The sequence below is a fragment of the Moschus berezovskii genome, chromosome X (assembly GCF_049115385.1).
Source record: "Moschus berezovskii isolate FMDL1 chromosome X, NW_MosBer_1.0, whole genome shotgun sequence".
Lineage (NCBI taxonomy): Eukaryota > Metazoa > Chordata > Mammalia > Artiodactyla > Moschidae > Moschus > Moschus berezovskii.
In genome coordinates, this window is record NC_142488.1 from 146,942,227 (window position 1) to 147,014,315 (window position 72,089).

Here is a 72,089-nt window from a genome sequence, read left to right on the forward strand (position 1 = left end):
CGGGCCCATTCTTAACAAGTGGACCTATGGCCTTGACTTTTGCACAGGGCAGCTTGCCTGAACAAAGCTTGCACATGTTTCAAGGAAAAAGAGGTGAAATTCTTGGTGGCAAGCACATCATGATTCCAGCAAAGAAAATGAGTGGTTCAAGTAAAGATGGTTGGGCTCTCGGTTGGGTGAGGCAGTATCACACCACCTGCCTGGAAGTTGCATTTGGGTAGAGTAATTGACAAGACCTGGCGGAAAGAAGACATAGGCCTTGCCTGAGCACCTCCAGGGAGACCAGGTTGGTAGGTGGAGTCATGCTCCTTTCCAAAATGCGGCTCTCTCCTATTGGGGCACATCGTGACCCGGAAGGGGCCAACCCACGCACTTCCTGGAGCCCATTTTTCACTTGCCCTTCCAGAATGGGGCAGCTGACTCCAAGGCCAAGCTCTGTTTGTGTTTCACAGGGTCAGGGAACCAGCAGTCTGTCCTCGTCGCCAGCCTTTTCTGAGAAATGGACACTACAGAGGAGGCCAGCCACTCACCACCAAGAAGACTGACTTCCCCCCTCCCGCTCCTATGCAGCCCACAGAGGCTGGACAATTCTCAGAAGCCCCTTCTGTCACCCCATTTCTGATTCCTAGGGGTAGAAGCTAAGGGGAAAGCTGGTCTTCCACTTCCACCTGGAATTTAGACCCAGGGGAGAGCCTCAGCTGTGGTGGATGGAGGCACCTGGCTGAATGACAGGCTCCTTCTGCCAAGGGACAGCTCAAACTTCCAGGAAGTCCAACTCTCTGTCTCCAGGGATTCCCCCCTTCTCCTCGAGGCATACAGCAGGCAGTTGCAGGGCATGGGGGGAGGCATGGCAGGGGCTGGAAGTGCAGAATGTGGAGAAAAAAGGGAAATTTGACGAAATAAGTCAAGGACAACCAATGCCATTTAACATTTATTTATTGAAATCTACTCGATGCAAGGCACTGTGCTAGATCTGGAAGGGGAATCAGACAAGAAGGGCCACCCCTGTCTTCTAAGAGCTCACAAGCTAACAGGTTGGGGAGGGCAGGGAGAGCAAAGCGCTAGTGCAAGGCTGATTATAGTAACTGCTGTAAAACAGACAAGTTAAGGAGACTGGGGAGGAATGAGAAAAGAGAGCGAACAACCAAAACATGAACTGGGGCAGGGCATAACTGTTCTCAGATCTGCAAGTAACACTGAAGGCCATGTTTGTTTAAAGAGACCATTTCTACTTTTGAAAATAAACACCCGAACAGATGCAATGAGAACTACACATTGTAAGTATACTAGTTATCCAGAAGTTATCAGTTTCCCAATCTGACAGCTGGGAAGTAGCTGGAAGTAGCTAGACACTTCCAAAATCAAGAATAGGGTGAGCAGTTACTTAACTCATTTCCTGGGGCAAACATGGGGTCAGGAAAGGAACAATGCCCAGACAGAAAAATCACTGGTCAAACTCACTGAGACTGGGAGGCATAGATTTGTATCCATGATAGCAAACAGAATACCACATTGAAAAGAGGTGTTTAGAACAGTCAGGTGGGGCTTGGTCTGGGGACAAGGGCTGGGTAGGACATGAGGAAAGCCAACCATGTGATTCTTCTCAGGAAGTGGACAAATGGGGAAATGCAATTGCTCTTGACAGACTGTAAAAAGCAGAGGCCTTCTCAAGCTGGCTCAGGTCAAGGGGGTCTACAGCGGGGACACAAGTGGACCAGGGCAGTCACCAGAGATCCCAGAAGGGAACTGCCAGGCTCCCTTGCAGTGCTGGGGTCAAGGCCTTTCTGAGGGTGCCCAGCAGGAGTCCATAGATCTTCAAGTTGGTGCTGCCCATCAGGGCAACTCCCCTAAATCCCAAGTGGCTCCCTCTTCGTGCCAGCACAAACTAGAAACTTCTCTGTTTTCTTATTTACACTTCACAGAGAACCCTAAAGATCTGGTCCATGTCTCCAGCTCGGTTGACCAGTTACTGCCCGTGAGTCAAGTGTTCAGTTCTGGTTGAATGAACATGACCTTGATGGGGTGGGGGTCACATATCAGACAACAGGGCATAGCTCCGGGCATGCGGAATGCAACCCCACACGAGAGAGATGCTCACCAGGACAGGGTGGGGCTCATTTTGGAAACTGGAGAGTGGGTATGACACAACTAATCCACACAGTTCATCTTATTAAGCAGCAGAAGTGGTAAACAGTTACTTTCTTCTGAAAATTTCAGCAAGTATTCAAAACTTTAATAAAAGTGATGGAAGGTGTTTTTCAGAATTTAAGAAAAGGACCCATTTTGAAGGACAGCTGGCATTCTACATAACCAACCTGCTCTCCATTTGCCTTGCAAAAAGAATACGTGTGATTAGAAAGAAAAATGAAATGAGGTAGATACATAAATGCATAGACAAGCACACATGACAGCAAGTATGATCACATTTTGCATCTGATGTAGCAGTAGACCTAGAGAGTCCAAGGAAATCCACCCCCTCCCCCAGGGACCCAAGGCAAACACTGAACTCGGTGCGACTACAGGACACACGTTAAAGCCACAGAGAGAGCATGGACTTGACCTGCAAACACAGTGACAGAAAAGATGTGTTCACTCCGGCGGATGGTCTGTTCGAGAGAAAATCATAGAACTGAGAATGGAACAAAGGAAAGGAGGGCATGGCAAGGTGCCAAGGTGCTGGGTCCTGGCTGGGGACAAGTGGAGTGGTGTCTACGATGCTAAGTTCTGAGTTAATACTGCATCTGGATCCTTCCTAAAACCCAGGCAAGATATGGCAGGCTACTTCCAGGTTGAGTTGCCACGTGCCCCCATGGACGCCAACATTCATTACCAAATGACAGTTGCAGCAAATACATCATTAACAGCTTGAAAAGAGAAAACTGATGAGAAAGGAAGTAGTGATTTCAGACATAGATTTACAACTACTGTAAGAACTGAGGCCCCCTAGCAGAAAGAATTGCTATGTAACAAGAGCTGTCAGCTTCTCTCCAGCCTGGGGGTCAGGATGGAGATGTCGCAGAGAGCCACTGGTGTGACCTGGGGGGGGCCATTCCAGAGTACCTCTGGCTAAGGTCACAAGGGTCACTGTGGGACCCTGCTTCCCAGCCCCGGTGGGCCTGTCAGAAGTGTGCCCTTCCTTGGCAGGCTCTCAAGCTCCCCCTCTACCCCAGGCACAGTTGCTGAGAAGTCATGCTACAGGGGCTAGGTTCGTGGCTAGCCCTTGCTGCTTTTCCTCCTGGGGGAGGCTGCTGAAAGTGAGAGCCCAGTCCCAAGATGACCAATTTCTATTTCTATGCCACACGGGCTGTCGTCAGAAGGCATCATTGCCCTTCAAACCCTTGTTTTAACTGCCCCTCTTGGGCGAGGCTGTGGCAAGTCACAGCCTAGGCCTGGTGTGGCCATCAGAGGGGCAGGGTTGTCTCCAAGCCTTTGTTCTGTCACCCCCTCACAGATGTGGAAGCAGGAGGTGACATCAGAACACACAGGTGAATTTCCTCCTAGTCGCCAAAAGTGGAAGCCACCAAACTGCTGACCTCTTTCTAGTTCCAGAATCACTCTCTAGGAAGAGGATACCATCCACATGATAGCCATCAGTTGGTTGAGTCTTCGTGTTTGAGCTGTCTGTTGGGTGGATCTGCTGCTCAGGCACTGAATCCACACTGAGCCATGGCCAAGGCTCCCAGGAGCTGGAAGGTTAGCCAGCTGCTGCCAAGACCAAATTTGGACTGTCCCATTGATCCTGACCCATAAGTGAGGTCCCGCCCCACTGCTGAGGGCCAGGGCTATGCTGAGGAACAGTCAAGAGTGTTCTGGCCAATCCAAGATGGAAATTCCTCTTGATTGCCTGGGTGGCCAGGCTGGATAGTCAAGTACTGCCCACAGACGTGCAGAGTCTTCATCTTGGATGAGAAGTGAGCCTGCATCTCTGGCCCATTTCCATCCAGCCTGCCCACCTGGAGCATCCACCTTCTGGTGGGGCAGGACTTTTAACTTTTCATTTGTAATTCAATATCTAGTAGAAAACGTCATCATCTCTAACTACTGAAGCAATGGAAATTACGATTTAACCAACAACAATGAACGCTTGGATATGTAAAAAAGCTTGCGCAACAAAAATGTAATAAAACTGCTACAAAGAGCAAAGCAATAAACTGGCAAAGAGATCATCACAATTGATATAGAAAGAACTGCTGTATAAAGTCAATATATTCAAAGGTAAGTTGATAACTGGTCAAAGGAGATGCACATATGATCTGCATGCAAGGAAACGGAAACAGTATTTTAAGCCATCATGTGAGAGAAAGATGATGAGACTAGGAGTCAGGAGCCCTGGGTCCATCCCCAGTTCAGATACCAGTGAGTCACAGAACAACAGCAATAACCATGGACGTGATGGCAGATGACTTCACTGAGTGTATACCTCTGTGCTAGGTGAGACATCACGGTCCTTGTGATAACCTTAGGAGGTAGTCCTGTGATCATCCTCGTTTTACAGAGGTGGAAATGGAGGATTGGAGAAGTAACATCTAGGCCCCATATCAGGAGAGGCTACTATTCTCCAAAAGGAGGCATCACCTTATGCTTAAGTCCTTGGGATGTCATTGTTATCATGTTGATCTTCTCTCAAATACTTGATTTTGAATAGTCCTGCTTGAGGATGAGACCCATTAGCCTGAAATAAACTCCAGTCGATGCTAGTTTTGGATATGCATGGGAGTCACCAGGTTGAACTGGTTTAAGAAAAAAGGACACAAAAGAAATGTAACTCAGATTCAGTATTTCTTCTTAAGAGTATGAGCTCACAATGACAAGTTTTTAATGCTTTAAAAAAGCCTTTTAAAGGTCATTTAAAAAAGGAACACCTTAAGTCGGTGCATTGTAGAACTATAGGACAAATTAAAAAAGGACAACCATCATTCTAATGTTACATGAACAGGTACTTATGGCTTGTGGGAGGTGATTTCTAGTGAGAGCCTTGTGCAGGGATTGTCACAGTGCTACGTGGCACACAGCTCATATAGATGGAAGCCACTGGATGGGCTTTGAAAATGATGACTCCAAAGGGGCTCTGAGGTTGGTGAAGACAGTGTGGTTAGAAATACATAGAAGGAATTAGAATAAAATGATCTCATGGAGCAGAGTCAGGCAAGAAAGGAATACTTTCTAAATTAATATATTATTATATATAACGTGATTTATAATAGGTATGCATAACTAAATTAATAAATTAAATATTATAAGACATTTGATTACTCTATCTACAACCCTAAAAATTTATAAATTCAAGTAGGCCAAAAACTTTGGGGTGATCGCTCTGTTAGGGAAAGTCAGGATTCACAATCTACGGACGCTGTCGTTTAATAGCTCTGGGTCTCCGTTTCCCTGAAGGAGGAGCTTGGAGGAAAACAAGCATCTCCATCCAGCTCCACCTCCCACATTTAGATTTCTCTTCTTTCATTCTCCGATTCAAGGCCTGTGGGTTTAAATACCTTGAAGGTACTCAAGGCCAGTTGAACCAGCCAAAATCAATCAAAATGGTAAAAGCTACTCTCGATAGGCAAAAGGGGAAACACAGACACTTATAAATTGCTGGTGGTAGTATAAATTGATTTCAACCCTTCTGAAGAGAAAATACATAAGCACTACAAAACTGTTCATCTCCTTTGACTCTGCCCTCTCCCTCTAGGGACCTGGCCCTGGCGGGAATCCGCTGCCAGCCATGGGGCTGTGAGCCTCGCCTACTCGTGGTGGATTGGCTGATGCTTCTGCAGTGCCGACCGCCTCTTGAACACGCGGCCACACTCAGTGCACTCGCAGCGTCTTGCTCCGCTGTGGGTCCTCCGATGGCGACTCAGGCCGGAGCTCCGGCGGAAGGCCTTTCCGCATTTGTCGCACTCATAGGGCTTCAGTCCGCTGTGGATGCGCCGGTGTTTGATTAGGTCGGAAGGCCCCCGGAAGGCCTTGCCGCAGTCGCCGCAGGCATAGGGCCGCTCCCCGGTGTGGATGCGCTGGTGCTCCAGGAGGCTGGAGCTCTGCCGGAAGGCCTTGCCGCACTGGCCACACTCGTATGGCTTCTCGCCAGTGTGGATCCGCCGATGCTTGGTGAGCTCCGAGCTCCTCCGGAAGAGCTTGCCACAGTGGGGGCAGCCATAGGGTTTGGCTCCGCTGTGGATGCGCTGGTGCTCAGCCAGGCCATTGACTCCTCGGAAGGACTTGCCGCAGTCGTCGCAGTCGAAGGGCAGGTGGCCAGTGTGTATCCGCTGGTGCTTAAGAAGTTCCTGGCGATCCAGGAAATCCCTGCTACATGTCTTACAGGCGAAGGGCTTCTCTGAAGTGTGCAGCTTCTGATGGCGGAAGAGGTGGGTATTGACCTTGAAGGAGCGGCCGCATTCCTCACAGTCAAAGGGCTTCTCTCGGCTGTGGACTCGCAGATGCTGACTGAGGCCCGCGTTCTTCTTGAACCTTTTCCCGCATTCTTCACACTCAAAGGATTTTGCCTCCTTCTCCATTTGCTCCCTCTTCTCCACGGCCCCGTCGAGGACCCAGCTGGGACCCGGCTGGGGCTCTGCCGCCACATGGCTCTTCCTGTGCTCATTTAACTCAGCCACCCCACGAAAGACCTGCCGGCAATCGCCACACTCCCAGCCCTTCTTCTCACTGTGAATTCGCTGGTGCTGCACCAGGAGGACCTTAAGCCGAAAGGTATCCCCACACTCTTTACATGCAAAGTGATGCTCTACAGGCAAATTCTGGGGGCTTCCTCCCTTCCCCCCCGAGTCCCCATTCTGTTTGACCTCAGGGCTGGGCTCACTGGCCCTCGGGGAGCTTGTGGAAGCCATCTCCTGTGATTGTGCATCTTCATCCATCATTGGCTGTTGGGTTGCCCAGATGCTTTCTGAAATGAAAACCACAAGACACTGCAGTCTCAAGAGGAGGAAGGAACAATCAACAGCAAAACAAGTGAGTGTCAACAATCACTTTGCTCCTAAGACAGCTGCTGACCACCTGGCAGGAGGTCATCAACCAGAAATAAGGGCAGTAGACAGAAAGGGCATAAGGCCCTGGTTGCTGGAAGCTCCCTCTTAAGGTGACCGAGGATCAAGCCACACCCCAAACATGTGGCTTCCTCCCCAAAGGTTCAGCTGGGCCTCCCCCATGATGCCCTGACAGTTCTTCAAATTTCTTTTTTACTCACCTGAATGTTTAGCTCAATCCACGTTAGGGGATAGCTCTGACTTGCTCCAGGTGAGAGCCCAAGGTGAGGGTCAAAACAGGAACTCCTTCTTGTGGAAAAAGAAACAGGCAGTAGCAGCGGCCAAAGATGGCATCAGGTTGGGGCCTTTGAAGGGGAAGCTTTTAATCCTCAAAGGCTGGAATGGCTGTTCCCTTAGGCAAGTCATTCATTCATATCAAATGCCTTTCCCAATGATCAGCTCCTTCCAGGGGCTGGATGAAGCAAGCTCTGGGTCTATTCACATAGAGCACCAGGCAGTCTTCCTGAGGGGTGGATCCTCCCTTTCCTCTGTCCACTCTCCTCAAGGTCTGAACACTGAACTTGGGGTCCTTCCATAACTATCAAAGCTGACCCCTGGCAGTCTCTCCTCCTAAGAAGCCTCCCCACCTCACACATGCAGCCCCTTGTGGTGCAAAGGAGCTTGCCATGTCAGCCTCTCTCAACTACAATAAAGTTTCCATACAATTTACATAATTTGTGGGTTAATAAAGTATTTCATTATGGTGGCCAGTTTGTTCTAACTTCTTTCTAAGCTGTTATGACTTGGGAGGGACACCCACTACTTTGACAAGTCGTGTGTAGCAGACCCTCTCTATTTCCTTACAGCCCATTCCCAGGGAGCATAAGCTGGAAGTTGGGCTTGTGTGGGGCTATGTCAGGTGCCCCCTTATCCCACTCCCAGCTCCATAGGACCACGAAGCTGGTGGCAAGTCTTGTGGAAGGGCTGGGGTCATCCTTACCCACAGATATCACGTTTCTTCATATGCTGAGGTCCTCTGCTCAGGGTCCAGCCTCAATCACTCCCTTTGATGAGGTATTGTGCCACATTACCAAACGTCACCGAATCCTGAAAGAATTCCCAGGAACAATCTGTCTTTCCATCCATTCTAGAATGAGGCAAGGGCAGTGCCAGTAACCCCAGGGATGAGAGGTGAGAGTCTAGAGTAAGTATACATGTGAACATGGAAATCTAAGTATAAGCCTCAAGAAGTCCTAGAAAGAGAACCTGACCATGTGCCAGGAGACCTGGGCTGTGGCCCTGGCTCCCATTGTCTTCCCAAGGGACGTGAGCTCAATCACTTTCCTGTACTGAAACTCAGCTCCCCAATCGGGATGATGGAAATTACAAACCCAGCAGGTATCCATTCCTTGGCAGACGCCGGGGGAGAGAAGCAGAAAGAGGGAGGAAAGATAGCAGCTGGGGTTCAGGCCTGGTTGTGTGTTATGCCAGGGGAAGAGGCAGAGACCAACACTAGAATCAGGAAGCAGTGACATATTCCCAAGGTAGGCTGAGGGAGACACAGCTCATCTGAGCCTCAAGCACTCCAATGGGGCACTACCAGGACTTGGTTTCCCAGGAATGGTAACGACTTGGATAGGACTTGACTTCTTGGGTAAGGGCCAGACCCTGGGGATCAGGGGGAGCTAATGAAAGTGGAAAGAGCCACGAGAGACAGCAGCCCTGCCTCTGGGTCCTGTGGGATGAGACTGGTGATTTCCTTTTCACTTGTTTTAAATCTTCTTGAGTCTTCTCTTGCACAGAGGCTGACTGACAAGCTAGAACATACCTAAGCTTGGACATACCTAAGAAAACGTATCCCAAACAGTGGGGAAACTGGGCTGGCAGAGAACTGATACAGGCAGCCCAGAGAGAATCCAGACAAGACAAATGAATGTCACCCAGGCACAGAGAGAAGATAAACTCAGACTGAAAGCTGGTGGCAGGAATACTGGCTCTTAGAGATAGGTCGGCCATAGGCCTCCTAGCAGTAGGCCTTGGAGAGTTTCATGCTCACACTGCAGAGGAAGGCAGTGTTCCCCAAAAGAACATCAGAAGAAATAACTGGGAAGTGAGAGATCTTTTTCAACTTTGCAGGGGCAACAAAAAAACAGACTGGGCTACTAAAGGGAAGGGAACAGGAGCCAGGGCTTCCTGACTAACAGTAAGGCCCTCAAAAGTCCATACTCCACCCCACTGAAACAATTCATCAGGTGACAGCTTGCAGAGAAGAAAATTTCTGTGATATATTTGACAAAATGAAAAGTTGAACAATAGCTGGAAAAAGACACCTCAAAAAAAAAAAAGACCTTTAAAGACTAAGTTGCTAAATAAAAGATCTGAATAAAAGGTACATGTGCAAGTTGCCTTTTTCTTTCAGATCCCAGCACAGGTGTGTCTGCATCATAGACCGCCCACTTCAGTGAGTTCACAGAAACAGGAACCCAGTTTCTGTTCTGCAATCAATTTGGTTCATAGTTAAATGAAAAGAAAGCATTTTTACACTAGCTCAAGGACTACAGAACCCAGGTACTCCAGAAATACTTTTTCATAAAATTAGATGTTATATTAAAAGGGATGGACAGAGACTTCCACTTTGGGCCATGATGGAATAACAAGGAACAGATTTAATGTCTTGTCATAAATAAATACAAAACTGGACAAAATAGATGTGAATCAACAGTTTTAAGTATTGGACAGCAGGCAGCACAGGATGATGATCCTTGAGAGAAGAGAAACAAATAATGTAAGCTTTATCAGTGTCCCAGATATCTTCCAGAGGCAATTTCCAGATTTAGATTACAGGGAAAGGGGGATCAAACAGAGCTCAGTGGCTTTATTATCAACACAGACCAGCATTCAGGGAAGCTGAGGCAAAGCAGAGTTCCAGAAACGAGGGAGCTATGCAGAAAAAAGAGCTCAAAAAAATCTGCACAAGATTCCCCTTGAGTCTTTCTTGACCACTAAGCCAGGCATGCATAAAATAAAACTCACAAACACTAGGAAAACAATGACCAGGAAGTTGTAAACTGAATAATTCCTAAGACACACAAAGGTAGGGAGATATTCAGGGTCCAACCAACCAGAGTACAGAGTTCTCAGTGATCATCTGGGGTATTCAGCAGAGAATCAGAGAGGCCATGCTTTAGTAGTAGGACTGATTTATCCTTGGAGCCAGAGTGACCCTGGATCTGCTCTAGAAAAATATAAAAATAGGCCTTGAAGGGATGAAACTATTCCGCAAGCAACAACCTCCAAAAACAAAGTCTAACTCTTTTCACAGTGAAACAACGAAATTCAGACATTCAACAACATAATTTCTACAATGTTCAACATCCAATAAATAATTAAGTAAATGCCAAGAAGCAGGGAAAAATGTGACTCATGGAAAGGAAAATAATAATAGAAACACCCAGAAATAATCGCTGACAGACAAGGATAACAGCTAGTTTAACAATGTATAACTATTTAAAGAAAAACAGGAACATAATGAAAGCAATGGATGATAAAAACAAAAACTGAATGGGACTTACTGAGGTGAAAATTGTAACATTTAAAATGAAAATTTCGCTGGATGTGCTTAACAGCAGATTAGATACAGCCTTCTCCCCTCCCCCCAAAAATTAGAAAATCTGAAGACCTAGCAATAAAAATTATCCCAAATGAAGATCAGAAAGAAAAAATATTTAACAGTTTCAGTGACTTGGTTGGAATCTGAGAAGATGAGGAAAAGCAGGGGGGGATAAAAGTATAATTGAAGAAATAATGGTTAAAACTTATTATTTTCTAAATTGGATAAAACCTAGATCCAAGAAGCCCAATCACCCCCTAGCAAGCCGAAAGAAACACAGAAAAAACAAAGCAAGAAAAAACCCCACACATGTACACTAAGACACATCATAATCACATCGCTGAAAACTAGTGATAAAGAAAAATTCTTAAAGCAGCCAGAGAATAAAAGATGTAGTATACAAAGGAGCAAAGATAATAATAACTGCTGACTTCTTATCAGAAAATATGCAAGCCAGAAAACAACTGCATGACATTTTTAAAGTGCTAAAGGGGGAAAAAAACATGTCAACCAAGAATTTGATATTTAAGCAAAGTATCCTTCAAAAATGAAGGCAAAAAACTAAAGCAATCTTGAGGAAGAAGAATGGAACTGGGGGAATTAACCTGCCAGACTTCAGGCTCTACTACAAAGCCAGTCATCAAGACAGTATGGTACTGGAATAAAGACAGAAATATAGACCAATAAACAAAATAGAAAGCCCAGAGATAAATCCACACACCTATGGACACCTTATCTTTGACAAAGGAGGCAAGAATATAAAATGGAGTAAAGACAGTCTCTTTAACAAGTGGTGCTGGGAAAACTGGTCAGCCACTTCTAAAAGAATGAAACTAGAACACTTCCTAATACCATACACCAAAATAAACTCAAAATGGATTAGAGAGCTAAATGTAAGACCAGAAACTATAAAACTCCTAGAAGAGAACGTAGGCAAAACACTCTCTGACATAAATCACAGCAGGATCCTCCAAGACCCACTTCCCAGAATATTGGAAATAAAAGCAAAAATAAACAAATGGGACCTAATTAAAATCAAAAGCTTCTGCACAGCAAAGGAAACTTAAGCAAGGTGAAAAGACAGCCTTCAGAATGGGAGAAAATAATAGCAAACGAATCAACTGACAAAGAATTAATCTCCAAAATATACAAGCAGCTCCTGCAGCTCAATTCCAGAAAAATAAATGACCCAATCAAAAAATGGGCCAAAGAACTAAACAGACATTTCTCCAAAGAAGACATAAAGATGGCTAACAAATACATGAGAAAATGCTCAACATCCCTCATAATCAGAGAAATGCAAATCAAAACCACAATGAGATACCATTTCACACCAGTCAGAATGGCTGCTATCCAAAAGTCTACATGCAACAAATGCTGGAGAGGGTGTGGAGAGAAGGGAACCCTCTTACACTGTTGGTGGGAATGTAAACTAGTACAGCCACTATGGAGAACAGTGTGGAGATTCCTCAAAAGACTGGAAATAGAACTGCCATATGATCCAGCAATCGCACTCCTGGGCATACACACCGTGGAAAGCAGAACTGAAAGAGATACATGTACTCCAATGTTCATTGCAGCACAGTTTATAATAGCCAGGACATGGAAGCAACCTAGATGTCCATCTGCAGATGAATGGATAAGAAAGCCCTGGTACATATACACAATGAAGTATTTTTCAGCCATCAAAAAGAATGCATTTGAATCAGTTCTAATGAGGTGGATGAAATTGGAGCCTATTATACAGAGTGAAGTAAGCCAGAAAGAAAAACATCAATACAGTATACTAATGCATATATATGGAATTTAGAAAGATGGTAACCTTAACCCTGTATACGAGACTGCAAAAGAGACATAGGCATATAGAACAGTCTTTGGGACTCTGTGGGAGAGGGTGAAGGTGGGATGATTGGGGAGAACGGCATTGTAGCATGTATATTATCATAAGTGACCAGTCCAGGTTCGACGCATGATACAGGATGCTTGGGGCTGGTGCACGGGGATGACATGGAGGGAGGATATGGGGAAGAGGGAGGTGAGAGGGGGGTTCAAGAAGGGGAACACATGTACACCCGGGGCGGATTCGTGTCAATGTATGGCAAAATCAACCAATGTATTAATGTAATTTGCCTCCAATAAAAAAAAAAAACAAATATGAAGGCAAAAAACAAACTTTTTTAGACAAAGAAAACCTGAAAGAATCTGTCGCCAGCAGATCCACACAATAAGACATATTTAAGAAAATTCTTCAGGTGAAGGGAAATGGTACCAGATGGAAACTTGGATCACAAAGGAATGAAGAACACCAGGAATGTAAGTATGTGCTGAAATAAAGATGTAAATCTTTAAGAGAAAGCTGAACATTTAGAGAAAAAAATAGCAAGGTAGTATGGGATTTATAGGGCTTCCCTGGTGGCTCAGTGGTAAACAATCCACCTGCTAAAGCAGGAGATGCAGGTTTGATCCTTGGGTTGGGAGGATCCCTGGGTTGGGAGGATTTCCCTGGAGAAGGAAATGGCAATCCACCCCAGGATTCTTGCCTGGGAAATACCATGGACAGAGGAGCCTGGCAGGTTACCATCTATGGGGTTTGCAAAAGAGTTGGACACAACTTAGCAACTAAACAAAACCAACAACTGGGTTTTGTTTACAACAAAACAATTGGGGTTTATAACATATATAGAAATAAAATGTAAGACTGTGTGCTTTAGGAAGCCCTCCAAGCCTCTGATGCATGGCAGTAGTGGAGATAAAATACAATTCTAAAAAAAAACCCCAAAAGTAGGTTAAAAAAACAAATGAAAAAGAACAGTTAGGGCAAGCAGAAACAAATACCAAGAGGCAAATGTAAACACGACCATATGGATAGTTAAGTATAAATGGACTAAACACACCAATTAATTTGCAGAGATTATCAGACTGTATTTTTTTTAAAAAAGAAACTCAAGTATGTGCTGTCTACAAGAAAATTTAAAGACTTTAAATGTAAAGAGAGAGATAGGTTAAAAGTAAAAGGATGGAAAACAATACAGTATAGACAACATGAAGAGTGTCAGTAATCCCAATGTCATAAAAACAAGAGGGAGACCTTCCTGAAGAAGCCTAGAACTCAGAGCAGGAAGAAAAGTGTAGAGCTCAAGCATAAAATCAATAGGTTGTAAGGGACAAGAAAAAAAAAACATAGGACAAAAGATAAATAAGTAAATGAAAAGGAAAAAAAAATTCAACAGGTGGCCAATACAGCATGATACAGAGCAGATTACAAAAATTTGAATCCTCCTTCAAAGAAGATTATAGACAGACAGTAACTGTTGATTAAAAAATCACAGATTGTAGAGGAAAGGGAAAGAACAGTATATATTTGCATTTTAAAGAAAAAAAGGAATAAACTGAGAGTGACTCACAGCTAATGAGCACATCGAGACTGCAATGCGCACCAGCCTTGGTGTAGAGTCCAGGTCTAGAAAGGTCTTCAGCTTTCTGTTTCTGTCATGAATGTTTAGTAACCAAGCTGCATTTCTTTAGTAACCAGAAAGGAACAACAATTTTAAAAGATTTCAGTAGACTTTGGATAAGAAAGGTGCTCAGCATGCGAGAAGACAGGGCTGAGGCCAAGAAGACAAGAGGGAATAGTCCTTGAAGCTGGACAATGTCCTGAGGTGCCCACACAGGCAAGCCACAACAGAGCAGGGCTGGCAGGAATGCGTGGGCAGCCCCAGAAAGCTTAGAGGCAGGTCCATGGGATTGTGAATTCCTGGGATCATCCCCTCAAGCTATAAGCAATATGACAGGTGTGAGGGAAGGCCTCCTTTGGCCCCAAAGTCCACAGAAACTCTACTTTCATCTTTAAGTGACTCCCCAGTGTGTGAGGGAAGCCCTAGGTGCCCAGCAGCCAAGCCTTCTGTAACCCACTGTCCCCTGGGCAAGGCTTCCTTCTTCCTGGTATACATTTGATATCTGGTTTGACTTTGGCTTCCAATACAAAATGAACTGGTCATTGATTATTTACACAGTTCATTCTAAAAAATCCACTTCTGATTGACTTTGAGGTTTTGTTGCCAAATGGAATGAAGAGGAGAACATCTCACCTTCACCTTCTGAGCAAAATGGTTACGAGCCTGGCCTCACCGCCCTCAGGCCAGAGACCTAAGGCCTTAACCCACTCCAAGGCCCTGGTTGAGCCCACCAGACCCATACGTCTCAGTCAGTCCTTCCAGACACTCAGCTTTCATCCTGTCCTAAATACACCAAGGCAATAATCCCGAGAGCCTCTGAACCTGCCACAGGTGGCTCCTTCGAAGAATTCGGGCCTCACTCAAGTGACACCTCCTCCAAATGTCTTCACTCTCCAGCTCCATAACGGTTTACTTATAACACTTTTCACTACCTAAAACTGAAATTGCTTGTTTTTACCTGATTCTCCCTGGGGAAAATTGCTTGTTTTTACCTGATTCTCCCTGGGGAAAATGTCACCTCTCACAGGATAGGGCCCTTCTCTTTCTTGGCCACTCCTGAATCCCCAGCATTCAGGGGGCAGCAGCTCTTAGAGCTCAGTGGAAATGTGGGGGAGGGGTGAGTTACATAACTTCATTAACAGGGCACCTACTATGCATTTGGCACTGTGCTTCTCCCTTCACAGGCTTCCCTGGTGGTGCGCTGGTAAAGAATGCACCTGTCAATGCATGAGATGCAGGTTCAATCCCTGGGTTGGGAAGATTCCCCTGGAGGAGGAAAGGGCAACACACTCCAGTATTCTTGCCTGGAGAATCCCATGAACAGAGGAGCCTGGTGGGCTACAGTCCATGGGGTCACAAAGAATCGGACATGACTGAAGTGACTGAGCACGTAAATACTTCTCTTTTAAATGTGCAAAGAGTTGGACACAACTGAGTGACTGCCTCCATTTTACCGAGAAGGAAGAAACAGATCTGAGGGGTGAACTAAATTGCCTAAGGTCTAGCTCCCAAGATCTGAGGCATTTTGAGCTACACCAGAGAAGAGAGAAAAGTAATATGCCACAAAGTAATACCTAACACTGGGCCTTATCCAAAGGCCAGGCTACTGTGTCATCGAAGCCTAATGGTACATATGGGTTTAGGGGACTTGCTTTCAGTCCCATGCACAACAGATACACACGTCATTCTCTCATTCACGGTTTTTCCAAGCCACCCATGCTTAATTGAGCAGGTCCTCCTGAAAAGTTCCCATTTAACTGAGCAGATCCTACCAAAGTGTTTTCACTTAGTTGGCATGAAGTCCTGGGGACACAACCCCCAAGTGAATTGTTAAGTATCTTCTCCAGTGTAGCAACAGGACTGGCCCTTCCTGTACCAGGCTTGCCCAGGGGACTTAACCCAACTGCACTTCAGATCACCACCCACAGTGACAAGAGACTATGGACCCATGGAGACCGTGACAGATAGAGGCCATTTCAAAGGTGTCCATAAAGATGGGAGGGGAAAAGTGAGCCTTGCTTTCACAAAAGGAAGCTAAACTCTGCATAATGAAACAGGTATATTGGGGAAAACCTTTACAAGACACAAAGGAAGATCATTTAAAAATAATCCACTGCAGTTAAAAATAAAATCATCATCAATCCTGAAAACAATCTGATAATTCAGAAGCCATGTCACTCAACCACTCCACTTTAAAATGGTGGAACTAATCTGGAAAAGAAGCTGGACGCCATGACAAATGTGACACATACAGGTGTCTACTGCCTTCCAAAGGTGGACCTTGTGAAATCAAGGTCAAATCAATTCCAGGCACAATATGAAAACCATTGTCATGCACTCAATGGATACACAGGGAGATCCTGACCTTGAACGTGAGGCACTTTCACTCACCATGGCCAAGCATACGCAAATCTTTTAAGTGCACTCCTTTGCCCAACCAGGAAAGAGAAGTCCGGTAGAAAGACTGTGGGAAAACAAATCTTGGCCTCTTAATATAAACAATATTATCTTTCTTCTTTAAGCAGGATCTTTAGTGTAGTCTAACAACTCTATGCTCCCAGAGAATAAAGACTCTTATCAGGTTGACTGTGGATTCTACCCTGGAGTTAGCCAAGTGCCACAGACTCTGCAGCTGCTTCACAGACACATTTCTGAAACATCATGCTTCCTAAAACCTGAGAGTTCATGTCAGTGAATAAAGGTTCCTGATATGTGCTTTAGATGGCAATGTAAAATTTAACTAACTTATTTAAATCCAATTTTCTGTATCCAATCAGAAACACTGAAAACCAAAACAATCATTTCACCCTGATTTGAAAGAACAGAAATTAACAGCTGAATTTAATGGAGCCAAAAGCCAACATCTGTCATAAAAGCAGGGAATAATTCAGTGTCTTCTGGTCACCTTGGAGTTCAGGACCCCTATTGACTGTGTCTGGTTACTAGGAAAGGTCACTTCTGAGCCTAAGAGATCAGCAATAGACTGATTTCATGGCATAAGTAGCCAGGCTACCTTCTCAGCAGGTGCCAGCCTTCCCTGGCCAATGGAGGCAGGGGAGAGGGAGCAAAGCCACGCAAACTAGAACTGGCAGCTTCCAGAAACTTCGAAGGGGTGCCAGAAGCACCTGGTCTCCCTGGAACATCTAGATAAGGACTGAAGCAGAATGTCCCCAGACCCTAGAAGATAACAGGTGGCTCATGGTGTTCATTTCAGTTCTGGGCCAGAGCAAAAATGCCCTGGAGGGAATCTTTACAGATCACACGAGAGACTGCACTTTCTATCATCTAATTCAGATAGGTGCCTTCAGCTCCCTCTCCCATCTCTAACCCTAACCCTAAATCATCCTATTAATCACCTGGATTCCCAATTCTCCTTACTGGATGCCTGTTCTCCCTTAAGTTGTGCTGCTCAGATCAAGAGAACTATATCTGGACAAAGATGGTCCAACAGCACTGGCATATATAAAAATATAAGTGCTTCCAGAACCAAAACAATACTTCTCCCCACCTTGCATCGTCATGGGGTCTTCTAACAGCATGGCCAGCTTTAAGGCCAGCAGACCTGGTCTGTAAACATCCAGACTTACCCAAAAGAGACATACAGAGATGGCATCGTGTCTCAGAACAATTCTGAGCGATTACTCAGGCAGGGAAAGTTCTACCTGTTGGACTAAGATAATTTGGGAAGACAGAACTTGGGCACACCTTCCGGGAACATGTCTTTTTGGGTCACAAGTGTTCAAAGGATAGGCTGTGAGACTGAATACACTGTTGAGACACCAATCCACCCAAGTCAGGCAATTCTGGGATGCCAAGGGCCTGAGCTCTCAACCCGTCCATCCAGGATGTGGCTGCAACGCCCATTTGGGCTTACCCTGTACTGTGCACATTCACTGCTACTAGAAGTGAATCCTAAAGGGTCAACAGAGAGGGTGTCTCACCAGGAAAGTCTGTTTCTCTCGGGATGTTTGCGTCTGTGTGTGCCTTTTTCTGTGTGCGTGGGTGGAGACATCTGTCTCTGTCTTCCCCGGTTTTCCTCTCTCACTCTGCCTGGGCACCTGCCCCTCTCTGTTTAGGTTTCCATTTTCTTTGCCTTCTATAAAAAGCCAGAAGGTAGAGCAGAAGGGGATTTTGTAGTGTTTGTTGTACTTAATTGAGGGAAGATTTATGTTCTCATTTCCCCAAGAAGATGCATGCTATCTTACTGAAAATGAAAATACATTGTAAGTATAGCTTCATTTAAGTTACACTGTCCTGGATATGAATGATTCTAAATGGGAATGGGGGATGCTGTGCAGATACCAAGGGGCCCTGGGCCAGTTGTGGAGCCCAGGCAAATTAGGGCCAGAGCTAGATGGGTGTGTTAGACCCCTGGCTTGGGGTGTGCTAACAACTCAAGGGGCAGAGTAGCAGATGTAGGTGGGGACGAGAAATCTGCATTTTCAACCAGCACTCAGGAGACTTGGATGCAGAGCTGTGCCTTGTTAACACTGGGCCCATCTAGAATCTGGAGGCTTCCTCACCTCCAGTGCTCAGCAGATAGGTTTCTGGCCCATGAGCCTCTTGAATGGGAGGCCACTCTCTGCCGACTGTCAGATTTCTGGGCAGGAAATTCACACTTTCTAGTGATTTTCTAGGAGCAGGCAATGGCAACCCACTCCAGTGTTCTTGCCTGGAGAATCCCGGGGATGGAGGAGCCTGGTGGGCTGCCATCTATGGGGTTGCACAGAGTCAGACACGACTGAAGTGACTTAGCAGCAGCGGCAGCAGCCGCGGTGACTTTCTAAGAGGTCTCTCACCCAAAGAAGGCTGAAAATCAGTGTTCAATAGAATTCTAAATGCAGATCTTAAGACATTTTGAGAGGATGGATTGGACTGCGCCAGGTACTGTGCAAGCTGCTTCGACTTAAAGGCCCAGTCGGGGAGGGAGGATGGGGGATGGGGTGAGGCAGCATTAGTACCTAGAGGGGGTGCTGTTCTAGCAAGCCCATCTGAAATCCTTTGGTAAAAGAAAAATGTCAGGTCTGAGGTTGAAGAGAAAATATTTCACTGACCAAGGAGACTAGAGGGGGCTAACGACCCCCGGCTGGGCCAACGCTGGCTGGAGGGTGTCAACTGGAACAGAGTGGGACCTCTGGGAAGAGGGCCAGTGTGTGTTGGGGGGTTGAAAGGGACCATGGGCTTTCTGCCGCAGGCGACTGTGTTGGGGGGGAGGATGGAAAAAGACATGTAATTAATCAACCAAATATAGACTAGAGGAGGCAGCAAAGCAGTTTGGTGGTGGGCACTGGAGAGGGAGATGTAGCCCGAGGAGGGCGACAGAAAAACCTGTTCAGATTCAGGGCCTTGGGCTCGTTTTCACCCAGTAAGGGCTGCCCCTCCCCCTCCCTCACAGCCCTTGGGCTCTAGGCTACCACCTCACCCTCCCTGCCAAGCCGAGGCTCGACCCCTTCCTAAAAGGAAAAGAGGGATTCCGTCTCCAGGAACTGTCCCCAGTACAGCGTCTCTGGCTGCTGTTCAGCCCCTCCCCCAGACGGGGGAAAAGCCCTTTAACACACACTCCCCCACACAACGCCCTCTTCCAGTCGGCCTTCTCTGCGCTTGGGGAGGGAGATCCCCCTCTTTTCATAGTGGCCGGTTCCCATCCCCTAGTGTCACCCTCAAAGCAGCGTAGGCCTTGGCACGTCCAGCGATTCCCGCCGCTAACCATCGCCCCCTGCCCGCCGCGGGAAGGCCTTCGGCCTCCTCAGACCCGCCATCTCGGACCCGTCCCCCTCTCCAGCTGGCCCCAGGGCAGAGCAGCTTCCCGAGGGAACACAAACGCTCCTCCCCAACAAGGCTTGACTGCCTTCTGCCCCCACCCCGCACACTTTCTGGAACACTCACCCCAGTTCTGCACACTCTCCTGGGCCGCCCCCTGCACATCCTCCCGCGGCCCAAACAATCACCCGGGCCCCGCACATTAATCCGCGGTCCCCAGCACATCCTTTCGCGGCCCGCGTGCTCATCCTGGCCTCGCGCACCCTCCCGGGCCCCGCGCACATCCTCTTATGGCCCGCTCGCTCACCTTAGCCCGGCGGCGGCTGACGCGCGGCCCTTGGCAGAGCAGCGCTGGCGAGGCCCAGGCCCCGCGTGGCAGGAAGCGCCACGGAGCAGCTAGCGCACTGCTGAGCCCAGCAGCCCAGCGGCGCGTTTCCGGAGCCGCGGGCGCCGCCGTGGGTAGTGGGAGAGCGAGGCCCCGCCCCGACTCCGGCCCCGCCCGACCCGCCGGTCCCGATTGGCCCGGAGAGGGGGCGGGACGGGAAGGGGGCGTGGCTAAGCCCGGGTTTGGGGAGGGGCAGGCCAGATCCCGGGGGAGCAGCGAGCGCAGGCCAGAAGCTTTGGTGGAGGCGGGAGGCGTGAAATGAGAGTACTAATGAATGAATGAATGAGTGAACTAGCGAATGAACTGACAAGTCTACGAAGGAGGGAACGAAGAAATGGACAGGACCCCTCCTTCTTGGGCACCTTTAGAATGGGAATATGGGTGGGGAGGATGAGAAAGGAGGGCGAGGCAGAGCAAAGCCAGCCTCCACTGGAGGGATCAACGTGCCTCACTCATTCATGCAAGGTTTTGTGAGCCCTAGCAGTGCCAGATACTGAGAATACAACTGTGAGCAAAACCAGGCTACATCCTTGCTATCAGGGGGCGTGCATTCGGCTCCCAAGGGCTCCTGTGAATGTGTGTGTGAATATGTGTGTGTGTGTGTACGTGCGTGCCCACGTCCTCGAGTAAAGATGGTAGGGAAACACATTTGAATAAATTTCAAAATAGCAGGTCATACTTTGAAAAGAACAGGATTCTTGGATCGGGGGTGCTGCAAGTATTGACAGCTGCTTCTAGATGAATATCTGCCAGTCAACAAAGATCTAAGAAGCTGCAGTGCTCTAAGCCCATCCATGCTTTCTTGAAGATTCCCATTTCATAAAGGTCATATAACAGTAATAAACAAGGGTCAACAAACAATGCATAAGAATAAGAACTGTGAAGAACATCATTTAGTGTGGTGTTTGGGAGCGGTGGGAGGGAAACTTCAGTGAGGCTATGATTGATATGAGACTCGAATTACAAGAAGAACTCAGCTTGAAGGTTGTTGATAGGAAGAGCATCAAAAGGAACAGCAAGTGCAAATTCCCTGTGATAGGAACCAATAGTATCAAAAGGAAAATGCTGGAGTAAGCCAAGGGAAAAAGAGCCACACTGAAGCTGGGCACTGAAACTGAGTTTGAAGGACACAGTCTAACTTTTCATTTTTTAATTAATATACATTTATTTTATTAGTGATAATGACTATAACCAACTTCTTAAATATTCTTGTAGCAGTTTTATTTACTACATGCTGCCTTTCTTATTTACCTTCCACATTTTATTATGAAACCTTTGCAACATACAGATCAACTGAAAGATGTGTACCCATGTACCAACCACCAATATTGTACAATTAGCATTATGCCATACTTGCTTGATTGCATAGTCATCCTTATATTACCAATCCATTTCAAAGTAAGTTGCAGACATACAAGCACACTACACCCCTTAACACTCCAGCCTGCACAGCATTACCTAGAGCTGCATAGCATTACCTAGCATACCTGTTTACTGCATAGCATTACCTCAGTTCAGTCACTCAGTCGTGTCCGACTCTTTGTGACCCGATGAACCGCAGCATGCCAGGCCTCCCTGTCCATCACCAACTGCCGGAGTCTACCCAAACCCATGTTCATCGAGTTGGTGATGCCATCCAACCATCTCATCTTCTGTCGTCCCTTTCTCCTCCCGCCCTCAAACTTTCCCAGCATCAGGGTCTTTTCAAATGAGTCAACTATACACATCAGATGGCCAAAGTATTGGAGTTTCAGCTCCAACATCAGTCCTTCCAATGAACACCCAGGGCTGATTTCCTTTAGGATGGACTGGTTGGATATCCTTGCAGTCCAAGGGACTCTCAAGAGTCTTCTCGAACACCACTGTTCAAAGGCATCAGTTCTACTGCGCTCAGTTTTCTTTATAGTCCAACTCTCACATCCAAACATGACCACTGTAAAAACCATAGCCTTGACTAGACGGACCTTGGTTGGCAAAGTGATGTCTCTGCTTTTTAATATGCTGTCTAAGTTGGTCATAGCTTTCCTTCCAAGGAGTAAGCATCTTTTAATTTCATGGCTACAATCACCATCTGCAATGATCTCGGAGCCCAGAAAAATAAAGTCAGCCACTATTTCCACTGTTTCCCCATCTATTTGCCATGAAGTGATGGGACTGGATGCCATGATCTTAGTTTTCTTAGTTTTCTTTAAGCCAACTTTTTCACTCTCCTCTTTCACTTTCATCAAGAGGCTCTACCTAGCACTACCTAGCATACCTGTTTACTGTTATTTTCTGTTTTTGGAGGTAAAATTTACATACAGTGAAATGCCCAAATTTTAAGTGCCCTATGCAGTGAGTTTTGACAAACATCCTCTAAACTCTTGTCAGGATACTGAACATTATCAGCATCCCAGAAGTTTCCCTTGTGCCCATTCCCAGTCAGTGTGTGTGTGTGTTATCAGTTGCTAAGTCATGTCTGACTCTGTGGGACCCCATGGACTGTAACCCACCAGGTTTCTCTGCCCATGGGATTTTCCAGGCAAGAATACTGGAGTGGGTTGCCATTTCTTCCTCCAGGGGATCTTCCTGACCCACAGATCAAACCCACATCTGTGTCTTCTGCATTGGCAGGCCGATTCTTTACCACTGAGCCACCTGGAAAGCACTTCATTCACCATCAGTTACCACCACAATTCAACATAGGGGCAACTGCTGTTTTAAATTTTTTTCCATCTTAGATTACTTTCACCAACTTGAGAACTTCATATAATGGAATCACATGGTATGTACTGTTTTGTGTCCGTCGTGTTTGCCTCTGTGACCCCATGGACTGTAGCCCACCAGGCTCATCTGTTCATGGAATTCTCCAGGCAAGAATACTGGAGTGGGTAGCCATTCCCTTCTCCAGGGGATCTTCCCAACCCAGGAATTGAACTCTCTTGCATTGCAGGCAGATTCTTTACCGCCTGAGCCAACAGTGTGGTTTCCTTCATTCAGTATGATGATTTATTTATGCTGTTTAAAGTGTTGCTTCTTTCCTTTAATTATTGAGTAGTATTCCATCTTGTGAAATGCCAGGATGGATGAATCACAAGCTGGAATCAAGACTGAGAAATATCAACAACTTCAGCTATGCAAATGATACCACTCTAATGGCAGAGGGTGGAGAGGAACTAAAGAGTCTTTGGATGATGGTGAAAGAGGAGAGTGAAAAAGCCGACTTGAAACTCAACATTCAAAAAATTAAGATCATGGCATCCAGTCCCATCACTTCATGGCAAATAAAAGGGGGAAAAGTGGCAACAGTGGCATATTTTCTTTTCTTAGGCTCCAAAATCATTGTGGATGTTGACTGAAGCCATGAAATAAAAAGATGCTTGCTCCTTGGAAGGAAAGCTATGATAAACCTAGACAGCCTATTAAAAAGCAGAGACATCACTTTGCAGACAAAGGTCCACATAATCAAAGCTATGGTTTTTCCAGTAGTTATGTACAGATGTGAGAGTCAGACCATAAAGAAGGCTGATGTCTTTGAATTGCGGTGCCAGAGAAGACTCTTGAGAGTCCCTTGGCAGCAAGGAACACAAGCCAGTCAATCTTAAAGGAAATCAGCCCTGAATATTCATTGGAAGGACTGATGCTGAAGCTCCAATCCTTCGGTCACCTGATGCGAAGAGCCGATTCACTGGAAAAGATCTTGATCCTGGGAAAGATTGAGGGCAGAGGAGATGGGGGTGACAGGGTGAGGTGGTTGGATGGCATCACCGACTCAGTGAACATGAATCTGAGCAAATTCCAGGAGATATTGAAGTTCAGGGGAGCCTGGCGTGTTGCAGTCCATGGGGTCACTAAGAGTCAGATATGACTTAGTGACTGAACAACAGTATCCTATTGACTGAATATATTTGAGTTGAGTTTTATTCATTCACCAGTTTATGATCTGAGCTGTTTCCATTTTGGAGTGTTATAAATAAAGCTACCATGAACACTTGTGTACAACCTTGTGTAGGCATGTGCTTTCATTTAGTTGGATAACTACCTAGAAAAGGAACTGCCACAAAGGAGAATTGTTTTATAAGAAACTGCCAGAATATTCTCTGAAGTGGTTGTACAATTTATGTTCCTACCAGATATGTATGAGAATTCCTTTTCAATCCTCCTCTGCATTTGGGGTTGTCAGCCTTTATTTTCAGCCATTTAAGTGGGTGTGAAGTGGTAATTAATTGTGATTTTAATTATCATCTCCTTGATGACTGATCATGTTGCGTGTGATGTTTTTATGTGCTTACTGGCCATTTCTGTATCTTTCTTTGTAAAGTGTCTGTTCAATAACTTGCTCACATTTATGGGTAGTTTGTCTCTTTATTACCTACTTATAGGTGTTTTACAGCCCCTTTGAAGAATATTTGGCAAGCAGTAACCTGGAAATGTTCAAACTGCATTATCTGATAAGGTTTGACATATATTTATATACATATATATATGTATATATATATGTATACACTCATGAAACCATCACTACAATCAAGGTAATAAAAATATCTATTACTCTCAAAGATTCCTCATGTCCCTCTGTAGTCCTTTTTGCCTTCCTCTTTTTGCTCCTCTTGTCCTAAGCAACCACTGATCTGCTTTCTGTCACTGTAAGGTAGTTTGCATTTTCTAGAGTTTTATGTAAATGGAATTGTATAATAAATGGCACCCACATTCAAGGTAAGGAGCAGTGGCTGCACTTTGCTGGAGCAGCCGTGAAGAGACACCCCACATCCAAAGTAAAAGAAACCCAAGTAAGACGGTAGGCACTGAGAGAGGGCATCAGGGGACAGACAGACTGAAACCACAATCAGACAACTAGCCAATCTGATCACACGGACCACAGGCTTGTCTAACTCATTGAAACTAAGCCACGCCATGTGGGGCCACCCAAGACGGATGGGTCATGGTGGAGAGGTCTGACAGAATGTGGTCCACTGGAGAAGGGAATGGCAAACCACTTCAGTATTCCTGCCTTGAGAACCCCATGAACAGTATGAAAAGGCAAAAAGATAGGACACTGAAAGATGAACTCCCCAGGTCGGTAGGTGCACAATATGCTACTGGAGATCAGTGGAGAAATAACTCCAGAAAGAATGAAGAGATGGAGCCAAAGCAAAAACAATACCCAGTTGTGGATGGGACTGGTGATCAAAGCAAGGTTCTATGTGGTAAAGTGCAATATTTAATAGGAACCTGGGATGTTAGGTCCATGAATCAAGGCAAATTGGAAGTGGTCAAACAGGATATGGCAAGAGTGAACATCGACATTCTAGGAATCAGCGAACTAAGATGGACTGAAATGGGTGAATTTAACTCAGATGACCATTATATCTACTACTGTGAGCAGGAATCCCTTAGGAGAAATGGAGTAGCCATCATAGTCAACAAAAGAGTCCAAAATGCAGTACTTGGATGCAATCTCTAAAGTGACAGAATGATCTCTGTTCGTTTCCAAGGCAAACCATTCAATATCACAGTAATCCAAGTCTATGCCCCGACCAGTAACGCTGAAGAAGCTGAAGCTGAACAGTTCTATGAAGACCTACAAGACCTTCTAGAACTAACACCCAAAAAAGATGTCCTTTTCATTATAGGGGACTAGAATGCAAAAGTAGGAAGTCAAGAAACACCTGGAGTAACAGGCAAATTTGGGCTTGGAGTACAGAATGAAGCAGGGCAAAGGCTAATAGAGTTCTGCCAAGAGAACGCACTGGTCATAGCAAACACTCTCTTTCAACAACACAAGAGAAGACTTTACAAATGGACATCACCAGATGGTCAATACCGAAATCAGACTGATTATATTCTTTGCAGCCAAAGATGGAGAAGCTCTATACAGTCAGCAAAAACAAGACCGGGAGCTGACTATGAACTCCTTACTGCCAAATTCAGACTGAAAATGAAGAAAGTGGAGAAAACCACTAGACCATTCAGGTATGACCTAAATCAAATCTCTTATGACTATACAGTGGAAGTGAGAAATAGATTTAAGGGACTAGGTCTGATAGATAGAGTGCCTGATGAACTATGGATGGAGGTTCGTGACATTGTACAGGAGACAGGGACTAAGACCATCCCCAAGAAAAAGGAATGCAAAAAAGCAAAATGGCTGTCTGAGGAGGCCTTACAAATAGCTGTGAAAAGAAGGGAAGCGAAAAGCAAAGGAGAAAAGGAAAGATATACCCATTTGAATGCAGAGTTCCAAAGAATAGCAAGGAAAATAAGAAAGCCTTCCTCAGTTATTATTGCAAATAAATAGAGGAAAACAATAGAATGGGAAAGACTAGAGATCTCTTCAAGAAGATTAGAGATACCAAGGGAACATTTCATGCAATGATGGGCTCAATAAAGGAGAGAAATTGTAGGGACATAAAAGAAGCAGAAGATATTAAGAAGAGGACGCAAGAATTCACAGAACTGTACAAAAAAGATCTTCATGACCAAGATAATCACGATTATGTGATCACTCACCTAGAGCCAGACATCCTGGAATGTGAAGTCAAGTGGGCTTTAGGATGCATCACTATGAACAAAGCTAGTGGAGGTGGTGGAATTTCAACTGAGCTGTTTCAAATCCTGAAAGATGATGCTGTGAAAGTGCTACACTCAATATGTCAGCAAATTTGGAAAACTCAGCAGTGGCCACAGGACTGGAAAAAGTCAGTTTTCATTCCAATCCCAAAGAAAGGAAATGCCAAAAAATGTTCAAACTACCACACAATTGCACTCATCTCACACGCTAGTACGGAGAAGGCAATGGCAAGCCACTCCAGTACTATTGCCTAGAAAATCCCATGGATGGAGGAGCCTGGTAGGCTGCAGTCTGTGGGGTCACTAAGGGTCGGACACGACTGAGCAACTTCACTTTCACATATTGGAGAAGGAAATGGCAACCCACTCCAGTGTTCGTGCCTGGAGAATCCCAGGGACGGGGGAGCCTGGTGGGCTTCCGTCTATGGGGTCACACAGAGTCGGACACGACTGAAGTGACTTGGCAGCAGCAGCAGCAGCACACGCTAGTAAAGTGATGCTTAAAATTCTCCAAGCTAGGCTTCAGCAATACGTGAACTGTGAACTTTGAGATGTTCAAGCTGGTTTTAGAGAAGGCAGAAGAACCAGAGATCAAATTGCCAACACACGCTGGATCATTTAAAAAGCAAGAGATTTCCAGAAAAACATCTATTTCTGATTCATTGACTATGCCAAAGCCTTTGACTATATGGATCACAATAAACTGTGGAACATTCTGAAAGAGATGGGAATACCAGACCACCTGACCTGCCTCTTGAGAAACCTGTATGCAGGTCAGGAAGCAACAGTTAGAACTGGACATGGAACAACAGACTGGTTCCAGATAGGAAAAGGAGTACGTCAAGGCTGTGTATTGTCACCCTGCTTATTTAACTTATATGCGGAATACATCATGAGAAACACTGGGCTGGAAGAAGCACAGGCTGGAATCAAGATTGCCGGGAGAAATATCAATAACCTCAGATATGCACATGACACTACCCTTATGGCAGAAAGTGAAGAGGAACTAAAAGCTTCTTGATGAAAGGGAAAGAGGAGAGTGAAAAAGTTGGCTTGAAGCTCAACATTCCCGAAACTAAGATCATGGCATCCAGTCCCATCACTTCATAGCAAATGGATGGGGATAAAGTGGAAACAGTGTCTGACTTTATTTTTCTGGGCTCCAAAATCACTGCAGATGGTGATTGCAGCCATGAAATTAAAAGACGCTTACTCCTTGGAAGGAAAGTTACGACCAACCTAGATAGCATATTAAAAAGCAGAGACATCACTTTGCCAACAAAGGTCCGTCTAGTCAAGGCTATGGTTTTTCTAGTGGTCATGTATAGATGTGAGAGTTGGACTATAAAGAAAGCTGAGTACCGAAGAATTGATGCTTTTGAACTGTGGTGTTGCAGAAGACTCTTGAAAGTCCCTTGGACTGCAAGGAGATCCAACCAGTCCATCCTAAAGGAAATCAGTCCTGGGTATTCATCAGAAGGACTGACGTTGAAGCTGAAACTCCAATACTTTGGCCACCTGATGTGAAGAGCCGACTCATTTGAAGAGACCCTGATGCTGGGAAAGATCAAAGGTGAGAGGAGTAGGGTACGACAGAGGATAAGATGGCTGGATGGCATCACCGACTCAATGGACATGAGTTTGAGTAAACTCTGGGAGTTGGTGATGGACAGGGAGGCCTGGCAATCTGCAGTCCCTGGGGTCACAAAGAGTTGGACATGACTGAGCAACTGAACTGAACTGAACCCGAAGCCCACACATTTCTAATGCAGCGACTGCCTTGGGTGACTGAGGGCAGGCTTTCAAGTGTAAGGAAGTGCAATGGGGCTCCTGGCTTGGAAACAGCCAACTTGTGTCTGCTCAAGAGACTCCAGGCTTCTTGAGGGCAGAATATGAGTGCAAGTTGGGGCCTGTTATTAGGGTCCTCTTTCCAGCATCCCACTCCTCACATTTGGGACAATTACTGATGGAGGCCACTTTGCTGCTGGAGGGCCAATGGGTGTCCCTTTTGCTTTTGGAGGCTCCAAGCCATGCGACCTCAAGCCCTCCCTAAGCAGGTACCCTGGCAGCAACACTGACTGACACCTCAAATGCTCTCCCAATCCAGCCACTGGCCCTGCACAGAGACCCCAAGGCCTTTGTCCCTCATCTGCCTGACCTCTCCTGGGGCACTGGGAAGCACACGGTGGTCTTAGCACAGAGGGCCTGGGACATCTCTGGACTGTGCATCCCTGAGGCTCCGACCAGGCTCCAAGGTAGCCTCTGGAGTGTGCTCCACATCCCACAGGCAGTGCCCCCAGAATTTGAAAAGGTGGGCAGGCGACCTGACCCCAGAATTACCACGGGCACCTTGGGCAGGGACTGGATCTCTTCCTCAATGGGCAGTGGGGGCTGAAAGTGAAGTGAAGTCCCAGGAGTCCCAGGTGAGGAAGAAGGCAAGGGTGGGGGGGTGTGCCTTGGGATGTTGTCTGCCTGCACCAGGCCCCTGATGCTGAGTCACAGGATAGGCCCAATTTCCCTGCACAGCCCCAGAGATGAGCAGTGTCTGAGGGGTCAGGTGAGATAGAAACCCCAGGTGAGGAAGAAGGTGCATATGAAGTAGAAGCTGCAGAGAAAGGCACTGCAGGTGAGGCAGGAGGTACACAGTCCCTTGGGTCCCGCCACTGCCTGGACACGAAGGGTTTTCCTGGTGGTCCCAGGAAGTCCTGGCTGGGAGCCAGAGGGTCTCCCCGAGGCAGGAGACCAGGAGGCTGAGGAGGGGGAGAGACAAGCCTCCAAGGAGGGGCTCAAGCCCATCCCAGAGGAGCCTGGAAATGAGGATGGGGCTGTAGACATGATCCTCCCAGGGTTCTCCTTGGGTCAATAGGCTCAGCAGGTCTGAGTCCCCCACTGTGGTCCTGGGTGCTCAGCTCAGCATATGCTTCCCCAGTGCAGATTTAGGCCAAGTTCTGCTTGGTCTCCTGGAGATGTGTGTGTGTTCTCTGAGCAGCTCCCCACTACTGTGGTACCCCACCCCACTCCCAGGAACCAGTGGGAAGGAGGGGATGGATGAGAGCTGAGTGACAGAGACTTGAGGGAAGGGACTGTGGTTGGTTGGGTTCCCAGGAAACTTGGGGAGCCCCCAGGAATAAGTGGCTTAGATGTGGGGGGAGGGCAGGGTCAGCAGGTAGGACACCAGGCTCTAGGATCCCTGGCAGCTCCATAGGGGCCACTCCCTCTCAGCCTTTCCCTGGTTGGGGGAGAATTTGAAAAGAGGAACATGCACTTTTCCCCCACTGGATCTTCTTTATCCTTTGCCTGTTCAGTGGGACCACCCCTTCCCTACCCCAGAGCCCATCCTCTCCCACCACCCCCATACCCACTGGCTCCTTTGCCTAGGGCCAGTAGGCAAGGTTCAAAAGCAGACGATCTGGAGACACTTCCCCAGGCCTGGCAGAGGGACCCACACCTCCTGGCTGCTGGGGGCCCCCAGAGTTGTGCACCTGACATTCCTCTATGGCCAGGCTGTGGTCCTGAACTGGGAGCTGGCTCTGCTATCAGATTTTCCCCACTTGGGGGTGCAGCCATTCTCAAGGCCACCATCCTGCTCCAGAGCCCATCTCCTCCTTGAGCTGGAGTGGGGCCTGTCTCCAGATTCTGAGCCTGCTGTCCCTGGGCTTGGTTGGGAGTCCTTCCCATAAGCACTTGGCCTGATAGTACCTCAGGTGCCCTGTTTCTTCCCCAGCTACCCACCTGGGCTCAAACTCATGGGTCCCATTCTCACAATAGAAAGCCATATCTCCCTATCCCCCAGCACCTGCTCCCCATCACAAAGATGGAAGATTAGCCCCTAAGCAGATTGCTTCCCTATGCCAGAGTATGTATGACTGGGGCCGATTTCTCTCCATCAGAGCTGCCAGCCAGCCCAGATTACCATTGAGGACCCTGTGACCTGGGGCTCTGTCCCAGGACACATTGTGCTGCTGAGGACTGGACCCTGACCCTGTCCCTGAGGCCAGATCCAGGTGTTCTAGTGCATGCCCACCTGGGCCGTGTAACAGGGTGATCCCCTTGCTGTATGCCTACCACACTGTGGTTCTGTGCACTGCTCAATCACAGTGCCTTCTTTGGCATTCCCACAAGGCAGCCTGAGAGCCGCGATCCCACCTGGTCAAATAAGGGACAGCAGAAACTGGGTACTAATGGCCCTGCACCACTACTTAGGTGCTGAAGGATTTAGAGCCTGGGAGAAGACTCAGCCCCACCCCCAAGAGCTTGGATCTCTGAGCACTGACTCTGCACCAGGCCATGGGCTGACCCCTTGGGCCCACAGTCACTGAGTCCTCAGAGGAGCCCTAGGAGGAGGTGGGCACTGTTAGGACCCTTCTGCTCCTGTTGAGGACAGGAGGGTTTAGAGACTTGTCCATAGTGCCCCAGCTCCTCCTCGGAGGCACAAGGATTCCAGGCCAGGGCCACACATCGCATGGCCCAGGCCCTGGAAACACAGCCACAGGACTGGCTGGAGGCACGTGGCTAGAAGTGACAATCCAGAAATGCAGTTGAGGGCTGTGAGGCACATTGTTAGTGGTGATAAGAGGGTGGTGGCCCCTGGCCTTCTGCTCCTGCCTGCTCCCAGGCAAGGCCCTGTTGTGGCCAGCCACATGCCTCCAGCCAGTCTTGCTGCTGCCTCTTCTGGGGCAGGTGTTGGGGTGTCTCTCCAGCATCCCCTGGGCTCTCACTCCTCCCATCCTCAGAACCCTGTTGTGTGTCTCTTTGTGCTCTGTGCACATGGCCTGGATGACTCTCAAGCAGCGTGAGCTTGTTTCACAGAAGAATGCCCCATCCAAGTGTGAGGACAAGCGAGGGAGGCCAGGTGCTACAGAAAATGGGAAATGGGAAGGGAAAGAGCAGCAGAGGGCTCAGGTGAAACTGAGATAGGCATTCAGTTTACCTACCTGAGCCCCTGCTCTGGACAGCACACCAGATGGGGGCATGTAGATATGGGCTGTGATCCCTGATCCTGACCTTGAGGGTCCCATGCCCTCCCTGGCCTGCTATCTCAGGCTGCAGCTGCCCTCAGGTCACAGGATGTAGCGACCAGTGCCTGGGCTCTGTGGGGACCCAGGGTGAGGTGGTGTGGGTGTGCCCTGCATGGCAGGCAGGGAACACGCAGGCCCCCACCTGCACCCCACTCATCTCAGGAGTCAGGCTCCACAGTAGAGGCCAAGGAAGGGGCCAAGAAGGGGCCTGGCATAGTCTTGTAGTTGGAGGGGGCCTGGGACCAGTGGGGATGGGGTAAGGTGAAGCTCTGCAAGAAGGTGGCAGGGGTGGGGGGGGGTGGGAGTTCCCCATGCTGGGCTGAGCTTGACTGAGGGAATGCTTCTGACCACAGCATCCTGGGGCCTGTGGGTCTCTTCCCGGGGCAGGACTGGTTCCAGGGAGAGGCCTGGGGAAGGCTCCGACTAGCAGGAGGGCCTTGGGCGAACAGGGCCTAAACACTGCCCACACATGCTTTCCAGACCCCACGCCCCTGCCATGCTGTGGGAGGCTGCCCTCAGCTGCAACACCCGTGTGGTTTGAAACAAGTTGCTCCTGTCCCCCTCAGCTGTACTTGATGTTCCTAGAACCGTGCCTCCTTGACCCAGAGTCAAGCACATACCCTGTCCTTGGATGCCCTCTGCATTGTAGGGCACAGCCTCCAGGACATTTCCCCGCCCCCGCCACCCAAGCTTCTCATGTGCATCTCTGATGGCTCAGGACAATTCTTCCATCTCCTAGGCCTCCAAGGGGTGCATCTCTAAGCTGGGCACAGGGCTCAGGGGTTCAGGAGGGCAGGGTCTATCCCTAAGGTCACAGAGAAGAGAGCTAGGCCCAGGGGCATCCTCCAGGCAGCCCCTGTCACTCCTTGGAAGGGCCCTCCGTCCTTCCCCATATAGACCACATTCCTCTTTCTCCACTTCTTTCTTTCCACCCTGTGGAACTCACACCTTCCTCCAGGATCCTTGCCCTGCAAGCAGGACCCAGTCCTGTCCCTTTACCCACACTCTCTGCCTTTGCTGTAGCCCTAGGCCCAGTGACTCCCACACATGACCTAGGGCTGGGGTGGGGCAAGGGAAGGGAGACACTCCAGAGGGAAGGCAGAGGACTTGAACTGTATTTCCCAGCACAACCACTAAGAAAATAACTCAAAAATATAGTAAAAGAAATGAAAAGATCAGGCGACCAGGTGCTTGGTGAGTGTCCCATGCGAGCAGTGCATCTTAATCACCACTCCAGAAAGAGAAATTAAGGAAACAATTCCATTCACCATTGCAACAAAAAGAATAAAATACTTAGGAATAAATCAACCTGAAGAAACAAGAGACCTATACATAGAAAACTATAAAACACTGATGAAATAAATAAAAAATGACACAAATAGATGGAGAACTATACCATGTTCATGAATCAGAAGAATCAATATAGTGAAAATGAGTATACTACCCAAAGCAAACTATAGATTAAATGTAATCCCTATCAAGCTACCAAAGGTATTTTTCACAGAACTAGAACAAATAATTTCACAATTTGTAAGGAAATACAAAAAAACCTTGAATAGCCAAAGCAATCTTGAGAAAGAAGAATGGAACTGGAGGAATCAACCTGCCGGACTTCAGACCATACTACAAAGCTACAATCATCAAGACAGTATGCTACTGGCACAAAGACAGAAATATAGATCAATAGAATAAAATAGAAAGCCCAGAGATAAATCCACGCACATATGGACACCTTTTCTTTGACAAAGGAGGCAAGAATATTCAATGGAGAAAAGACAATGTCTTCAACAAGTGGTGTTGGGAAAACTAGGTCAACCACTTGTAAAGGAATGAAACTCGAACACTTTCTAACACCATACACAAAAATAAACTCAAAATGGATTAAAGATCTAAATGTAAGACCAGAAACTATAAAACTCCTAGAGGAAAACGTAAGCAAAACACTCTCCGACAGGATCCTCTATGACCCACCTCCCAGAGTAATGGAAATAAAAGCAAAAATAAACAAATGGGACCTAATTACACTTAAAAGCTTTTGCACAACACAGGAAACTATAAGCAAGGTGAAAAAATAGCCTTCAGAATGGGAGAAAATAATAGCAAATGAATCAACTGACAAAGAATTAATCTCAAAAATATACAAGCATCTCCTGCAGCTCAATTCCAGAAAAATAAACCACCCAATCAAAAAATGGGCCAAAGAACTAAACAGACATTTCTCCAAAGAAGATATACAGATGGCTAACAAACACAGGAAAGGATGCTCAACATCACTCATTATCAGAGAAATGCAAATCAAAACCACAATGAGGTGCCATTTCATGCTAGTCAGAATGGCTGCTATCCAAAAGTCTACAAACAGTAAATGCTGGAGAGGGTGAAGAGGAAATGGAACCCTCTTACACTGTCGGTGGGAATGCAAACTAGTACAGCCACTATGGAGAACAGTGTGGAGATTTCTTAAAAAACTGGAAATAGAAGTGCCAAATGACTCAGCAATCCCACTGCTGGGCATACACACTGAGGAAACCAGAATTGAAAGAGACATGTGTACCCCAATGTTCATCACAGCACTGTTGACATGGAAGCAACCTAGATGTCCATCAGAAGACGAATGGATAAGAAAGCTGTGGTACATATACACAATGGAATATTACCCAGCTATTAAAAATAATGCATTTGAACCAGTTCTAAGGAGGTGGATGAAACTGGAGTCTATTATAGAGAGTGAAGTAAGTCAGAAAGAAAAACATCAATAAAGTATAATAACACATATATATGGAATTTAGAAAGATGGTAACGATGACCCTATATGCAAGACAGCAAAAGAGACACAGATGTAAAGAACAGGCTTTTGGACTCTGAGGGAGAAGGTGAGGGTGGGATGATTTGAAAGAATAGCATTGAAACATATATATTACCATATGTGAAATAGATCACCAGTCCAGGTTTGATGCATGAGACAGGGTGCTCAGGGCCGGTGCACCAGGATGACCCTGAGGGATGGGATGGGGAGGGAGATGAGAGAGGGATTCAGGATGGGGGACACATGTACACCCATGGCTGATTCATGTCAATGTATGGCAAAAACAACTACAATATTGTAAATTAGCCTCCAATTAAAATAAATATATTTATTTAAAATAAAACAAACAAAAAATTGAAAAAGCTTAATATAGTACAATAGAAATTATCTATTTAACACGAAAGAAGGCATAATGAAGGAACAGTGGAATAAAAATGAAATAAGACATAGAGAAGGGCTCCTCTTGTAGCTCAGCTGGTGAAGAATCCGCCTGCAATGCAGGAGACCTGGGTTCAATCCCTGGGTTGGGAAGATCCCCTGGAGAAGAGAAAGGCTACCCACTCCAGTATTCTGGCCTGGAGAATTCCATGGGCTCTATAGTCCATGGGGTCACAAAGAGTTGGACACGACTAAGCAACACAATAAACTGTGGAAAATTCTGAAAGAGATGGGAATACAAGACCACCTGACCTGCCTCTTGAGAAACCTGTATGCAGGTCAGGACGCAACAGTCAGAACTGTACATGGAACAACAGACTGGTTCCAAATAGGAAAAGGAGTACGGCAAGGTTGTATATTGTCACCCTGCTTATTTAACTTATATGCAGAGTACATCATGAGGAATGCTGGGCTGGGAGAAGCACAAGCTGGAATCAAGATTGCCGGGAGAAATATCAATAACCTCAGATATGCAGATGACACCACCCTTATGGCAGAAAGTGAAGAGGAACTCAAAAGCCTCTTGATGAAAGTGAAAGAGGAGAGTGAAAAGGTTGGCTTGAAGCTCAACATTCAGGAAACTAAGATCATGGCATCTGGTCCCATCACTTCCTGTCAAATAGATGGGGAAACAGTGGAAACAGTATCAGACTTTATTTTTTTGGGCTCCAAAATCACTGTGGATGCTGATTGCAGCCATGAAATTAAAAGACGCTTACTCCTTGGAAGGAAAGTTATGACCAACCTAGATAGCATATTAAAAAGCAGAGACATTACTTTGCCAACAAAGGTCTGCCTAGTCAAGGCTATGGTTTTTCCAGTGGTCATGTATGGATGTGAGAGTTGGACTGTGAAGAAAGCTGATCGCCGAAGAATTATGCTTTTGAAATGTGGTGTTGGAGAAGACTCTTGAGAGTCCCTTGGACTGCAAGGAGATCCAACCAGTCCATTCTAAAGGAGATCAGTCCTGGGTGTTCATTGGAAGGACTGATGCTAAAGCTGAAACTCCAATACTTTGGCCACCTCATGCGAAGAGTTGATTCACTGGAAAAGACTCATGCTGGGAGGGATTGGGGGTGGGAGGAGAAGGGGACGACAGAGAATGAGATGGCTGGATGGCATCACCGACTCGATGGACGTGAGTTTGGGTGAACTCTGGGAGTTGGTGATGGACAGGGAGGCCTGGCGTGCTGTGATTCACGGGGTCACAAAGAGCCGGACAAGAAAGAAAGGCAGATATAATCCTTTGTTATTCAGGAATTACATTAAATGTTGCTGTTCAGTTCCTATGTCATGTCTGACTCAATGGATTAAAGATTAAAGTGGCTCAACATCATTTGTTTTTAGGGAGATAAAAATGAAAACCACAGTGAGATAGCCCTCCAGGATGTCCGGAATAAAATAGATGAACAATAAATGTACTGTTAAGGATGCAGTGAAGTTGGACCCCTAATACACTGTTGGTAGGAGCATAAAATGGTGCAGCCATTTTGGAAAACAGTCTGGTAGTTCTTCAAAAAGTTAAACATAGAGTTTACTAGGAACCAGCAATTCCACTCCTAGATACTTATGCAAGGGTACTTATGAAAATATATGTTGACACACATTTATATATGTCGACATATATATGAAATATATATATGATGTATATATGACATATATATGAAAACATATGTTGACACGAAGACTTGCAGAAAGGCATTCATAGCAACATTATGGAGAAGAGATGAAAACTGAAAACAATCCATGTGTTCAGTAACTGATGAAGGGATAAGTAAAATATAGTTTATCCACACAACAGAATTTTATTCAACCAGAAAGAATTTTAAAAGTACCAATACATGCTACAAAACGGATGAACCTTGAAAACGTTGTGAAAGATGCCAGGTGAAATATGCTGCATATTGTTTGATTCCATTAATGTGAAATGTTCAGAACAAGTAAATCTACAGAGCATGAAAGAGTAGTGGTTGGCAGGGCCTGGCAGGAATTGTAGGGGAACTGCCTAATGCTGATGAGGTCTTGTTCGAGGGGTGGAGAATATCCTGTAGCTGGACAGAGGGGAGGCTACACAACACTGGGAATATGCTAAATGCCACTGAGGTGTCCACTTCAAAAGAGTAACATGCATGGAATGAGAATTCTATCTCGATTTAAAAACAGCTGATTTCTTTATGCTGGAGGCCACCACAGCTCCTGAGTCAGCAGTGTACACAGAAGCAGATGTGAGCCACAGTGGTGGTCACCGCTTCTCCCTACTCACCCTACACACGTGCCAAAGAGCCCTTCCTTGTGGGCATCCTCTTGTCACATCTATGCAGGGCTTGGGGGCACCACTCAGGGCCAGTACTTGAGGTCACAGGGGAAAGGCCACATGCAGCACCCCCTGTCCCCTCCACTAACAAAGACAAGAGCATAGTGAGGTCACTTTGGACCGCTTTCCCACCTAACCATTGCATGTTACCATATGACAACAGCAGCTGGAGCAAACTCCCAGAATTCCCCGGTTGCCTGGGCTGGTTCAGCCCTCCTGCTTTTGCCTTCCACCACCCCACTCTGAGGACCATTGTGCAAATGTTCTGGGCAACTCGGCAGGCATGTTCCCAGATGGAGAGTTGCCCTGGGGTTGAGATGGCACTGGAGGAAGGGCAGGATTGTCCAGTCACTCCATTCTCTCACCAGACCCCTGCCCTGGTGGCCATGGGCTGGGACAAGTGTGTATCCATTTGTGTTTCTGCACCCCTGGGGTCTGATTGACAAGGAGTTGGCCCAGGGTTGAGTCTTGACTCCTCCCAGAGGAGTTGCTCTGGAATGGATGAAGAAGTAGCCTGGCCATGTGGGAAAGGGCCCCTGAGAGGGGTGGGAGGTGTGCATTTCTCTCCCTCCCCCTACCCTGGTTGTCTCTCTGCAAACCACGCCGGGCCAGTCCGTTGATTTAGAGGGACCAGAGGGTGATTGATGACTGACAGGCAGAGTGGCCCAAGTGGATTCCGGGAGATCCTGGAAGGGGCATGCCTGGGAGCAGGTGAGGAAACAACTGAGCCACACACACTGAGGGTCCTTTTTTTTCCTTGTTTACCAGCAAGGGGCTCCACACTCAGTGCATTCCTTCTAAGAGATGGGGGCCATTTGTTGCTGGCCTGTTTACTCACAGCTTGGGGTAGCTGCTCTGTTTGGCAGGACCAGCACCAGTGCTACCATCTGGGCACACAGAGAGACAGGGTGGGTGTTGGAGGAGAGGCATCCTGATATTGGTGGTGGTGGCAGGGACACAACTGCCCTTGTTGAGCACTAAGGGCTGGGCACCTCCTTAGGACTCTTAGGCCTTAGTGTCCTATGTTCGAGCAGCACAGAGCACCTGGGCCTGAGGGTGCTTGCCATGGGGTGTGTGCGTATGCCTGAGGAAGATCAGTTTTGATGACATGAGACTCAGTCTGGGGAGAATCCACGGGGACTCTCTGGACAAAAAGTGCTCTGAGCTTGGTCTTAAAGGCCCAGACAGGGTTAAAGGGTGGGACACTAGGGGAGAAAGTGTTGCCAGTCTGTCAGAGAGGAAATTCATGTGGGCCATGATACATGTGTGTAGGGAGTTCCTGGCACACCAAAAGAGGCTGGAGTGGCAAACAGGGACTGGCAATGAAGTCTTACTTAATTGGCAGACAACTCTTTTGATATCTGCTATGGAGGTACATTCCATGAAAAATGCATAAGGTGATCTGCATCAAAAGGGAGGCAGCTAACTGTACTTTTTGCAAAGGGAACTGCTGAGATTACATGTAAAGATTGGCAACAAAGCAATTTGGAAGGCCCCTGCCAGTTGACACTTTCCGTGCAGCCTTGGAAGGTACGCCAGGTCTGGACAGCTGTGCATAATAAAAGAGCACTATTTTAAGCTTCTAAATGTGTATCTATAGTGTGAAAGTGAAAGTCACTCAGTTGTGTCTGACTTTGCGACCCCGTGGACTATACAGTCCATGGAATTCTCCAGGCCAGAATACTGGAGTGGGTAGCTGTTCCCTTCTCCAGGGGATCTTCCCAACACAGGAATCGAACCCAGATTTCCCCCATTGTAGGCGGATTCTTTACCAGCTGAGCCACAATGAAAGTTCTATGTACCTACAGGGTACATGAGGCTGGATTACGTAAGTGCAGCTCTTTCCCATGGGTGTGGTTTTCTTGTCAGTGAGGCCACATGCAGTGGTGGATGCTGGGCTCAGTGGTCCTCAGTCTTTGGGCTCCCTTTGGTCAACTTCCAACAGTTTTCCTGGCTCAACTCACCACAAAAATTTGGCAGTGCTTTTGCCCTCGTTTGTCTTTCTTTACAAGATCTCCTTCCTTAAATTCACTGACCAAACTCATTTCATTCCTATCAATGCTTGTCATCACTGCAAGCTGCATCTTTAAATGGCCTCGAGGTCCTAAGGTTAGAAGGTTTTAGAATTTCAGAAGACTCCACTTTTATTCTTTCTTTTCCTCTGTATCCCTTCTCCCATCCAAGAGTTTTGGCTCAACTGTATTGGAATTGGTTTTAAAACTTGTAGGTCCAGATCATTCTCCCCACCTGCATCATCTAAGCAGGACTGGACTGACTTAAAAGAAGGTGAACTGGCTCCCCCAGCCCAGTGGGCACTCTTGGCCTCTGTGAGGTCCAGCAAGAAACCTAAGGGCAGAAGACCCAGTTTCTTAAGTCACATTTCCAAGTACACGGTGACAAAGAGCAACAATACAATAAAGGAAGTTAAGGTTTTGACCTGATAACCTCCTCAGCTCTTTCTTATCATAGACTGAAATGTGGAATTAACTTCTTTGATTTGAGCTCCATGATTTTAAGTCATACTTCTTTTCTGTATAATTTCTCTAACTTGTGCCATTGTCTATTGTGGTAGGTTGAATTGAGTTCCCCCTGAAGGATATGTTGGTATCATCCATGGGGGCTCAGTGGTAAAGAACCAGTTTGCCAATACGGGAGATCTGGGTTTGACCTCTGGGTGGGGAAGATACCCTGGAGGAGGCAATGGCAACCCACTCCAGTATTCTTGCCTGGGAAATCCCATAGACAGAGGAGCCTGGCGGGCTACAGTCCATGGGGTTGCAAAGAACTGGACATGTCTGAGGGACTGACACACACACACACACACACACACACACACACATATTTCATTTATTAATGTATACCTTCCCCACATAAAAACAAAAAAAAAGAAAAATTTAAAAGTTAAAGCATAGAAACTTAGTGCAAACATCTGATGTTTTGCATGGATTACAAAAATCTTCTGTGCTTGCCTGCCTAAATTTGAATTCTGTGGTACCTGTCCTATCATTAAGAGGAAAGAAACATAAAATCATTGTTAAAAGAGTGAAGGCTGCCACCCCAACAACCTAAGATACATTGAGAAATTTTTTACTTCATTCCATTGTGGAGCATCAAATTAAACCAGTCTTTAAGCTTTTTGTTCTCAGGACCCCTTTTCATTCTTAAAATTTATCGAGAACCTCAAAGAGCTCTTGTTTATGTGGGTTATACATATCAATATTTACTGTATTAAAATTGAAAATGAGAAATTAAAAATATTATTTATTTATTTAAAGACTATAATAAAACCACTGCATGTTAACATGAATAATATGTTTTATGAAAAAAATCTATACAAAACAAATGAACGTTAGTGGAAAGAACGGCATTGCTTTACATTTTTGTAACCCTCTTTGATGTATGGCTTAATATGAGAGAGCTGGGAAATCATGTCTTTCTGACTTTAGTCTGCCACAATATCACACTTTGGTTACCTATGGAAAATTCCACCTTACCCTTGGGAAAAAGTGCAAAAAGCAAAAACATCTTAGCAGCATTATGAAGAGAGATTTGATCCTGTAGATTCCAGCTGAAAGGGTCTCAAGGACTCCCAGGGTTCCCTGGATTCTGCTTTGAGAACTGCAGTGTTACTTCATACTTCTTGGGTCCTGAAAACGTATTTATTAATTACCCTGAAGCTGGTCATTGTTATAATTAATCATGCTTTATATTTGTGGATGCAGTCATTCTGCCTGTTTTATCTGATGCTGTTACTGGGTGGAAAGCAATCTGGAGCAGCACTGGGGAGTCAAAGGAACGGCAAAAGATCAGAATGAAACAATGGTTAGGCCAGGGCTATGGAGGGACCTGAAAGTTAGCAGTGTGGAGGCATGGGTTTGTGAACAAGCATTTCTGTAAGCTTCTACTTGCAGCTGGGCGTAAAAAGATAAAACAGGACAAGGCCATTCCCTTGGAAAATTAAGAACTCAGCATGGGGGACAGATAAAGACAAACTTAAGTGTAACACACAAAACCATGAGGTCATTGTTACAAGGAGTAGCAACAGAACATGGGAGTGGATTGTTGCAGATAGAGAACAGATCAGAGAAAGCAGTCTTCTATGGGTGGAACTGGAGGATTTTTCTAAGGTGACCCGGGAAGGAAACATTATAGATGGTGTAAAGGGAGTGTCTGAAAGCATGGAGGCAGGACTAGAGCTCCAGTATTGAGAGCACTGCTGCTCCAGTGCTGAGGGTGGGCTATGAGAGGCCTTAGAGGTCTAGGAATCAAAACTTCAGCATCCTCTGGAAAGTTTCAGAAATGCAAATCCTCAGGCCCCATACTGTTAAAGAAGTCGGGTGGTTGAGAAAGCAAGCACCACACTCGGAGAGTTGGAGAACTCAGGTTTATCCCACTGGTGGGTCCAGAGGAGTTAACACTTCCAGCTTTGAGCACTGAACAGAAGGGTTACAAAGGTTTTAGACAGTGCATGACATCAGGCTATAGTGGCAATGCTGACTGTTAATAGGCTAGTTTAAACTAGGGGTTTCGTGCAAGTGAGAACAGCTGTTAGGACACGGTGGGGGAGGGGCGTGCCTGACTTTTAAACAAACAAACATGGTTAAGCAGGCAGCACCTGGCATTGTTTTAAGTTTCCATTTTCCCAAACAGTCGTAATTTACGTGACTTTGCAAGGAGCAAGCTGAGTTGCAAGGAGCAAGCTGAGTTGCAAGGAGCAAGCTGAATTACAGAGGCAGAAGGAGTATTTAGTTATTTCTAGCTGGGTGTATGGAGAAGGAAATGGCAACCCACTCCAGTGTTCTTGCCTGGAGAATCCCAGGGACGGAGGAGCCTGGTGGGCTGCTGTCTATGGGGTCGCACAGAGTTGGACACGACTGAAGTGACTTAGCAGCAGCAGCAGCAGCTGGGTGTAAGTTTTAAATTTTCCTCTTCAATACTTCTGGAGTGGAGTCCAGCACTCTGAACTTTAACAAGCTCTCCAAGTGTTTCTGACAGGGAAGAAACTTCTAGAAACACGGCAGCCCAGCATTGGTTTAGGTGTACAGGGTTTGATGTGACTGAATTCTAAGCCCAGTCCCACCACTTATCAGCTTTGTCACCCCCAACAATACTCTTCACCTTTTGGAATCCCATTTCCTGCAACTCTGAGGTGGCCACAGTAAAGATATCTCCCTGATAGGTGTGCAGGCAGGCTTGAATAGGACAGTGTGTCTATCACATTCAGGTGGGGTCTCAAGTAGCCCTCAGCTGAGGTTAAGGGGCACCGTCTCTTGCTCACTCTTCTCCATGTGACTGCCCTCAATATGGACCTGGGCTCACTCAAACATGTTCTCTTGCTCAGTTGACTTGTTTTGGTGATTACCCATTTCGCCCCAATAAACACCATTCCCTTCCCTTTTTGGTTCCTCATCAGTAGAATGGAGATCATGAAATGTGCTCTTGGGCTGGAGCTGGGACCTGAGATTGCGGGGAAACAATCTCTCCCACACCCTGGTTGGCACGCTTCTCTTGCTCCTTTTCCGCACTGCTGTGATTGTCCTTCCACGTGTACCCAACATCACCTCCTAGAGGGAGCGCTCCTGTAGCATTCTTATGGGAAGAAGCCTTACGGTTTTCTCAGAAGAGCTATGGAAAGCCCTGCTCTGCTTCCACCCTATCTCGATCTTGCCTCAGTCTCGGGGTGCCTAGGCTCGCCTCATTTTGTGAGTGCGGGCGGGGCCAGGAGCTGGGAGGCCTGGGGGCATGATGGGAAGGGCTGTCAGTTACCACTTGGTCAGAAAGGCTAGTCTGGAGGCTCTGAGCAGTGCGACCCTAGAAGTCGGAGGCTCAGTGAGCTTTGTGCACCTTGGAGTCTACACACTCACTGATCCCAGGGATGATCTCAGATGAAACAGGGCAGCTGGCGCCTCCAGCAACTTCATGTGGCATATGAAAATGCAGGTGCCAGTGTTTCAGCCCAGATCCCCAAATCAGACTCGCAAGGGTGGGACCCTGGAAGCTGCATTTGAGTTTCAGTGGCAGAGTGATACTGAGGAATATGTTTGAAACTCTGGCAGGTCAATGATGGCAGCAATCTCCAGCGAACCTGCCATACCAAGGTCATGGAGGAGCATGTGCAAGGTTAAGGTCTTGAAAGATGGCTTTTGAAATCTCTAGGTAGCTTTGGAATTGACAAAGACTCCAAGCTTCCAAATATAATTTTACAGCACATTTTTAGTGTTTCATCATATTCAAAAAGAAATTCCCAGGTGGCTCAGACAGTAAAGAATCCGGTGCAATTTGGGACAGCTGGGTTCCATCCCTGGGTTGGGAAGATCCCCTGGAGGAGGCATGGTAACCCAGTCCAGTATTCTTGCCTGGAGAATCCCCATACACAGAGGAGTCTGGTGGGCTTGAGTCCATGGGATCACAAAGAGTAGGACACAACTGTGTGACTAAGCACACACAAGTGATGTGGTCAGTAGGAGATAACCACAAGCCATTGGTAACCAGGTGTGCAGGACCCCGGCTATGGACTGTGTGTGGTTTAGCACTGAATTGAATAACCTGGGCTGAGAATGAATAAGCAAATGTGTGTTTGTGCTAAGGAGAAACATAGGTGAAAGAGTCATTGGATAATAGACTCATTGCTGCTAATGGATAAGGGCACATGCAAGTGATGTGGGCCAGGAGGAGGCCCAGAAGTATTATTTAGACATTCCAACTATGTACAATCTGAAATGCGATGAAGCAGAAGTTTGAGGTGAAAAAGACACAATGGTTTTATTGTGAATCAAAACAGCTCACCTTTGCAAATTAAAAAAAAAAAAATCACATGGCCATGTAATTTTATCCCCATAACCTGGGGCTAAAATTTTTTCCTGACTCATTGGAAAAGACCCTGATCCTGTGAAAGATTGAAGGCAGGAGGAGAAGGGGACGACAGAGGATGGGATGGTTGGATGGCATCACCGACTTGATGGACATGAGTTTGAGCAAGCTCCGGGAGTTGGTGATGGATAGGGAAGCCTGGTGAACTGCAGTCTATGGGGTTGCAAAGAGTTGGATACGACTGAGCGACTGAACTGAACTGAGTTGAACCTGGGGCAGTGACAGTTGATTCTTTCTAAGAACAAAAACACACTCAGGTTCACGTTAAATCTTTAATGTGTATTTTCCCATTGGGTTTTACAAAATAAACTGACTTTTCTTCCTCTCAGAAAAAAAAACCCAAACAGTCATAATGAAATCTTGTTTCGAGTTAGGATAACAATCCATGAGCTTCAGAATTTACCTGTTAAACTACCTTTCACTGTATTCTGACAGCAGCCATGTTTAGCTGAATGGAGACTTTTCTGTAACCCATTTCCCAGACCCCCCTGGTCCACCTACTGCTCAGGTAGCCTGGAATGACTTACTCGTCTGCACTTACACTGCTGGAACCTGTCGGAGCTAGTTGATGAATAAGTCAAAGGATCAAACTTGCTTGGTTTGGGACAAATGACTGCCATTTTGGGGAGGACATGGGTCGATGAGGGCAAAGTGCCTGCTTTGCTGCAATCTATGCCAACTGGATGGGCTCGGCGCAGTCAGCCTGGACTCCAGGTCTAGACAAGTCGACCTGAGTCTATGATGACTGTAGTCATCTTCCACAAGAGGACAGACGATGGCATGTAGGGGATCCAGTCACTGTCATACAGGAAGACAGCCAGGAGTCTATTTGGGGAAACCATTCAGCCATTGAAGAAGAGCTCTTCCCACAAATGGAATCTCAGGGAAGCCAAGGGTGAACATTCTTGCAGGGGTTGACAAAACATTCACTGCATGCCGAGGTTTCATTCAGCCTCACATGGTCCACATGCAGATCACCCGTTAACTTTGGATTTCAGACTGCTTTTCCAAGAACCTTTGGAAGGTAGTGGTAGTATACAGGAAACATCTCTGTCACTGGCTTCATCTCTCAGGGCTTTTTTTCCAAATGGATAAGCATGGCAGGGAAAAGTCAGGGCTTATCTTGAGGAATCCAATCAATTGTGGATACTGATGTGCCACAGGAGGAATGGCAAACCCATCTGACTTTTCTGTAAGAAACATGCCTTAGATCTTAAACATGACTGCTGCTTTGTATCTGATACAGGGCTTTTTCATGTAATAAAAGAATGTATGTCCACCTTTAAAATATGACGTAGAGTCAAAAGCCACATCATGAAAATATCTGGAAAACTACACATCTGGGCAAGTAGAGGGAAGTACAGCTATTTATAATATTTTAACAAGTTAGTGGTGTGAGGGTATTCGGAAGAAGAAACTGACAATGACCATGCCACTCGCAGGTGCTGGAGATGGATCCAGAGTGAATTCAAGTGTGTTCCTGAGGCCTCGGATTTCCAGAAGGTGTTTACATGCCATGTACAGTGGGAGGCTCATGCAGTTCATACAGACAGGGATTGTTGCTAATGGCATGGCTGAGAAGTCTGCCCGATGCCCTGTTGGGCACAGGGGGAGAGTTTAGCCTTGTACCTCTTGGCTGATTTCTTTCTTGCTTTCTTCAAGATTTTCTTATCAAATAGTTCTTTTTCCCGGTAATGCACAGGTGGCCCTTGCCGGTACTTTGCTTCTGCCTCCTTGTAGTCCAATCCATCCAGTGCAGCAATGGAACAAATGATTGCTTCTGGCAGAAGAACTTCCAGAAGGAAGCTCACTGGGTCATCTCTGGTCAGAGCCAGCGCTTTCTTGTCTATGTGTTTGTAGATTTCTTGTAAATGTCTTACCACTACATCCAGCTGATCGTCATCCTCCAGGTATGTTTCAACGCAGATCACGTACCTCTCTGAATTCAGAAATGATTCCAGCCATCTGGACTCTCTCCTGCCTTTGACGATGTCCAGAAGATGCGGGTCGGCCCCCTTTCTTTTCACGATGAAGTCCACCAGCTTCTGGTTGGCTCGGTCCCGAGCAGCCCTCATCCGGTCAGGGAGGATTCTCTTGCAGTGCATCTTTGCAGCCACAGAGGTCTCCTCCTCAGAATCTTCCAGGTCGGAATAATTCACCTTGGGGAAATCCATCTGCAGATCCCCTTCTTGGATGGCTTTCCTCATGGGGTAACTGATGTCAGCAGCATAATAGTCCAGGAAAGAGCCCACAAAAGACCCGCGAACAAGCCCTTCTCTGTAGTTGGAAATCAGTGAGAAACACCAGTTCACACTTTCCCCGTATACTTTGCTGGCTTTCTTCATTAGCTTTTCTTTGCCATTATAATCCAGATGCTTCAACCTTTGAAGAGGAACTTGAATACCGCTCTTCTCACAGTGCATGTTGGCCTCAATCAAAAGCACCCTTGCAGTCTGCTCAGTTGGGCTGACACTCTTGACCACGGCTGGCCAAAATGGGTGATTCTGAAACTTAAACCAGACCAGCATTCCTCTCGCAATAGGACACAGCTCCTCTGGGAACACCATGCTTGTCGGCTGTCCTGCTTCCTTGCCCCCACCCTTCTTGATGGCACTGGTGGGCTTAATAGCCTTTGAACCAGAGGGTTGAGATTCTTGCTGCTCTTCCTCACGCCCTGGGGCCTGCAGCTTCCTTTTTCTGTTTGCTAGGCAGAGTGAATAACGCAGGCTCAGGTTAGGGGCACTGGAGGATGCCGCTGAGCCTTCTGAGCCTGAGTTGCAGGTGCCCTCTCCAGGGTCAACATTCCCCGAGGAGGTAGCACATTCAGGGGACACAGCCAGGGACTTTGGGCAGGTGTTGTGCACCCCCTCTTCCAGAGCCTTGGGCACAGTGAGGATGAAACCCGGTGTAAGCGATGGAAGCACACATCCACCTCTAATATCTACACCCACCTCCTTCACTGTACAGGGCAAGGACATAACTTTTGAGGTGTCCCCCTTTTCCTTGCCTTCTTTCTCACTGTCATCTTCTGAAAGTGATGGGAAGTTTGGGTGCACCCCGGAGCTCTGATATGACTCTGTTTGCATTTCGCTTGGGATCGTGGCAATGGGTGTGCACACCTGTGGCTTGTCCCCATATGGGCCATCCTCCCTCTCTGAAGGTACCACAGGTGATTTGGAGCTTTTCCTTTTCCTCACGCTCCTCCGTAGGCCCTGATTTGGCTCCTGACGCCTTCTATGATGTTGCTTTTGCGGTCTCCTTGGGGACTGCCTCTTGGACTCTGGATCACCAGTGACTCTTGCTGGAGTGTAATTTCCATTCTGATTCAGAAGACCCCAGGCCATTGTAATAGCGCATATGTAGGCCATTTCCTCTTCTTCTGGGATACTGGGCTCTGGCTGGGCCGCTAGTGAGGCAGCGATGGATTCAATCATGGACTCATTTAGGGTCTTTATCTTTGTTTTTTTCACTCTGATTTTTTCATCTACTGAGAGTATTTGAACTTCCAGAGAAAGGGCCCTTTTTCTCTTCTGTTGTGGTGAGGCGCTGGGTCTGTACAAGACCTTGGCTGGCCAAAAGCGGCCTTTCCAAACACATAGGACATACTTGGTATCCATCATGATTCAACTTGAGCACCAAGGATTAGTTAGCAGAGGCTGAGGGGTCTGGCCATCATACCCACAGCTACAGCAGGTCTCCCTTAAACAGTGTGCTTGCCTAGGACTACAAAGCGTTTACAGCTTGTGCAGTCTGTGCTTTTCTACCCGAATCTTCAAAAGATGCCCGAGGTTATGTTTTCAATGGCCTATAATGGAGAATACTGGAATATGGAAAAGAAGAAAAGAGTCAGGACAGGTTGGGGAGAGGGGGATATGCCTTTTGTGAAAGTGGAAGACTTGGCCGAAGAGCATTAATGAAAGATAAAGCAAGGAAGTATTAAGGCTATTTATCCATGTGCCTAGGGGTTAGAGACATGGCAGATATGTGGGGAGAAAATACCAAAGGTACTGGAGGAGTTTTATAAGCCCTCCAAACCCAACACCTTGCCTTATTTGTTACTGTGTGTTAGTCGCTCAGTCCTGTCCGACTGTTTGCGACCCCAAAGACTTTAGCCCACCAGATTCTTCTGTCCATGGAATTCTCCAGGCAAGAATACTGGAGTGGGTTGTCATTCCCATCTTCAGGGGATCTTCCTGACCCAGGGATAAAATCCTGATCTTCTGCACTGCAGGCAGATTCTTTGCCATCTGAGCTACCAGGAAAGCTCTATTTGTTACCATTGTGCATGAAAGGGAAATCATGTGGGGAGGTGGGGATATCATGACTGGGACCTTGTTTGTGTCACTGGACATCCTGTGCCTGTGTACTTCTTGGGGCCCATCCCAGGAGAATGCTTCACTTTTTCTTTCCTAGGGAGCCAGTGCCCCACTACCTGTGCACCCAGGGGAGCCAGAGGTGATCACCAGCATACAGATATATTGGGTGACAGCACATTGTTATGTTAAATAGCATTAGCTCGGAATCCAGATGAAATGTTTAGGAAAAGGGGAAGGGCTTACCCTGGGCATGTGGATCTTGGCAGGTGTGGTTCTGGAATTGGATCTGTCGATCCCAAACTCGAACTGCACATCTGGCAGACCCTTTGCCCTGCTTGGTGCTTCTGAAGTGCACAGAGTTCTCTCAGGTGTCAAACAGCATCAACTGTACAGACCCAGGTAATAAGCACCTCCAAAGTGGATCTAGAAAATGCAAAAGCAGATAGGAAATTAAGCCACTGAACCAGGGATTGGTTCATCATGCTTCCTTCCCCAAGTCTGGAATGCATGCCACTCTGAAACAGAAATGTTAGTTAAATCTCACTTATAATGTGGGAGTCATGTTTATTTCTCCCTTCTGTTGCATTCTGAAATAATTCCATGGTAAGCTACTGACTTTCTGCCACTCCCTTCTATCTCAGAGTAGTGGGAACGACCAGCTCCATGAGAGCCTTCATCTGCCCTGAATCCGTTCCGTTCCATTGCTCAGTCGTGTCTGACTCTATGTGACCCCGTGGACTGTAGCCTACCAGGCTTCTCCGTCCATGGGATTCTCCAGGCAAGAATACTGGAGTGGGTTACCATTTCCTTCTCCAGGGGATCTTCCCGACCCAGGGATTGAACCCGGGTCTCCCGCATTGGAGGCAGATGCTCTAACCTCTGAGCCAGCAGGGAAGCCCAAATACATAGGTTTAATAGGAGCAGCCAAAAAAGACCCTGAATTGCCAAAGTAACCTTGAGAAAGAAGGGTTGAATAGCCAAAGAAACCTTGAGAAAGGAGCCTAAGGAATCAGGCTCCCTGATTTCAGACGACACTACAAAGCTATGGTCATCCAACAGGTATGGTACTGGCATGAAAACGGAAACACAGACCAGTAGAATAGAAGACAGAGCCCTGAACAGATAGCCTTAGTAGTTCATCTGCCCTGAACACATAGCTTTAGTAGGAGCAGCCACAAAAGACCCTGAATCACCAAAGCAACCTTGAGAAAGAAGGGTTGTATCACTAAAGCACCCTTCAGAAAGGAGCCTCAGGAATCAGGCTCCCTGATTTCAGATGACACTACAAAGCTATGGTATCAAACAGGTATGGTACTGGCATGAAAACAGACACACAGACCAGTGGAACAAAAGATAGAGCCCAGAAATACAGCCTGGTGCATATGGTCAATTTATGTATGACAAAGGAGGCAAGGGTAGACTGTCACTGAACATCACCAAGTCTATCTGCCCAACACACAGCAAGGCCAAGCAATACTCAAGCATTGGAGCTTGGAACAGAGAAAGGTATATTACAAGGCCACGCAAGGAGATGGGTGGCTCATGCCCTATAAACCCCAACTTTACTGAAAGCTTTCATCAAAGCCCTTTTAAAAGCACTAGTTGAGGGAGGGACGTGGTTAGTTGTTACAAACTTCTTGTTGTAAAAGCCTCTGTTCTTGAGGTCAGGTTATGGTCAGACGAAGTATTTCTATAAATCTCTACTAAACAAATGTTATTCTCTGTCCCGATAAGAAAGGGCAATGTCCCAAGGAGCAACTTTCACCTTCCAAGGTCCTGGGCCTGGCTAAGAGGAGGCAGAGCTCAGCTGGTAGCTCCCTCAGGGAGTCCTATCCCCAGACCCTCCTCATCTGTCATCGTTGAAGGAGCCAGGTGCCCAACCCAAGTGGTCCTCAGGGTCCTCAGGACTCCCCAAGGGGGAGAGACCAGGTCCCACAGATAAAAACCCAGGCTGACTGCCACTGCTATGGGAACAAAGAGATAGGGACAGGAGAGAGGTTCACTGCTTGCCTCAAAGGCTAGTGGGGGAACTTGGTGAGGGCTCTGGAGCCGTACAGGACACAGCCCCCAGCCTGTTCTCTGGGGTGCCAGCTAAGGCCAGATGAGCTGGAGGACCTCAGGGAGAAAGCCCAGATCTGCTTCTTACCTCACTCTTTACTTCACTGACCACCACTCCACTGTTGTCTGAATCCTGTCATTAAGTGTCCTTTCTTAACAGTTGGTGGCTTGTGGGCGGGGCCCACTGCTGCATTGTCCAGTGGCTGAGCAGGACCACTAACCGTCGCTCATAGACAGTTGGTGGCCAGTGGGCTCTGCCCACTGCTGCACCGACCAATGGCTGAGCAGGACCACTAAGTGTCGCTCATTGACAGTTGGTTGCCAGTGGGCTCCGCCCACTGTGACACCAACCAATGGCTGAGCAGGACCACTAAGTGTCACTCATTGACAGTTGGTTGACAGTGGGCGGGGCCCACTGTGGTGCCGACCAATGGCTGAGCAGGACCCATTGCCTAGTAACAGGGTGCAGAGTAATAATGCAGAGCAACCGCTGCTGTGCTAGGGGCTGAGTTCACTGTGTTCTGTTACAATTCTCCCCTTTTCTTTGATACTCCTCAATCTTGAGGGTAACACATGAGTATGTTTAAACTTGGCAGAGAAACTTGTATTTAGGGTCTCTGGGTTTCAACCTCCTATTCCATTTCATCCTTCCCCAAGTCTTTCAGGAAATATGGCGACAACCTGTCTAGCTGTTTCCTGTTGAAGTGGGGCATAGTCCTACCTTGATTGGGGACTTAAGTTATAAATACTCTCAAGTTCCAAGTCCTCAATTCGAGTTATATATAAGAAAGATTTTGTATAAAGGATTCAGGAGAATGAGCCTGAAAACCAGCCTGGACCTGAATTCAGGAGAATAAGCCTAAAAACCCGTCTGGGGAGCTGTGTTGTTTGGTAGCCAGACTTGCAGAAGTATAATATACCAAATTATTTTAGATCATGACTAACTTGAGGGGCATGGCTTCTGAATATCTGGAGAACACAGATCAACATCAGTAATATTCCAGACAGAGTCCTTAACCATTATAATCATATATACTAGTTGACTCAGTAACCAATCCTTTTGTTATTCTCATCAAAGTGATAAGGTGCCAGAACTGGGGTAAGAACAACACATGTCACAAGGAAAACCTGGCAAAATGGTATTTGGTAATGGAGTGCCATCCTCTTTTTGCTCTAAAGGAGTTACCGCTTGCCCTGAGTTGCTTACTTTTTCTCATTTTACCTTCATGCCACCAAGGTATTGTTCTCAATAGAGCTGTGTTATTTCAGGGTGCAAAGTAAGCAATCCTTGGTTTTAGGCTTTCATTGTATTTTATGAAAACCAGGTTTTTCCAAAGCCAGTACTTCATAACTCACTTAATTAAGCAGCTAACAGTTCCTCTTTCACTGTTCATTCCTAAGTACTAGCATATAGCACAGTCAAAATCCCCTCTCCCTTCAAGGGTGAGTGTCACTGTAAGATTGTCTTGTCACTCTGCTGATTTTGCTGCAGACAGCCTTAGGGTCCATTGTGGCTGCCAGCAAGAGGGAAGATTTGCTTCTCCTATCAGTTTTATAAAAATTTCTTAACCAAATTCAGCGATATATGTGACCTATGTTTGTTTAAAAGGCCTTCCTATGAATTTGCTTGAAGATTAAGCAATTTTGCAAAGCACAGCTTAACTGTCTATTAAAGACTTAAAAGGCAAGGTTGAAGATCTGATCACAATGTGTTGACCAAGAAGCCGAATCAAGTTGCTGTGGTAGAACCAGAATTATGGTGGATAGATTATACCAGGACATATAGTAAACTGTACCCATACAGTATAATCTTGGAAGCTTGTCACCCTTTGAAAATACTTCCCATGTAATTCAACATATCAAATGAAACTCATTCAATATTCCCCCTTCAGATGCCTTAAGGGCTCCCTAAAGAACCTTAAAGTCAGCTGGAAGTCAAAAGAAATTTAATTAAAATTTGACATTTGGGAAGTTTGTCAAAAAGTCTCAAAACACTTGGTCAAATAAGATCATTGGTCACTGTTCAGTTCAGTTCAGTTCAGTCGCTCAGTCGTGTCCGACTCTCCGCGACCCCATGAATCACAGCACGCCAGGCCTCCCTGTCCATCACCAACTCCCGGAGTTCACTCAAACTCACATCCACAGAGTCGGTGATGCCATCCAGCCATCTCATTCTTGGTCAGCCCCTTCTCCTCCCGCCCCCAACCTTTCCCAGTCTTTTCCAGTGAGTCAACTGTAACACAATGCAAATATAATCTAAATGTTACATAAATTATGGCACAAGATCTGGCACTCAATAAATACTTAATAAATGGATGATTGAAGGATAAATGCAGTGAGATTAGTTAATACTGCAATCACCTACGTCTTCACTAGCAATCTTGTAAAGTATTTGAGCCCAGATTCCTCCAAGTTGCTCCTCCCGAGTGAATCTTTGCTTAGTGGTTGAAAGTTTTGGAGGAAACCTGAAATGCTCATGACTATAGGTTCAAAGGAACCTCCTCTGAAAATACATGTTGGTATTATCTCATCTTGGGAGATTAAATCTCCTTTAAGCAACAGCATTTTTCTCTAGTGCTGGCTGCACGGAAACTTTCCAGCAGTATAAGTTTCTGAAACAGTGCTTATTCTGGCAACAAAGGAGAACTCCTTAATTGGCAGATCATAGGCAACTATTTTCTGACAAGGAGGCACATGTCAAAACTGTATGTCAGGAGGATACTACTGAGCTATAATGCCGAAGCTGATCTCTTTGGGAAATTTGTTTCAGCCATAGGAAACAAAGCAAAACAAAACAGAAACAAACAAACAAAAAAAACCCAGCACTGGCATCAAGTCTGCAATTCAAAACATCCCATGCTATTAGTCACTGCAAGATTAATTCCCGGCCCAATGCTTGCTTTTTTTCTATTATAAATTTTATACATGCAGAAAATTTGAAAGAAGAAAGCAAAATCATTCACCATTCAAAGAGAGTGAGCATTAAAATCTGAAGAATTTCCCTCTTGTCATTTTTCTATGAATAGTTTAGAAAAATTATGTTTGTGTATTATATGTAAAGAGTTTACATTCTGAGTCTTTCCAATTTAATGTGATAACATAGCAGTTCTCCATGTGTTTTTGCAAATTATCCACAGACATTAGTGAGATTCATTTACCAAAGTTTAATCTCAGCCTGACCATGCATAAACTCTTTTTTTTACTCAAAACATATATCCTACTTCCCTACTATAAACTGATAATTTTTTCCTTTATTCTTAGTAGCTTTAATTACATATTTAGATTCGAATCCTCAACTCTTAAACACTGGAATTTTTAGTGAAAACTAAGAGGCAAGTAATTATGAACTGTTTGTCATACCAGTATTTTCTGATTGGAAACTCATGCTTTAGTTTTCCTCTCCTAAGAAGGCTGCTGCTGCTGCTGCTAAGTCACTTCAGTCGTGTCCGACTCTGTGTGACCCCATAAACGGAAGCCCACCAGGCTCCCCTGTCCCTGGGATTCTCCAGGCAAGAACACTGGAGTGGGTTGTCATTTCCTTCTCCAATGTGTGAAAGTGAAAAGTGAAAGTGAAGTCGCTCAGTCGTGTCCGACCCTTAGCGACCCCACGGACTGCAGCCTACCAGGCTCCTCCATCCATGGGATTTTCTAGGCAATAGTACTGGAGTGGCTTGCCATTGCCTTCTCCGCCTAAGAAGGCAGAGGTTGGTAAACTTAGATTTGCCCAGCAACCAATGTTCCAATATTTTATCCTATTTGAAGTGTGACCCAGATAGGCAATGAATTCTTGCCATTTAACTTGGATCACTTTCAAGTTACCAAAATCTGGAGAAAGCTATTTTAGGTAGACTTAATATTTCATCATATCAAGTTATTGATATTTTCTTGCTGACACATTTGCAACAGATATAAGGTCTTATTTGATCTCTAACAAACCGAGGTACAACAGTTGTGTTACATTTAGAAAACCAACAAACTTAAGCTAGCTTCAATACCAGATATCAATTTAGTACTGAATATTTCCCAGATCAAGAGGTTTGACATTCGTTTTGGTCAATTTTCTAAATATTAGGAAGTATTTAATTTGTAAGCGCTGTTAGTTTTGAGTCAGATAAGGGGCTCATTTACAAGTTAACTTAGAAGGATTATTAGCCAGAATGGTCCCATTCTGGAGAATGCACCTCAAGGGGCTGCATTTAGGAAACAAATTTGAGTTTCCCATAGCCAGCACACTTACACACAAGACAAATACAAACACACACAAAGAACAAAACCTAATTCCTGCAGGGCAAAAACAAAAGGGTGAAGTTCAACAATCTCCTCTAATTTTTCAAACAAAGATTCCTGTTATTAAAAGCAAACAACATGAAAATGGAAAGGCAGGGACTCATGACCACACATGTCATGGCAATTCACCTGACAAACACAAAGCCAAAAATAACAGTGGAGGAAAGTTAATTTTACTTAGTTAACTTCATGCTTTTTCCTGGAAATATTTTTATTTTCTCAGTGTCAGAATTCTGAAAAAAAAAATTCATCAAGCCAACTTTTTTCCAACTGCATATGCAGAAAGAACAAGTTTTGAATTTCAGACGTTTCATCTTAACCAATTTTTTTCCCTCACCATAGTCTAAAAAAGATAAGGCCATGCAGTGTTAAAAGAAAAATCATCTTTCTCATACCCTAGGGTGACTATAGGATGGAACAGAGCTCTTATTATCACAGCAAGTATTATCAAATACAGAACAAACAAATGTAATGCAAAACAAGCTTGAGTGACTTACCCTAAGTAACACCAAATCTGGACTGTAGTTCTGCTCCAAACAGCCTCTTGCGTTCGGGGGTGGGGAGCAGCTGGCTCCTGTCAGGGAGAGTCCCTCCTAGTTACATAGAGCAAAATAAACTTAGGTAGGTCTGCTAGAAACTTGGGAAGTGGCTGCCTCTGGTCAAAGTCAGTTTGCCAGGGGCACAGATTTACTGCTGAGCTTTCCCTGAATTGAGAAAGAAGGGGAGAGCCTCAGGAATCAGACTCCATGATTTCATATGACACTACAAAGCTACGGTTGTCAAACAGGTGTGGTATTGGCACGAAAATAGACACACAGACAAGTGGAACAGAACAGGGAGCCTAGAAACAGAGCCTGATGCATATGGTCAATTGATCTATGTCATAGGAGGCAAGGGTACACGACAGGGAAAAGACGGCCTGCTCAACAGGTGCTGTTGGAGAAACTGGACAGCTACATGCAAAAGGATCAAACTGGACCATTTTTTTTACACAAAAATGGATTAAATGTATGGCCTGAAACCATAAAATTCCTACAAGGGAACACAAGCCATAAGCTCTTTGACATTGGGAATAACAGTGATGTTTCTGGATAGAGGCCAGAAGCAAAAGCAATGAATCAGAAGTCCCAAGGATGTAATGTACAGGATAGGAAATACAGTCAATCACATTGTAATAACTCTGTATGGTGGCAGGAGGTAACTAGATTTGTTATGGCGATCATGGAGTAATGTATAAAACACAGAATTACTAAGTCCTGCACCTGAAATGAATATAATACTGTGTGTCACATATAATTCAATAAAGGATATTTAATAGCAGCAGTGTGCATGTGCTTATGTGTGTGTGTGCGTGTGTGTATGTGTACTAAACATGGGAACCATAGTGTTTGCTTGTGTGCTTTCTTGGGCTTCTAAACTAATACCGAGGGGGCTTTCACAGACTCTGAAACATGCAGAGACCAGACACTGTATGCAGAGTACATCTGGCAAAATGTTGGACTGGATGAAGCACAAGTTAGAATCAAAATCACTGGGAGAAATATCAGTCACCTCAGATATGCAGATGACACCACCCTTATGGCAGAAAACGAAGAGGAACTGAGGAGCCTCTTGATGAAAGTGAAAGAGGAGAGTGAAAAAGCTGGCTTAAAACTCAACATTCAAAAAACAAAGATCATGGCTTCTGGCCCCATCACATCATGGCAAATAGATGAAGAAACAATGGAAACAGTGACAGACTTTATTTTCTTGGGCACCAAAGTCACTGCAGATAGTGACTGCAGCCATGAAATTAAAGACACTTCCTCCTTGGAAGAATAGCTATGACCAAACTAGACAGCATATTAGAAAGCAGAGGCACTACTTTGCCAGCAACAGTCCATCTAGTCAAAGCTATGGTTTTTCCTGTAGTCATATATGGATGTGAGAGTTGGACCATGAAGAAGGCTGAATGCTAATGAACTGATTTTGAACTGTGCCAATGGATGCCAAAGAACTATGGTGTTGGAGAAGACTCCTGAGAGTCCCTTGGACTGCCAGGAGACCAAACTAGTCAGTCCTAAAGGAAATCAATCCTGAATAGTCATTGGAAGGACTGATGCTGAAGCTGAGGCTCCAATAGTTTAGCCACCTGATGCGAAGAGTCAACTCTTTAGAGAAGACCCTGATTCTGGGAAAGATTGAAGGCAGGAGAAGGGGACAACAGAGAATGAGATGGTTGGATGGCATCACTGACTCAAGGGACATGAGTTTGAGCAAACTCCAGGAGATGGTGAAGGACAGGGAAACCTGGCATGCTGCAGTCCATGGGGTGGCAAAGAGTCCGACACAACTGAGTGACTGAACAACAGCAACAACAGACAGTGTAGATACTCACTCTCAGAAGGGTGGTTGCATCCATATACACACACCTGCACGTGTTAACTGGGGCCACCTTTCTTCCCTCAAAGGCACACTTGATCACCGTTTCCTGTGAATGTCTACTTTTCATGCCATTTCCCCAGCTTTCTTTATAGCAATGTATGCTCTGATGTTCAAAATATTTGCTTTCATAAATTTCAACCATTTAGATGCATGCAATACAGAAAATGCAGTTGTTGTCTCAGTCCCTCACTTCACATGCAGAAATACACTGTTAGTAGGTCCTCCTTCTCTGTGCACATTGTACAAACATGTATGAATGTTCACCTACAGATTTTAGCTCCTCCATTATCAGTAGCAAATGCTGTGTTAATGACAGGAGCTATCATTTCCCTAATAGAGCCACATGTGTACGACTTTGTTCACACATACTACTCATAGATCTAACATGAAGTAGATCACACAGACATACTTTGGGCATCACCAGCACAAACTTATTCCTGGTTGAGGTTTCGAGTCTTGTGCTCCAGAGGACTCCATATTCTGGCTCTTAGAGCACAGGTGTCGTGTGATGACACAGCAAAAGGGAGAAGGAGAAACAGGTGACTAACCTGCTGCAGTCTCCCTGCATCAGGACCTCCCAGCCCATCACACAAACTCAGGGATGGCTGAGTCACCTCAGCCCCAACCAGTGAGCTCCCCATGCCACAAGACACACATACATGCACTTACAAACACTTTCTCTCTCTCAGCATGACATTAGAGACCTAAGATACCCGATATGGTTGCATATCATCCATGCTCTCTGCTTTGCCACATGCATGCACATGATTCTGCTTCCAGGATAGATGCTATTCTCAGCTCCTTCTAGTTTGTGATTTTAAAAGGACACTTGGCAAAATCTAAAATGATGCTCACCGTCCTAAAATAGCAAAATTATTCACCACCATTAAACTAATCACCTAGGAATACTTATTGTAGGCACATCAGTCCAAGGACTCTAGAATTTTTATTCTAGCTATACCTGTGCTATATACTAAAAAGTTTCTAAAAATTGTATGACCTACTTCAGTATTCTCTCGTATTTATTTTTGTGTGCATTCTTTCAAGAATGAAACACTTTCTTTGAGTGCTTTCAGTGGACAAACAAGATGCCAACTGTAGTTCTTTTTTTCTGATTACTACAGCAATGCTCCTTAAGAGGGACCATCAGAAGGGAAGGGCGTTAGGTGAAAATATTATGCATTAAATGTCCCTCTCAGCATATGCTTTGTCACATTGCCCAAATACCTTCCATTCAAGTTTGGTTCACAGACATGCAGAAGATTTTCTTTTCATATTTTGCAGTAACTGGAGTGTAATACTCTTACAGGTAAGATGGATGATAAATGGCAACTAGATAGATAGATCGGAGAAGGCAATGGCAAGCCACTCCAGTACTATTGCCTAGAAAATCCCATGGATGGAGGAGCCTGGTAGGCTGCGGTCCGTGGGGTTGCTGGGGGTCGGACACAGCTGAGCGACTTCACTTTCCCTTTTCACTTTCACACATTGGAGAAGGAAATGGCAACCCACTCCAGTGTTCTTGCCTGGAGAATCCCAGGGACGGGGGAGCCTGGTGGGCTGCCGTCTATGGGGTCACACAGAGTCGGACACGACTGAAGTGACTTAGCAGCAGCAGCAGCAGCAGATAGATAGATAATGACTTGTGAATATGGATCACCTTATGCACGGGAGGAACTATGTGTTAACAATAGAACTTTGAATTAACCTTTAAAGTAGCCTTTTAGAATTTAGTAGTAGAATTTTCAGAGGGCTTGGAAAAATGAACATGCATCCAATGTTTCAGTTCACAATCAAATCAAACGTGCCAGCCAACACAGAATGCACAGAGGACAACAGACCAGAGACTGTATTAACAGTCACCCTGCTGCCAGAACTTCATTGTCAATTTCAAACCATGGAGAAGTAAAGCTGTCAAATGCACAAGCTTCAACTTCCTAGGTCCTGGTGCACCTCTTGTTCTATTCCAGTTGTGCCTTAGGTGAGGGACCCAAGAACATGATGGCACAGTTTTTATTTCTCCAATCAACAAGCCTGATGCTATACAACTGACCAGAGAACATTAAAGATGTGTAAATGCAGTGGAAAGGTCTAGAAAGGCAAACAGATGTGTTAGGACATGGTTCCATCAGAAAGAGAAGAGGAACACGGACAGAAATGTGTGGTGAGGGCAGACGTTATTTTTCAAATCACTTTGTAAGTCAGTACGGGGATCACACATTTACATGTCCACAGGCACCAAAATCTTAATTTTATAAAGATGCTGAGGGGATAGGAAAGGAATAGGAAACACTAGACAACGTGAGCAAACAGAAAGCAAGTGTAGAAAACGGTTCCATACCATTGCATAGAATGCAGCGAGGATATACATTTGAAATGTTTGGCATGTCTTCTGAGGTGCATTTTTATTCAGAAAAGGAAATATTCACTTTTAAAATGTGTGTACACCTAGCCACATAAAAGATGTTCAATTGGAGAGAGAGATGGGGTACAGAACATGCATACAGAGGGACCAAAGAGCAGACAATTTCATAAATAGAAAATTTCCAACGTGGGGGAAAATGTCACCTCAATGTGCCAAACTCCCAGCATAATATGTTCAAACACACACACACACACTCATACACACATGCATGTGCACACACACATGAGACATGCAAATACACACACAAGCACTAACAGTAAAGCCTATGAAACCGAAGCAAAAGGAAAGACCTTAAAAAACAAGGACAGCACAACTCACCTGATTATTAGGCAGGGTCCACTTATTATTTTCATTAGAGGGAGCTTGATGGAATTATCTGGAGTCCAAAAAAGACAAAAAGGGAGCAATGGGACCAGAAGGAGGGCACCCTGGATGGAAGATTGGGGCACTGGTCTTTCTGGAGAAGACTCTGGAAGATACGTCAGCTCCTAGAACCCATGACCTTGGAAGAGGAGGCCTCAGAGCTTGGGTTCAGACTTCTGAGGAAAGGGGCTGTCCAGCTCTGTGAGGTTCCTAAGGAGGTCAGGGGAAGGGTGCATGAAACTAAGATCCCTCCTAGTGATGATGGGAAAAACCAATGAGCCTGCACCACAGGGTCAGGATCTGAAGGGAGGCCTTCCTACCCTGTCCTCCCCACCAACTCCCGCTTGGGGCCCAGATCCCTTAGAAGAGAGTTCCCAAGTTTACTGATGTTGGTCTTTCTGTGGGCAGCCATGGAGACAGCCCTTGAAGTTTGGAGGTGAGCCAAATTATGGACCAGTTGCTCTCACTGAAGTCACACATCCTTGTCTCTGTTGTGCGAAAGGGCAGTCATGGGGGTGACCTTGAGAGGAGCAGGAACAGACAGAAGGTACAGCCAGTTGTCTTCCTTCCAGAACACCTGTCGCCCTCCACCGACCCTTCTGGCCAACTCTTCTGGGGAACCAGATGGCAGAGTGAAAATGGGGTTGGCAGAACCCTCTCTCAGCACCACTCAGCAGCACACAGGGCTACAGTTGAGAAGCTTGGACATCCTTTACCTGGAGCCTGCTCCTCCTGAAAGCACTTCCCTGCCTTGATGAAAACTGCAACTGACTCACTGGAAAAGACCCTGATGCTGGGAAATATTGAAGGCAGGAGAAGGGGATGACAGAGGGTGAGATGGTTGGATGGCATCACCGACTCGATGGACATGAGTTTGAACAAGCACCGGGAGTTGGTGATGGACAAGGAAGCCTGGCATGCTGCAGTCCATGGGGTCGCAAAGAGTCAGACATGACTGAGTGACTGAACTGAATTGACATCCTATAAATGTTCCGTTTTCTCTAGGAACAAAGAAGACACCCCCAAACCATAACATCAGCATCACGCATTTCCAAACATAACCACGACCAAAAACAAACAAAAAAAAGCCTACCCCACAGTCTTTTAAGAAGGAGCTTGTGTTCATGCTTCCATAATAAAGGAGCCACTTCACTGCTTTTAATCCAATTTACCTAACCATAATTAGTGGTGTGCTATAAGGAAATTTGACTTTTAGAGAACATGTTTCTTGGTTTGCCTGTGTCAGCTACTCAGGGTAGGTAGCTGATGATGTCCTCCCCTGGGTTATGCAAAGTTACCTTATATCTTTCAATCCTGCTCTTCTGTTCCATTTGCTGACGTCGAATTTTCTCCCACATATCATACACATCAGAACACTTCACTCTCAGTAGGTGTAAATGATGAGCAAACTGAAGATCTTTAAGAGCTCACACAACAGACACCCATTGTGAAGCAAAGGTGTAGGGTGAGAAGTGTTTGGGGATGCCTGCTTTCAGGGACTCGGGTGACAATGTCCTCAAACAACAAGTGTGACATGACATGGGGAGGGGTATGACAGGTTACTTGGGCACCTTAGCCCCCCACAAAAGGAGGAGCTGCCATGCTCTCTTATACATCAGGACGGATCAGGCTCTTAATATCCAAGTAAAGACCACACCACCAGCACCACGCACCACACACTGCACGTGCGCGCGTGCACACACACACACACACACACACACACACAAACTCACATTGAGAGCAGACACCGACGAGTGTCCATGTCTCTACACTTAATCCAACTCTCCAGTCAATTTTCTTGTGAAATGTTTCTGCCTCCAGGAAAGAGTGGCTTATCCTGGTTGTCATGGAAACAAGAATGTCATCACAATGTTCTCTGTGCTGTTAGCTATCTATGGAAACCAGGAAGGATTAATACATCAGATGCAGACTGTTGGTCTCCTTTTTAGACAGTGACCCCGCAGATAATCCAACGAATGAATGAATGAACGAATGAACAACCAGATTATTGGACTATTAGATACAGCATCTTCATGAAATAGACAGTGGGGGACAGGAATTGTCACAAATGGGTTATAGAGGGAGTAAAGTGAAAGCACAAGAGCTTCTGTTTTCCTTGAGACACATACTCTTAGGATGCAGGTCCCATTAAGGACCACCTTTCAACCTGCCATGACACACGAGGCCAGGAATGTTTGTGCAGGTGGGATCCAAGGACTCAGGGTCAACTAGAAAAGACCTGCAGAGGGGAAAACGTGTGAGGATGACACACCTGGATGTCAGGGGGAGGTGAATGAGAAACAGGGATGCCCCAAGTCAGCTCTCCTGAGGTGAACCCTAGTTAGAGACAGACCCAGGACCACCCTGGATCTGGGACCCCAGAGTAAGACAAAACCATGCTGCTCCACATGCAACTCACAGGAAGAGAGCCAGCCGGACTTTCATATCACTGTGTACCAACCAGATGAAGGCTTTCAACAGCTTCTTAGCATGGAGGAAAGGGAGGGACCTACCAGGAACTGACATCGAGCCTGTCTATTTTTGTTGCTGTTCTTCAGTTGCTAAGTCGTGTTTGACTCTTTCTGACCCTGCAGCCTGAAAGACTTCTCTATGCTTTGCAATGTCCTGGAGGCTGCTCAAATTCATGCCCCTTGAGTCAGTGGTGCTATCTAACCATCTCACCCTCTTCTGCCCTCTTCTCCTTTTGTCTTCATTCTTTGGCAGCATCAGGTGCATGTACATGTGCCTTGTGGTATGGGAGACTCACTGATTGGAGCTGAGGTGACTCAGCCATCCCTGAGTTTGTGTGATGGGCTGGGAGGTCCTGATGCAGGGAGACTGCAGCGGGTTAGTCACCTGTTTCTCCTTCTCCTTTTTGCTGTGTCATCACACGACACCTGTGCTCTAAGAGCCAGAATATGGAGTCCTCTGGAGCACAAGACTTGAAACCTCGACCAGGAGTAAGTTTGTGCTGGTGATGCCCAAAGTATGTCTGTGTGATCTACTTCATGTTAGATCTATGAGTAGTATGTGTGAACAAAGTCGTACACATGTGGCTCTATTAGGGAAATGATAGCTCCTATCATGAACACAACATTTGCTACTGATGAACGCTAATACATGTTTGTACAACGTGCACAGAGAAAGAGGACCTACTAACTGTATTTCTGCGTGTGAAGAGAGGGACTGAGACAACAACTGCATCTTCTGCATTGCACACAGCTAAATGGTTGAAATTTGTGTAAGCAAAAATTTTGAACATCAGAGCATCCATGCTGTAAAGAGAGTCAGCAAAATGGCATGAAAAGTAGGCATTCACAGGAAACAGTGATCAAGTGTGCTCTTGAGGGAAGAAAGGTAGCCCCAGCTAACACGTGCAGGTGTGTGGATATGAATGCATGGGAACTGTGTGGGAATCCCACATACCACCATATTGAGAGGGAGCATCTACAGTGTCTGGTCTCCTGTATATATCTCTCTGCAAGTTTCAGATTCTCTGAAATCCCACTTCGTTAGTTCAGAAGCACAAGGAAACATACAAACACTATGGGTCCTGTGTTTGGTACACACACACACACACTGCTGCTGCTGCTATTAAATCTCTTATTGAATTATAACTGATACACAATATTATTTTTTTCAGGTACACTACTTAGTGATTCTGTGTTTTTATACATTACTCCATGATTCCCATGACAAGTCTAGTTACCTCCTGCCACCATACAGAATTATTACAATATCATTGACTGTATTCCCTATCCTAACATTACATCCTTGGGACTTCTGATTCATTGCTTGTTCTTTTGGCCTCAATCCAGAGACATCACTTCCAATCCCAGTGTCAAAGAGCTTATGGCCTATGTTTCATTCTAGGAGTTTAATGGTTTCAAGCCTTATCCATTTTGGTGTGATAAAGGGGTCTAGTTTGATCCCTTTGCATGTAGCTCTCCAGTTTCTCCAATAGCACCTGTTGAAAAGGCTGTCTTTTCCCTGTCATATATCCTTGCCTCCTATGGCATAGATGAATTGACCACGTGCCCGAGGCTGTATTTTGGACTCCCTCTTCTTTTCTACTAGTGTGTGTCTCTGTTTTCATGCCAGTACCATACCTGTTTCATGACCATAGCTTTCTAGTGTCATCTGAAATCAGGGAGCCTGATTCCTGAGGCTATATCCTTCTTTCTCAAGGTTGCTTTGGCGATTTGGGGTCTTTTGTGGCTGTTCCTACTAAACATATGTGTGCAGGGCAGATGACGGCTTTCATGGAGCTGGTCATCCCTACTCCTCTGAGATAGGAGGGAGTAGCAGAAATTCAGTAGCTTACCGTGGAAGTATTTCAAAATGCAACAGAAGGGAGAAATAAACATGACTCCCGCATTATAAGTGAGATTTAACTAACATTTCTGTTTTAGAGTGGCATGCATTCCAGACTTGGGGAAGGGAGTATGACAAACTAATCCCTGATTCAGTGGCTTAATTTCCTAACTTGTTTTGGATTTTCTAGGTCCACTTTGGAGGTGCTCATGTCCTGAGTCTGTACAGTTGATGCTGTTTGACCCCTGAGAGAACTCTGTGCACTTCAGAAGCACCGAGCAGGGTGAAGGGTCTGCCAGACATGCAGTTCGAGTCTGGGAATCGACAGATCCAGTTCCAGAAACACACCTGCCAAGATCTGCACTCCGAAGGTAAGCCTTTTCCCTTCTCCTAAACATTTCACCTGGAATCAGTTCTCTATGCACCTCTGGATTCCAAGCTCATGCTCTTCAACATAGCAATGCGCTGACACTCAGTATATCTGTACGCTGGTGATCACCTCTGGCTCCCCTGGGTGCCCAGGCAGTGGGGGCACTGGCTCCTTAGCAAAGAAAAAGTGAAGTGTTACCCTGGGATACAAGGCACAGGACATCCAGTGACACAAATGCGATCCTGGTCATGAGACTCCCTCCCCACATGGTTGCCCTTTCATGCACAGTAGTAACAAATAAGGCAAGGCGTTGGGTTTGGAGGGCTTATAAAATGCCTCCGGAATCTTTGGAAGTTTCTCCCTATGTATCTGCCATGCACCTACCCCAATAGGCACGTGGATGCATGGCCTTTATACTTCTTTGCTTTATTGCTCATCAATTCTCTTTGGCCAAGTCTTCTGCTTTCACATCCCTTGTGGCTCAGCTGGTAAGGAATCTGCCTGCAATGCGGGAGACCTGGGTTTGATCCTTGGGGTGGGAAGATCCCCTCAACAAGGGAAAGGCTACCCACTTCAGTATTCTGGCGTGAATTCCATGGACTGTATCTAATCCACAAAGAGTCAGACACGACTGAGTGACTTTCACTTTCTGTTTTCACAAAAGGCGTATCTACTGCCAACCCCTGCCCCATTCTTAGACATTTCCTCTTTTTGACTTAAACATTTGGTGTGTAGAACTGGATTTGTAGCTGGTTGGGTATACTCAGCCTTTCCAACCTAAACCTTTGCTAAGGCAGCTCTAAGTCTGCCCTAAGCTGGTTCTCCATCAGGGATGTGTGTACCTGATGGGAAAGCCCGACCTTTCACCCACCCTAACCTAGTGGATTAAGGAGGTCTCCTCTCCTCTGGTCACAAGTCAGATGACTGAACATCAGGCTCTGTCCCTAATATTTGGTTGGCAAAGGTGTGTGGAGAAGGCATGGACAGCATTTCAGATCTCTATATCCATGATCAAATCTGACAAAGACTGGAACCTTTGAGGCCAGTTCATCACCTCTCAGCTTTGGGGGAGCCAGGGCCCACGTACTCCAAATAGGAAGTTACTATCTGGGTCCCCAAGTTTGACCTGAGATTCTGTGTGATCCAGTCCAACACCTCCTGATCCCTTGCCTGCCTTCAATCTACACCCCAATCCCCTGCCCCACTTTGGGAACATGGCCCCAGCAGAGTGGGACCCAGTCTGACCTGGAGGTAAGTCCCTCCCCACAACTCTTCATCACCTTTCACGTCCTGACCAATTCCATGTACACCCTAAGACTCTTGCAGGTCATGGAGGGCTCTCAGTGCCTCAGGCACACTGAGGCATCACGCCTCAGTCCCAAGCCCACCCAGAGTCTCTCACCATGCTCTTGATGATCTGCCAAGTTCACTGACCCAGGACTGTAACCGTCCTGAGCCTCCCCTTTTCCCTGGAAGGGCTTTCAAGGTCACTGCCCAAATCTTATATCCACCCCTATCAGTGTGGAGGGGTTGTCTCTGCCCCTGCAACCCAAGCAGCCTGCAGGTTGTCACCCCAGACCAGAAGCCATGGTTCTGAGATGTACCAACAGTCAGGTGCTTTGCACCCTGGGGATGGACCACAGCCATCCTGGTGCTGCCTGGCACAAGGACTTCTGACCTCATTAACCAAGCCTGAGATGACCTCTGGGCAGTTATATACTCACTTGTTTCCCAATGAATGTACTAGTAAGCCTCAAAGCTTGGTGGACCCCTTAGAGGTGCTAACGAAATATCAGTGTTCTGGAACCAGAGCATTGTGGCAAGCCCAGCATCTGCCCCCCACCTCAGACTGTAAATAATATTGCCTGCTGATGTATAGGCTTCTCTGGTGGCTTAGACAGTAAAGAATCTTGCTGCAATGCGGGAGATGAGGGTTCGATTCCTGGGTTGGAAAGATCCCTTGGAGAAGGGAATGGTTACCCACTCCAGTATTCTTGCCTGGAGAATCCCATGGACAGAGAAGCCTGGTGGACTAGAGTCCATGGGGTCGCAAAGAGTCGGACACAACTGAGCAACTAACACTTGGTGACATTTAAGCACCTACCCAGGGCTACCATTGGTTGGAGGGGTGCCTTGATGAACAGTTGATGCCTAAAGGTGTGGATGCTCGTTGCCCTGGGGAGAGTTTAAGTGAAGGAGGCCATGAGCCTGGGATAGGTCACCAGGAGACTGTGGCCCTGGTGACCCAGAAACCACAGTGACTGAAAAACTGACCCCAAGCAACAAAGGGAGGAAGAAAAGAAAGTCCTCCCCACGCCCCCACCCCACCCTCCCCCCATAAACCCAGGTCCACAGGCACTTTCATAATGAGATGACTCCATCCAAGCTCTTCATCCTCTTTCCCGCTGAATCCCCCCCAAGACTGCTTCCTTCTCCTTACCTGACACACACCCACTCCTCAGCCCCCATCCCTTCACTTGGAGCCTTTGTTCCTCCACACCAATGCCCTTCTATGCTCACTTTGTTGTCCTTCCAGAGGCCCAAGACAGCCATCTGAATCTTAAGAACTATACCATCAAAACAGAGCATTGTTACAAATTCATGAACACCATCCTTGTGTACTTTTTCTATTTTCATGCTTGAGAGGCCAGTGATCTAATGAGCATGTGTGGTACAAAACAAAGCTTCTATATTTGCACAGGCTGCATTAACTGTGAAAAATAAACATTTCAAGAAAGCATATTCTCAGTATAAACAGTTGGAGAATGGAAAATCATGACTGGTGACAGGTCATCATTTGGGGTTCTTCAATTTCTCCCTAAGGGAATCTCGGGTGAAGGAAGAAGCATATCAGCCAGTCCTTGAGGAAGGGATGTATTTGTTTTCTAATGGTCTCTTCTGTTCCCTGTTCTTCCATCCTCTTTTCCTACCCTCTTTTTGACTGGGTTCTTTGGTAGCTCAGATGTAAAGAAACTGCCTGCAATGCAGGAGACCCAGGTTCAATTCCTGGGTCAGGAAGATCCCCTGAAGAAGGGAATGGCAACCCACTCTGGTATTCTTGCCTGGAGAATTCCATGGACAGAGAAGCCTGGGGGGCTACAGTCCATGGGGTTGTGATGAGTCAGACACGACTGAGCAACTTTCATTTCACTTTTGACTGGGTACTTTTTATGGCAACTTTCTTCTCCACTCTCTGTTGTGTATGGGGATCAACAGGTTCTAAGGGCACACAGGGAAGTAAGGATGAGGATGAAGATGAGTTTAGACAGTAAGAGGGAGAATAGGGTTGAAGATTCTTTTTGGAGAGTAGTAAGAGAAGGTGCTGGATTCATAAGCTGATGGATAATCTTGAATTTCATCTAGACTGAGAAGTTTGGCCATAATCCATAGCAGATAAGACTAAAGGCACTAAGGGTGAAGTCAATGTAAAATATGCTAACAGTTCATTCATAATGAACTCATTTAACCCCTAAACGAAGATTTATTCAGCACGTACCATGATCCAGACACTAGGTCGGGAGCCAAACAAAGGATAATAATGACTGTCATGAACAAGTGGTTTGTATATCTGATCTTTGCACCAATTCTGCAAGGTCGATGGGGGTTATCTCATTTTACAGCATGGGACACTGAGGACAGGCAAAGTTGAGTCGTGTGTTCCATATCACCTAGTGTTGAGTCTACGTCTATCTGAGTCCAAAGCCCACACATTCCCCATTCACATACACCACATGGCCAAAAAGAGCCGAGAAGCACTGAGAGGTTTTCTGAGGTTTTGAGAATATGGAAGAAGGAGATTGGCTGTGCTTTTTGAAAGTTGTCAAACGTGCATAAAGGTAGAAAGAACACTAATGATCCCCACCTATACACCACCCAGCTTCATCCATTAAGTTATACCTCATTCTGTTTCACAAGTATCCTGTTCGAGTTCTGTCACTACCCCACCCCCATTCAGCCATTTTAAAGCAAATCCTAGATCCCCTTTTATTCACAGCCCTTGCATACATATACCCATTTCTTAAAACAACAGGCTTCATGAACTGTCAATAATTCCTAGCATTATCTAATATCTGGTCAGTGTTTAAATTTCCCAGATTATTCCATAAAAGTCTTTTGATTCTCAGTTTGTTCAAGTCAGGATTCATCCAATGTCTGCACCCTGCCTCTCTCTGTCATGCTTGTTAGTCTCTTAAATCTATTATCAGTCTCTCTCCTCTTGCTTTTCCTTGCTTTTTATTTGTTCAAGAAATGAGGTCCTTGTGTCCTAAAATTTCAGAAATCCTGGGTTTGGCTGGTTGCATCCCTCTTGTGTTCCTTTACCTGTTCTTCTAGCCACAGTTATTTACTGTAGACTGATGAGATTCAACAGACTCGTTTGACTTTTCGGTGAGAATACATCATAGATGCTACTTTGTACTTCCCTTTGCTTCCATGTACCATCAGGAGACATAGCTAAAGACTGAGACACGACTTAGTTACTAAGTAACAACAAGAACAAAGGTTAAAAAAAATAAGCCAAGCCTGCTGATATTTCTACAATTTTGGTGCTTAACAGCGGATCAACTGTCCTCCACGTTTAGGAATTTTATGTACAAACCTCACTTCTATTACTTTGTTTACTCTTCCATCTTAGAATTGTTGTAACTGAAATTCAGGTGGCTTCAGTGACCATCTTTGTGATATCTGCCTTTTGAGGGGAAACAATGCAGGCCTAAATGGTAAACCTGAGTATTTATATTTATTATGGGCACTTGAAAAATATTCAGCAGAACAACAGTGTACTGCTCATCTTCTTAAAAAATTCTTGCATTGTATTTAATGTCAGTTCCATCTCTTGGCCATTTTTCTTTGTTTTATAATGTTGTTATCCTCTATACCGTGTTATGGCACTTTCCCCTATATCTGAACATATTACCATATAGAAGAGGATAACCCAGTTTTCCTAATACAAAGTTCAATACACTAGTTCAACTTTTACAGGCCAAAATGTATCTCATAGAGTAAATTTTAAAACAAATATGTCCATTATAATAGTTTATATTTGAGACTTGTTTCTCAACATTGGGAAAGAAAAGTTGCTACTTTGCATTTCTATAAATTTCTATAAGGTTAAGATCCCCACAATGAGAAGTATTTTTGTTTTCTTCTTGGTTGGTTGGTTGATGAACTCAGTATGTTGATAAAAGTGGGTTCATGGGGACAAGATGGCAGAGGAGTAGGTGGACACGGAGTACCTCTCTCTCTGTAGAAACATCAAGAATACACCTTCAGACACAGAAGTGCATGCAGAACACTAGCTGAGTAGACAGGAGTACCTGACCAGTGGAAAAGAATATATAGAACCATGCAAAACTCTGTAGGACAAAGGAACAAGGGGGAAAAACAGAAGTGTTAGTAGACTGGACATGCCCTCGGCGGGCGGGGGAACTGAAGCAGGGATCCGATCCCCACACTGGAGCAATTGTCTGAGTCAGAGGAGAAACATTTAAGGCTGAAAGTAAAACAGCTGATCTGTGGCAGCCTAAATGGAATGAGAATCAGACAGTCCTTGCTGTAGGGACACTGGACAGGGACACTGGTCCCCTGGAAGGCGCAGCAGCTGGGAGCTGGAGTTTAGGGATTGTGGAGCAATCCCAGGGAGAGGTCTGCTGTTTACTGCGGAAAGATGGACTAAGGGGATGTGAGGGAGGATATGGTGTTGGGATATGCTGGTGGAGGAAAGGCAGGAAGCCATGGAAACAAGGTGATACTGCTGAGTCACGGGTAGGGGGTGGGGCCATCACCACAGCAGCTCTCTCCCAACACACCAGCATCAGCAGCTGAACAAAAGAGAGGCTGGCCCATCAAACGCCTAATGCACTGAACTGCAGTGTAGGACCACACCCAGGGTGCTCCTTTAAGTGACAGACACACCAATCTACAGAGTAGGACCCCACCCAGGGTGCCCCTTTAAGTGCCTGATGTCCTGATCCACGGAGTAGGACCCCAGCCAGGGGAGCCCCCCTCCATGTGCCTGATGCACCAAACAACAGAGAAGGACCCCAGGCAAGGGAACCCTCTAAGTGCCTGAACAGGTGGAGCTTTGGAGAAAGACTGGCTAGAGAGGCTTTCTGATTGCCAGCTACAAGAGGCTCAAAAAAAGAGTCTGGTTAGGGCCATAACTGCTGCGCTGGAGGCAGCACGTGCCTCTGCACACTTGGTGCTGCCAGGGTCCCCTCAAGCCAGGCAGCTGCGTTACTGTCAAGCTCAACTCTCACTGGGGCAGAGCTGCCACAGGCAAAAAAATCTAGCATCTATGCAGGCAGGGTCATTTCGGTCACGTCTGATTCTTTGCAACCCTGTAGACTGTGGCCTGCCAAGATTCTCTGTCAGGGCGGGGGGCGGGGTTTGCCAGGCAAGAATACTAGAGGGTATTGGACAATACTGGTTGTCATACCCTTCTAGAGCACTATATTTCCTGCTGCCCTAGCCACCAACTCCCCTGAGTACTTGGTGCTATCAGAACTGCTGCAACCCAAACAGCTCCACCACCTCCACACCTGGCCCTCACAGGGGCAAACACAAGTCCTCCAGGGCAGCCTCAGGAGCAAACCCAGTGGATGACCCACATGTAGAGGTGGAAATAAAACCACAATTGAAACCCAGGTGCAGTGTGGCTAAGGAAGAAGACCCTAAACCTTGCCACCAGCTGTACAAGCTGCAGATTAAATCTGCATGATCAACTAGGCAGACTCTATGTCTATGGAATATATAAAAGGTCATTGAGAGCTCCCACAAAAGAAAACGCACTAGTTCTGATAGCTGTGGATGATAGCTGTGGACACTGGAGGCAAGAACACACAAGAAGAGGACCAGACTAGAATATGAGCTTCCCCTACAGCAGGTCTAGAGGTCAGCAGAGTGTTGGAGGGTATCCTAGGTAGGTAAGGTGGCTTGTGACTCCCAGCGAAGGAAAGGACTCTAACAGCAGTGATTCAAGAAAAACATTTATTAATCTTAATTTTTGACTTGTTCTGTAGATTCTTTTTTTTCTCTTTGTTCCCTCTCTGTTGTAGTTGTCGATTTTGTTGGCACTATGAAATCCAATGGAGCTTTTGAGCTTTTTTTCTCCCTCAGTCACATTTTTTATTGTTGTTATAAATCTCTGCCTCTACGTTGGGCTTTTGCAGTTCTGTGGGGTTTTCCTTTTTTTCTTTTCTTTTTTAAGTTTTATTTTAAAACCTATTATTATTTTTTCTACATTTATTTCTTTGCTTGCTTTTCCTAATGTTCTTTTCCTTTGCAGTTAATCTTTAATGTATATAAATCTTCTTTATTCACCTCTATCTAATTTTGCATATCTACTCTTTCTTT

The 72,089-nt window shown here is 46.0% G+C and overlaps 2 protein-coding genes across 3 annotated transcripts; both read right to left on the reverse strand.

The window, feature by feature from the left end:
- Window positions 1–924: 924 nt before the first annotated feature.
- Window positions 925–20,241, reverse strand: ZNF275 (zinc finger protein 275). Of its 2 annotated transcripts, none has more exons than XM_055393393.2 (4): window positions 20,107–20,241; window positions 7,975–8,081; window positions 7,196–7,280; window positions 925–6,895 (listed from the first exon to the last, which is right to left on the reverse strand). In XM_055393393.2, the coding sequence occupies exon 4, from the start codon at window positions 6,867–6,869 to the stop codon at window positions 5,739–5,741; it is 1,131 nt and encodes a 376-aa protein (XP_055249368.1). In that variant the 5' UTR covers window positions 6,870–6,895; window positions 7,196–7,280; window positions 7,975–8,081; window positions 20,107–20,241; the 3' UTR covers window positions 925–5,738. The 2 variants fall into 2 exon arrangements, with proteins under 2 accessions (XP_055249368.1, XP_055249367.1); XM_055393392.2 differs by having other exon boundaries at window positions 7,196–7,283.
- A 25,500-nt stretch (window positions 20,242–45,741) lies between these two features.
- PWWP4 (PWWP domain containing 4) lies at window positions 45,742–47,799 on the reverse strand. The gene has a single exon (XM_088833550.1). The coding sequence runs from the start codon at window positions 47,797–47,799 to the stop codon at window positions 45,742–45,744; it is 2,058 nt and encodes a 685-aa protein (XP_088689676.1).
- Window positions 47,800–72,089: the final 24,290 nt, after the last annotated feature.

Excerpts from the sequence above, each read along its gene's own strand:
- ZNF275 (XM_055393393.2), bottom strand. The coding sequence starts at position 6,869 with ATGATGGATGAAGATGCACAATCACAGGAGATGGCTTCCACAAGCTCC.
- PWWP4 (XM_088833550.1), bottom strand. The coding sequence starts at position 47,799 with ATGATGGATACCAAGTATGTCCTATGTGTTTGGAAAGGCCGCTTTTGG.